The sequence below is a fragment of the Asterias amurensis genome, chromosome 13, assembly GCF_032118995.1.
Source record: "Asterias amurensis chromosome 13, ASM3211899v1".
In the NCBI taxonomy this organism is placed as follows: Eukaryota; Metazoa; Echinodermata; class Asteroidea; order Forcipulatida; family Asteriidae; genus Asterias; species Asterias amurensis.
The window spans coordinates 532004-603390 of NC_092660.1; the positions used below are offsets into that span (position 1 = coordinate 532004).

Here is a 71387-nt window from a genome sequence, read left to right on the forward strand (position 1 = left end):
ATTTATGCGAGTGTGAAGCCTTTACGGCATGGGTCCGGGACCGCTTAAGGGCCCGGAAAAACTTTGCATTCTAGATACTCTGTGGTGCAATCTTAGGCCATTTAGAGGCCAAATTGGCGAACGAAACAATACAATAAGCCTTCAAAATTTAAGAAGAAGAATTTGGACAATGGCAGACAGCGCGTCACACCAGTAAAATAATAGTAAACATCCCTGAAAAGTAAAGTATGAGATGACAGGCGCAGGCACCCTTCCGTTCACACGAGTTAACGCAAATTGGGGGAACATCCCATCCCCAGGAAAACAGGGAAACAGGGTTCGGTCTCCACAGTGCAAAATGCAAAACTTGATTCTCATGAAAATAATTTTATGGTAAAAACATGGAGGGACTGAAGTCTCCTCAAAAGTGGGGACGCGTCCCCAGCCCCTTACTTCAGAAGTATGAACCAAGGTTGGTGTTCGACTTTGACGGTCGAAACGGATACAGTCTAGCACCGAATTTTGTGTTGTGCTCGAAACGAAGTTAATGACCTTTAACTCACATTATCTGTAAAAAAAAACACCGAGCGCAAATAAAACAAACAATAAGGAAGAAGCTGAAGAGAACAATGTAAAACACGTATTTTAATACATGCATTCAATCCAATATTTACAAATACACTTTTTCATAAACAAAAGTACACAATTCGGTGAAAAAGACAAATAATTGCCTTGAGCTATGATCAAAAGAGGGCGCTCTTTACATTATTCTGTCACGTCCGGAATTCGGGACACATTGAACAAGGGCGAAAAGCACATCATGGCAGTCGTGTTTGAGGGTGTAAGCCTCCGATCTTTGTCAGATCATGGCGATATTTTACAAAGAACGGAATCCATTCTTAGATTAGAAGTCGTTACTGAAAATGATCAGCCCGTGGTTACGATATATAATGGTAAAGTTGGTTTTTGATGAATTTTCCAGTCGTGTGTGTCGTCATGTGTTTCGTTTTCAATGAATAACTCCATATTGGATTGCCCATTGTGTGCACAGCAGCCGGTATGGCGTACATTTTAATGGGGTCATTATTGTGCTGTTGAATTGAATGCGTGGTTTTAATATTTTAAAAGTGCGTTATTGTGTGCTGCTTCTTTGGCTTTACAATCTTTCATGGAATTTAATTTTGAAGTTGTTCTTTTTATTTAAACCACACACGATCAGACGATCATTCATAATAAAATGTTGTCAATTTCACTAATTGTTCAGATGATCACAGCCACACACAACCAACAACAAAGACTAAGTAAAGAACAACAGCGATTGTTTACATTAATTTTTTAGTATCCATTTTTAGGGTACTTGTTTTTTTATTTTTATTTTTATATTTTTTGTGGCCCTTGCAATTGATCATTGCATTGATTTACTTGTCGTTCTATTTAGTTTAGAAACTCACAATATCAAACATTTAAAAGAACCATCTTTTTTGATACAAATCACTATATTTGTATCTTTGTAAGTTAAAAATATTGAGTCTATGTTTTTATTTTTTTTTGTCCAAATAATCTATATTCAGGATTCTGATTATTTGTCATTTTCATTGAGTATTTACATAACAATTTTTGCCCATAACATTTTGACTTTTCTGAGTTTTAAACACTAGGATTTCATTGCAAACTGATGTTTTCATTTGGCAACACATTTACGTTTATATAAGAGTACTATTGCATCCCATCTAATCATGTTGTATGCAAGTGATGACTGTGGAGGTGTCTTGGCTGAGCGGTTAAGAGCACTGAATTCAAACTCTGGTGTTTCTGATCAGCAGAGTGTTGGTTTGAGCATAGGGTAATTGAGTCCCAGTCGTGACACGTGTGTCCTTAAGCGAGACACTTAACCCATGGAGGAAGAACGTCCATGCTTAACCATTGATTTGTCCTTCGGATGGAACAAAAAGCCACTGGTCTCATGTGTTGTGTAATGCACGTAAAATGACCCAGTCCACTTATCAACAAAAGAAGGGGGGTTCGTCCCTGTGTTCCTGGTTTGATTAACAGCATATTGCGCCACACTAAAGTGATTAGTACTACTCTCTTTATGTTGTATCGTGCATGAAGTTCTATTTTATATGCACTATACAAAGATTACATGTACATGTACAAACCAAACGACCACACATTCATCCTAAGGATTTGTGGCCTGATATTTTCCTTGTGATGTGATGGATCTTTGTTCATATTGACCCCTTGCACGCATATCACACGCGGCGACCAATGCCACGCTCACCATGTTGGTGGGCAGTTAGGTTTACGCGTATTAATGCCGCGTCGCTTAAAACGCACCCTTTCACTGCATAACGCGCAGCATAGAGTGAATATAAAAACGCACAGTGAAATTGCCTACCAGTATGGCGCATTCAAGATTTTTCTGCTGATGACGCCAGGTGAAATGTGTCAATAACTGGAAAGAAAAATGGAGGATTCCATATGGGGAATGTTGCCACTCAAAATGTTTATGGGTTAATATTATGGTCTTGTTTACTTCCTCCTTCAGGTTCGAGCGGCCAACAGATGCTGAGGTTTTCACTTGACAGTAAAAATGTGAAATGTTGCCAGGCCAGCAAACACACATATCTTGTCAACATGCAGGGCAGATCCGTACTGCTGCATTTTGGCTCTGACTTTGGTAAGTGTACATAAAAAGTTTAATGTCTGTGTCAAAAATGTCTGAAAATCTAACGGTTTGAAGTGACATGTAAAATCCCATAATAAGCTTTAGCCATTTTGGTAGGTGCCCCTTACCAGAGGCAAGAATTACTGTGCTCCTTTAAGAGCGAAGGTCCGTGACTAAATGTATGATTTTTTTATTTACAGTGGTTTTGTACATTACAACGGTACCTTGACAAGATCTTTAATATTTCAATAATACAGAGTTATCCAGGTTCCATAACATCGTTGAGGGCGCTATACATAATGCGACCAGCACCACCAAGGAATCGGTGTTTACAGAAAGAACAGAAGAAGCCTCTGCATCTCAGTACTTTCAGGTAAATATGTTGCCATGGTAATTATTGAGTTTAACAAAGGACATATCCATATACTTTTAGCATTTAAGTCAGAAATGACACTCTTGAGGCACTGTCAAAATTTCTTGATTTGTGCGATTCATAATCATAGACATTAAACCTAAAAAAACAAAGTTTGTATGAGACAGATTGGCTATTGCCAGTTTAGTGTGTATATCCTCTTGTACATGTTGTAGGAGTTTGTTGAGTTTCCTTAGACGGAAAGATCATTTAAACAAACAAACAAATAAACAGAGTTGAGTATTAGTGGAAGGTGCTTTCAAACATGCATATTAATATTCTAACGACTTATTTTTTTGGCCGTTTTCCTGTAGTTTTATGGGTACTTGTCACAGCAGCAGAATATGATGCAGGATTACTTCCGGACTTCGACGTACCAAAAGGCCATGCTGCAGAATCATGAGGACTTCAGGAATAAGGTCGAACTTCTCGGGAACTTTCCCATTGATGTTTTTTCCTTTCATTCTTTGTTAGTGTTTATAAATGTAATTTTGTTATTGTTGTTCTGGAGAGCCTGAGGTGCACTTAAGTTTCTGATGTTTTGGTTTTTAAAATTTTAACATTGGCTGAATGAATAATTCTAATTCTAAAGATGTATCTACAGCTTTTTAGACCAGAGCCCAATTTCATAGAGCTGCTCAAGCACAATGAGTAGCTAAGCACAAACAAAACTTCAAACGGAATTCATAGATAAATTTTGTACATTCATTTTTGTAAAACTTGTTTGTATTTATTTACAGGTTGTACTGGATATGGGAGCCGGGTCAGCAATCTTGTCATTTTTCGCAGTCCAAGCTGGTGCCAAAAAAGTCTATGCTGTAGAAGCCAGCTCCATCGCTCTCCAGGCACAGGTAAACAAGATGCTGGTACCAGGGAACATTCAAATGAGGCACCAATCTTATTATTTCTTTTGTGTCTTTTCGTGGCCGAGCGGATAAGAATACCGGACTCAAGCTCTGGTGTTTCTGATCAGCTAGACACTTTACCATTATTCCTGCGTCCTTCAGATGGGGTGTAATGAGAATCATTATAATTTACATTTCACCCCTCCCCCTCCCGCTCTGACCTTCGACCTTCTCTGACCTTCGACCTTCTCTGACCTTCGAACTTCTTTGCCCTTCATCCCTACAGGCATTAGTTGAAGCTAACAAGTTGTCTGATCGTATCACTATTCTTGCCGGGAAAATTGAAGAGTTACAAGTGCCTGAACAGGTTGATATCATCATCTCTGAACCGATGGGCTACATGTTATTCAATGAGCGCATGCTGGAAAGTTATCTACATGCTAAGAAGTTCCTCAAACCAGGAGGTGAGTGACCGGAGATTCGGGGTCAACATTGGGGTCGATATTGGGTTCAATATAGGGGTCAACATTGTGGTCAATATTGGGTCAACATTTGTCACACTCAGTGTTCTCCCTTTACAGGGATTTGCTGGCCCAATGCTGGTTAGAACTTCTGAGAACAAGGCAGAATTTTGTTCAAGTGTTCCGGTTGGCTAGTTCAAATATTGCTTTAAAAACATTTGTTTGCTTGTAGAAATGAGCCGGATACCAGTCACAGGTTGTACAAATGACATGGTAGTATGGCTGGTTGTTTTGCTGGTGGCCTTATTCTGGTCAGCATCTTTTTGTCATGCTTACCTTCTTTTCAAGTAGTCAAGAATAATTGGGCCAGGTTCACAAAGAGCCAAGTATGATCTTAACATGAGTTTTCAGTATTATTACCAAAGTGATTTGTATTGTGACGTCACACTTTGCTTAGCAATTAAGAGTGATAGACTAGCCAAGTTTGTGCAAGGACCAATTGTAAACTACTGGTTGCAATTTTGCTCCAATTAGGGATACCTCTATCAGGAAACTGTCAATTTGTATTGGAACTTTGCACCAAAGCAAAAGCACATGACACCACAGCAAATACTGTGGGTGTCGTAGGTTAATTCAATGCCTGCATCTTCAGATTTCAATGTCAGAAAAGTAACTTTTTCCTACATTTACCTTACCAAACTGATATTAGAAAATCTGATAAACATTACTGAAATGTTTTTATTTAGGCAAAATGTTCCCCACCATCGGTGAGCTTCACTGTGCACCGTTCTCAGATGATGCGATCTACATGGAGCAGTTCACAAAAGCCAATTTCTGGTGAGTGTTGTCTTTCTGTCCCATGTTTATGGTTTACCCTAATAATAATAGTGGCTTCTTATATAGCGCTCATATCCATCACTCAGTGACACTCAAGGAGCTTTAACATTCAGTATTTTCCTGCAAGGTATGTGGGACTATGTTTGAATTATGAAACCTAATCCTTTTACATAGCACCATATAATTTTTAAAAGCATGTAGTTTTATATGGACAGTTCGATGCAATTTTGCCTCTGGCATCAAGATGGATTTACCCTGAATAACAAATCTTTTTTTGCAGTTTCCTTACACTCATTTCAGACAGGGGCGCAAGAGCCCTGCCGAACCAAATAGATTAGAAGCGACTCTAGGTCGACCCAAATAAATTTTGGTTTCAGACAGGTAAACTTAACATAACATTTACATTGGCTCAGGTCATGATAAGATCGATGAAACCAAGGCGACCCAAAGTCATTCAGAACGACTGCAACAGTTGATCTTTAGACTTCTAGTGCATCACATGTCTTTATTATGAGTCGCACCTGCCTGAAACAGGTGTTAGATTCTTTGCCAAGAAGATAAAATAAATCTGTCAATAATTATTTTTCACTCTCTCTCTCTCTCTCCCAGGTACCAGCAATCCTTCCATGGAGTGAATCTCACTAGTCTAAGGGAGGAAGCCCTCCAGGAATATCTAAGACAACCTATTGTTGTAAGTTATCAACACCAGCGAGGGGATTAACCCTCCTACTGTTTGAACGCTTAAAATTATCCACTGTCTTTGAATGATTGATAAAATATGCCAGGCTGCAATATGATATTGCGTTGGGCAGATATTTACACAGTAAAGTACACAGTCAACCCTCCTACTGTCTGGCCATTCAATACCATCTACTGCCTGATTCCAAATTCAAATGATGTACTTTATTTTCTTGTTAACAGGACACCTTTGACATCAGAATATGTTTGGCTCGGTCCCAGAAGTACACAGTGGATTTCCTCAAGGCCCATGAGAGTGATCTACACAGAATAGAAATACCACTTCAGTTTATTGCTCATCAGTCTGGTGCTGTGCATGGACTGGCTTTCTGGTTCGATGTCGCCTTCTGTGGAACAATGTAAGTACACATGAATTCGGGACACATTATAGAAATACCACTTCAGTTTATTGCTCATCAGTCTGGCGCTGTGCATGGACTGGCTTTCTGGTTCGATGTCGGCTTCTGTGGAACAATGTAAGTACACATGAATTCGGGACACATTATAGAAATACCACTTCAGTTTATTGCTCATCAGTCTGGCGCTGTGCATGGACTGGCTTTCTGGTTTGATGTCGCCTTCTGCGGAACAATGTACACATTTTGTCAGCCTTTGAAGGCGTTGGACACCTTTGGTAATTGTCAAAGAAGTGTGTTCTCATGTGGCATATCCTACTATATGCATAAAATATCAAACCCGTGAAAACTTGCCTCAATTGGTCATTGAACAGAATAATGAAAGAAAAACATCCATGTTTGCCTGAAGTCTGTATGTAACTCTGTATTGCCATGGTAATGTTGTTACACTTTCATCCAAACAGATCCATTGTAATGCGCCTTTGAACAGCGTTTCTTTGCCTCACTCTTTGAGCTTTTGATTTTACTTGTCTCTCTTTCTAATTTTCTTGGTAGTTTTCAGAATGTTTAAACATTGTAATGTATTGTTTTATTGCTGCTTCATAAGTACATGTAGTTATTATTCTTGTTCTGCGCTTTGATCTCCATGTCAAAGCACTTTGTCAATACCTATGCTCTGGTCGTCATCAGGAGATGTGTATTCATGTGTGTTAATAATATTACTAATTACTATTATCAGTTATATTAGCAACCTCTTCCTACCACCTCCTACAATGGACTTGGCTGTAAATCAAACCCAAGTTCTCGGAACAATAATTATTAACATTTCTTGATTTGTTGTGATTGATTTTGTTATCAGGCAAACTGTGTGGCTGTCAACAGCACCCACAGAACCTCTCACACATTGGTATCAGGTGAGTTACACTTATAAACTGTTTTTACTTTATAATAATAGTAATAATAATCTTCACTAATTATCCTTAACGGCCATCTTGGATTGTGGGCGCCGCCATATAATGTCAAGTGGTCCCCGCACTCTGCTGTAAAGATGTGTCCTGGGGTCAATTTCGGGGTACCTGTGGGTTGGGGGTTTGTGTTGTTCGTGACGTCACAGTCAAAGTGCATTTCTATGAGAAAAATGAAAATTTTGTATTGGATCTTTGCAAAGGGCCCCACATCAAAAGCACAGGACACCACAGCAACTACTGTGGGTGCTGTGGGTTATTTCAAGGCTTAGGGTACAAACATGTATACAACTATTTGGTAGAAGTGTTGGTTTAAAAAGGTTTAAATAATATGATTGTACCCACAAGCTTTTATTGTGTTTGATACTTTGGAAAATATGTTCCTTGAATTTTGAAGTTTACTATCTTTTTTATATTATTATCCACACCATGCAAAGCTTCAAACATCACTAATAACTGATGACATTGTACCTGTGTACTTGTTATGATTTGGTTTTATAAACGTAATCAGGGTACTTTATGCGGGTATTTTATTGTCCCCTTGTAGAAAAAATGCATGTTTAATGTTAATGTTTAACTAAACTCATGTAATTGTGTGTTTTTGTTGCAGGTACGATGTCTACTAAGGGCCCCAATCTATGTCAAGCAAGGACAGAGTCTGTCTGGAAAAGTAGTACTCATCGCTAATAAAAGGTAAGGTTACCAATGAAAGCTTACCTGGTATTCATTGCCATTAATAGGTAATTGAGGTTTGTGGAAGCACCATGGTTGACAACTCATTGGTTCTTTTCATAACCAACACTACTTGCAAGGGTGGTATGGTTGGCGCTCGCCTCTCATCAAGGTGACCCCGGTTTGAGTCTCGGTCAGGGCCATATGTGAGTTGAGTTGTGCGTTGGTTCTCTGTTGTGCTACGAGGGTTTTCCAGACCATCCGGTTTTCCTCCCTCGGGAAAAATCAAACACTTTCGATCTTGGCTGTGCTCTGTGGTCATAATGGGTGGATGTGGCTGGCGCCCTTGCATGCCTGCTTCCCGAACACGTTAAGCCGCATCCTTCGCAATTCAGCTCTTAGCTGTGAGTAAGGATGATTAGCCCCCCCCCCAATTATTATTAGTATTATTATTATTATTATTGAAAGAGATTTACACATTGTTCTATCGCAAACATCACCTGAATACATTCCCACCACGGCCTGTGTCATCATGTTGATTCTTGCCTTACAAGTCTTTCCTCATCATAAAGCCTGGTCAGGTAAAAAGAATTCTTCCAGTAAAACTTATGAGCTGCAGGTCCTGCGGTCTTGGGGATTTTTCCCCAAAGTTTAAACCCTGGAGATCTTTGTTTTCCTTTTTTTGTTGTTCTTGGTTTCCACAAGATACCAACAATTTGAGTACTCCTTCAGTTAGTTACATCAGATGGTTTCTTTCTCTGTCGCAGACAAAGTTATGATATCGACATCGAGTTGCAGTCCGACAGCAGCGGTGCCCGTTCCAACAACCGACTGGACCTGAAGAATCCGTTCTTTCATTACACGGGCCAGCAGCCGCAGCCCCCTACTGGTAGCCATGAGACATCTCCCAGTGAGAAGTATTGGGAAGGAATCCCTCAGCCTACTGCCGTTAATGGTCTACAAGATACTAACAGCATGCAGGGGGTGTCATCTGTACAACCAAACATGTCGCAAAGTTTTAATCTTATACCATTGGGTAAGTCTAACAATTCCATGTCGCAAAGTTTTAATCTTATACCATTGGATAAGTCTAGCAATTCCGTATCGCAAGTTTTATGGTGGTTTTTATCTTATACCATTGGGTAAGTCAAGCAATTCCATGTCGCAAAGTTTTTATTTTGTACAATTTGGACAGTCTAGCCGTTCCATGTGCGCTGATTTTGAATCAATGCAGCACACAACTTTAAAACCTGGCATAGTTACATGTAAATTAACAACATGGCATCCATCTTGGCAGTTTAGATATATTTTTGAACTGTACTTGGTTTTCCAAGATTCATTGCAATGTATTTTAAAGATGGCGCTTGTTCATATGGCCTTTTGATCAGTCTCATCTGTTATAACAACAGCGTTCCCGCAAACCTTTCTATATCGTATTTCCACCATGCAAAGTTTCAAATCCTACTTAACAGCGTTCCCCTTAGAAACACCACACCTCGGTAGGTATTGCAATGAAGAACACACAAGAAATAAAACACACATAGTAAACTGATAAAAATACGTATGTTGTTATTGTTGTTACCCTACAGCCAATGCAGAACCAATCAGCCATACAGGCATACTACCAGGAGGCACGACCCAACGTCAGCAAACCATTCAGATCCCTTCATCTGTAGGTGCCCTAATGAGCAACGGTACGCTCCCCTATATGCAGAACGGACACAATACCTTTGCAACCACAAACGCCTTCCCTATGGTGGCCCCCGCTCAGTTCTCTATCGTCGGAGCGACTGATCAGCTAAGCCTGCAGCCAGGCACTGTTATTCTTCAGGGTCAGCCAGGTGTCCAAGGGTAAAAAGGATGTCAGGTAGTCAAGTAAGATTCTTTAGACGTTACTATTCCATCGATTCACTAATCTTGACATGTAATTTAATCAGACCACATATATCCCATAATGGAGATTTGGTCGTCTTCTCCTCTTCTTTTTTAGCTAATAAACTGTATAAATGAGTTCACTGTGGTGATGCGTAAAGCCGGCCTCAGGTCGACCTACAATTTTCTTGCGCCCGCATCAAACCATCGGCAATGTGCAGTAAATGCTCAGGTCACAACAACTGACAAATTGTGTGCCTGCCATTGGGTCCCGACCCAAATTGACATTGTTTTACTCTTAGGGTTGTTAATTTTACGAGCGACGGTTGTGTCAGATTGTCTTAAAATCATCGCAGGTACGCTCAGGTCGTAAATAATCTCCGACTGAAAAGTTCCTGATGGTCTTAGCTCAGGCGCAGTGTAATCCTGAAAAGTCAGTCGCCAACTGTTTTTTGTTGATGCAAGGTCGATCAGAGGCCATCTTAAAGTTCACCGTGATGATGCGTAAATTGCACTGTGGTGATGTGTAAAGTTCACCATGGTGATGCATAAAGTTGACTATGGTGATGCGTAAACTTCACCGTGGTGATGCGTAACTTGTGTGTCACCTGGGGTGGATTTCACAAAGAGTTAGGACTAGTCTTATCTCTAGTTTGGACCAGTTACTTGTCCTAACTTAGGACTATCCATGCAATTTGTATATCTCTTAGGACTAGTCCTAAGTTAGGACTAGTCCTACCTCTTTGTGAAATCGACCCCTGCTGTTTTTGTGCGGTGTATTTTTTACAATTTTTTTACATGAGCCATATTCATGCTGTGGCCATTTTGTTAAATTTCATGTAGGCTGTAAAGAAATACGAATGCTACATGTAGGACTTCTTCCAAACCATTGTATTATGTTTGAGCCGAGGCTCAACACTCCGTATGGTGTTGAATACTGTGCAAAATGTGCACTGCTTCAAAATTGAGGACAGAGCCCACGTTTGCTTAGTCCAAGTTGGGAGTGGGGCCTAAGCTGGGATTGGGGCCCAAGCTGGGAGCAGACTAAAGTTGGGAGTGGTGCCTTGTACCTTTTTATAGTGTTTGTAGCATCAAACGAAGACAAAGACAACAAGCTATATTTACTTTCCGAGGAGGGTCTATCCTGTTTACAACACTTAGTGTGAATGTCTACACAAAGGAGCACATTTTCTAAAAGTTATTTATTTGTGTTTTCTTAAAGTGATTGGTAAGAAATAAAAATAATGACTACAATGGGATTGTAATGAATTTACTCTTCAAAACATCATTGAATACTTTGTAAAAGACTGTTATTGTCAGCTTTATCACAAAATAAATATCCTGTAAAAATGTGGCAATTGTTGTAAACAGCAAATGTACCTTTTTTGCACCCCAATATCTTTACTCTTATTGTGTTGTTAAGCTGAATTAAGACAGGAATCATTGTGTTTGCTCTTGTACACGGAGCAATTGAATATACTGTTTTCTCTCAATAATCAAATGTACATACCAGATTGTTACTTGTACCATGTTTTGGCCGTTTCCATCATTTTTAGTATAAATGAAGATCAGGGTTCTGTTTCATGGCTCTGCTTATGGTTAGCATTTATCAAGGCTTAGGTCAGCAGAAAAGAATGTGCTTAAATTAAGCATATTTGAGTAAGCAAAGTTTGCTTGTGTGCGTGCACATTTAACATTACTAAGCATTCTTCTCTTTCAACAGCTTGCGCAGAAATTTGGTACTAAGCTGAGAGAATGGTGACTGTAAAGTGCTAAATTTCACGGTAAGCCGAGCCATGCAATTAGGCCCTCGTAGTTGTAGATTGTTGAGTATTAAATAATGGTAATAGAATCTTTCCCAGTCGTTCGTGGTGTACAAGTATTTACCTTTAGTTGTTTTAAAAAGAAAACTAGCAAGTTGAGACTGTACTCAACTGGAGCTAGAGATTTTCATCGGCCATTTTTGTAGGCTGCCCTCAAATGCTTGGGGATGTTATTGTTCTTTTATTTGTGCAAGCCCATGAGTGATGTTTGCCTGTAAACTTGAAAAATAAATCATACCATAAGACACAATAGGCAAAGAGATCCTGCTAGACATGTTCCTCTATATCAATGCGCTATGTAGGGTTGTAATATGGGAATATTGTATTCAGATTTGTTCTTGTATTCGTTCAAACATTGTTATTAAAAACATCAGATTTTACTTACATTTCAACTTTTTCTTTTTTCTATCGTTTTCTAAAAACTGGAATGTCAAACATAAAAATTGGTAGCCTTTTACAAAGCCAGGTTGTTTGTTTTTTGCCTCAAGGGCAAGGCCGTTTTATTTATAGTCCAACATGACATCAGTGAAGTAACAAATTCAGAAATGCTGGCTCCAAGTTGGCCATAAAAGTTGCCTCATGTGACAAGGCCCTTTAGATTGGTACATTTAGCCCTACCAAGTCTAGTAACACTGCTCAACTGCAATGGACAGGTGCATCTCTGCCCTTAAACCTTCAGCAATAACTGCACCACGCTACTCGCCTACCCTTGTGCCAGCCGACAGCTTGTGTCAATTGTGTAATGTCGCTTCCCAGGTTGTATCGTTAACTATGGTGTGATCCCTGGCTATATGGCAGTAACAGGTTGAATAGCTTTTCTAACTGGCACCCACCGACAAAATATTGATAAAATAGGGAGACCACCCTCACAGACCTAGATATCTCAGTTGGTGCAAGTTAAATCGGAAGTTGCAGGTTCAAGTACAGCTCTTGTCAATTTTTATTTGTTAAACCTCAAATGAGAATAATTTAACCCAGTCAGTTTCTCCTGTAGTTTATTACTAGGGATTCTACTATTTTTTACTTTTGTGCCCAATTGTTTGTTGACGCGTCCAGTTTGACATATATCTCAATTGTAGTTTGATGCTTGTCCCAATTGTGATTGGTTAGTTTGACGCTCGTCTCAATTGTTATTGGTTAGTTTTAAAGGGGTGGAACTTAATGGATCGATCTACAGAGCAAGAAAATCCAGACTCTATGCTTGATTAATAATAAGAGAACAATAAAAATATCAGGCCTTTTAATACCATAATCTTTAAGTAAAAATGTTGCACTAAATGTGTACCAAAATTGTTAATTGATTTTCCGCATCATATGAAGATGTCGCTTGCTGTCGTGTCATATCACGCCTTTTTGACTCCTTTTAGATCTATTATTTAAATGAATAAATTATGCACCTACTCTGTTTAAGTTTGCCTACAGATCATGTTTACTGGATGAATATTTGTCATGGAACAGACCACTGTTTTCTTGTACATTATTAAGTCCACTGAACTGAAAATAATAGATTTTTTTTAATAGATGTTAATATTAAATTTCAACGGAAACAATTATTCATTTTTGTTTTACCCATACACCGATCAATTTGGTTTTGCGCAACTTTGTCGCGTCTGTCTGAAACGGGTGTTTGCGCGCTTCATACTTGACAGACCATTCTGCATTCTCTTCATAGATTGAGATGGGTTAAGGAATGAAATAAATGGCTTAGTGACAGGGATAATAACCTTCATGCAACAGGAGTGCCAATAAGAGTGGATTCTGGCACAGCAAAATCATTATTATTATTATTGTATTTATTAAATCAAAAGGTAACGGGGACATGTCTGTACTGTGGTATACCTGGAAGTCTCATATTTGTAAATGTAAAAGGAACGAGGTGGTTTGGGGGGGTTTTCTGTTTAAACATTTGTTTTAGCAAAGCAAACCGTTTTAGGTTTGTTCAGTACAGTTACTCGTAATATTTGGCTGAAATTTGTTTTGGATATTAATAAACTATGATACAGGGCGATGAAAACTTTCCAGAATTAAATTTACGTTTGTATTTTAGGGAAACTGAAGTTGGTATTAGAGTTATAGTTTTGAGATAAGGTTGCGGGGGAAAAACAGCCATTGATGTCCAGAAATACACTTTGTGGTATTTTATTTGTTATTCAGGCTGGTACAATATTTGATTGCAAAAACGAACATTTGATAGACATTTCAGTATGATTTTATTCACCAGAATGAAACACCCGAGATGACAGTAAGTTAACTATGGATTGAAATGAATTAGCAAGGAAGGTGCAACCAGAAATCAAATAAATGTATCACTTGAAATATTTGTCTCCATCAAGAAATTGATTTATTCTTTAGTTTGACGTGTATGACGCCCTTCATTATCCCTATTCACACTACAGAACTTTAACACCAGCAAGTTCCTGGGTAATTTAACATCCCCCAAAACAACCGTTAAATTTCCAGTCAGTTTGTTAGTTTACTCCTATGCACAGGTCAAACTGATGTGACTTGACATGCGCCAGGAGTGTCACTTATAACAGTTAAATTCTTATCTTGTTCCACCATCTTCCTTCCTGTCACTCCAATGTTTTCTGTTGTACCCTCAACCAAATTCCCTCTAAACGTCTTTCTTGTTTTAAGTTCACATATTTTTTGGTATTCCCTGCCTGCATGTCTCTTTCTTGTCATGGGCCAAATAAATAAGACAATTAGAAACAAGTTGTAGCAAACTACTGACCAACCAAAAGGTATAAATGGTATAAATGCAAAAACAAATAGGCCTTTAAGACTCTGCTAGGCTCAAAACCAACATCATGCCATAAACTATTTTTCGGAAAGATAAAAAATAACAAAACCAAAGCCTGGTTCATACTTCCTGCCAATGCGATACAAATTTCGACATCTCAAATTTGCAACAAATAATTCGCGTCAGTTGGCTTGACATGCTTAACCCCTGCGAAACATTCAGTGCGAAAACAGCCCTGTTACGTCAAACTTCATTTCGCATTCGCAGTAACTTTGAACCGGTCTTAATGACTGCAAGATAATCTACAGTAAACTAAAACATTAAGAGATGCTTGATGAACTTCATCTATGACCGTATGGATGTGCAGTTACTCCAGCCTTGATGTTAGTTTTGATGGTACTTTGTGCTTTACCCATGGCAACTGTACAGGGGGAAAAAAGAACAAATACCTTGTTACTATTTTTATGCTAAAGCTGTTAACAACAGTCCCCTAGCATGAGCTGCCACCATTGATGAAGCGTGCACGCATGAAAGACTATCACTGGACGAGTGTCGTGCGCAGTGCATACATGCGTAGACACTTCCATTGTTTGCCATCAAAGATGGTAGTCAAAGACGTCATGTGTAATCCATCCATAGTAATGCCCAAGTACCAAACGCAGGAAGAAAGTTCTTTGTTACTTAACATGTTTCTCGCTTAAAGGTAACGTGGTTTACGAGCCAAAGGTCCCTGAAATTCTCAGGACCAGTCCAAAATTAATTCCAAGCAGTGTGGCTGGCTAGAGTTCAAATGAGTAAACCAGGGTTGCCCCCCCCCCCCCCCTGGACAATACTAGTAGTAACTAACCATGCTGGTCTTGTCTCTGTGATTGTGATAGGGTTGGTTCCCCCCGGGACAATACAAGTAGTAACTAACAATACTGGTCTTGTCTATGTGATGGTGATAGGGTTTGCTCCCCCTGGACAATACTAGTAATAACTAACCATGCTGGTGTTGTCTCTATGCTTATGATAGGGTTGGTTCCCCCTGGACCATACTATTAATAATTAACCATGCTGGTTTTGTCTCTGCAATTGTGATAGGGTTGGTTCCCCCTGGACAATACTAGTAATAACTAACCATGCTGGTCATGTCTCTGTGATTGTGATAGGGTTGGTTCCCCTGGCCCTGGACAATACTGGTAATAACTAACCATGCTGGTTATGTCTCTATGATAATGATAGGGTTGGTTCCCCCCGGACAATACTAGTAATAACTAACCATGCTGATCTTGTCTCTGTGGTTGTGATAGGGTTGGTCCCCCTGGTTGACCCGGAATGCTATGTTGACCTTGTACAGGCATACGGATGGGTTTCAGCCCTCTACCGTTGGTTATAGCTCCGACTAATGCCGCCGTGTCTGTAGGATTAGAGTTGCTCAGTGACGTCAACCTCATTGCTGGCAAAATAAAAGAACACATCATGAGTGGAGCTGTTTAGAAACTGTTTTCCTAATTACATTATGCTGACTCAGTTCTGTTGATTTGTATGGAAATAAAATACAAATAACAAATCGTGACAATCTGTGTTAAAGTCCTCTTTCAAAAGTCAATGTTTCCCTTCCTATATCAATGATTTCTTCTTTTGATTGAGGGTGAAAAATAAATTATATTCTTTATCGCGATGCAAAGTATAACATCTTTTGAGGTACCCATTGCTCAGGATTTGATCTGTCTCTAGCCATCGGGCTAGCTTGATGTTCTAGTAGCAAGGGTCGTTGGTTTGAATCCCAATCTAGTGATTTGACTGTGGATTTTTTTTTCACAGAACCTTGAGAAAGTTCCCAGTACAAAGTGCTTAAAACACAACTGTGTATGGGTAAAACCAACTTCTAGTCTTTATCCCCGATGCAAAAGTTAGAAATTGACTGGGTAAGTTCTAAAATAGTTTTGGGTCTTACCGGCATTATCGCCTTCCCAGTCATCCTTCGCACTGTTCACCATATCAAGGATTCGATTAACAAGTTTATTCATGCTGTTAATCTGCTTCTGTTAATCCCAAAAGAAAATTATGGCAAAATGAAGAGAGTGAAATTAGCAATATGAGCACAGAAATGTTGTTTCTTAAATGTTGTTATGTTCGTATTTTGGGAACTGTCAACAAGCCATAGGGAGTTATGTCCACCCAGGAAGATTAGTCCCGAATATGAAAACACAATCTGAGAAGCCTTATCTCATATACAGATTACGAGGCATCAAAACTTACATCTTTTTATATAACCACATTGCTTCAAAGTGAAATGTTTCTCACAATGCTTCATAAAATCAAAAGCTGATGTAGGCTTCTAACCAAAAGATCTTATTGCCATTAATCGAAAGAGTGATAACCAAATGAACACCTTCCCTTTTAGACTAGTTTTAGAGATTAAAAATCAATTGAATGATGACAGAGCTTTAATATTTACCTGAGCTTGTTCAGGAGCTATGGTAGCTGCCTTCTGCTTTATCTGCAACTCTCTCTCCTCAACCTCTGGTTCTGCCTTGGTGCGTAGATAATTAGGTACAACCTCATGGTTGAAGGCTGGCACACGACCCTCTGTCATTTTCTAAATATCGGTTAGAACAGACGGTCATAGATTAGCTCAAATCCATCCCTGCACTAAAACCTTGCTCAGACCATTTAGGATCATATTGTTATATATTTTGTAGGGCTTGAGTTCCATTCTTGAAGAAGCACAGTAATTTCCCTCTGGTAAGGGTCACTTCTAAGAGGACAATTTTTTTTAATTTGTATTGGAACTTTGCAGAGGGCACCAATGCAAAAGCACAGGGCACCACAGCAATTGCTGTTGGTGCCACAGATTATTTTGAGGCCTGCACTTCTGGTCATGAAAGCAAGGATGCCTCTTATATGAACTTGATCACTGTAGATCACTGTAGATCACTGTAGATCACTGTAAACAAGGATGCTTGCTATGTGAATCAGAAACGCCATGGTCAACCCCTACTCTTCCCCGATAAGTGTTCTGGGTTCTTGACTACCAATCCCAATTCACAGGACCTAGGGCTCAATGTCCCATGTGAAGGGGGCAAAAATGGGCTGAAGCGCACTAGTGCCATGCATGATTGGACTTGGAACTAGGCCAGTGCAACCTCTAGTTCTAATGACTCTATGGTTCACACTTAGTACAATGAGGGCGCTGTTACCTCCAGTTCTTCATCTCTATCCTGAGACAGCTTCAGCGGCAGCAAGACCAGATTCCTTAAAGCAGGAGTCTTATCGCTCTTTAACACTTTGTTCAGTGTGTTAATCTGACCTATAGAAATTAAAGAAAAACTCATTATTTGTAGTAGGGTTATAGATTGGCAAGTACTCCATAAAATAATGACCATAAAAACTTAGCTACATGTATGTACTTTTGAGTTCCAATAAACTGAATAATGGTCTGTAATTTTTAGTCACTTGCCTGATAGTAAAGCAAAACTGTTGAGAACAGAGGGCCTGCAGAACAAAAAGACAAAAAAACAGTTAAGTGCAAGTTCATTATGTTTCACATCAACCTAATTCATCATGGTCGACCTTGAACATCATTCACACAGTTTGGTATTTGTGTTAATAGTAGTAATCCATTTTAAGGTTGTCGATCTAAGCTCCCCTGCTTAATTCTGGATCTGGCAGACTTTTGAAATTGAGTCTACTTTTAATTGCCCAATGTGTTCCATCACCCCTAGGTTCCGACAACCCTATGTTGCGACGGAACCGTTCCGACACCCCTATGTTCCGACACCCTTATGTTTCTACACACCTATGTTCCGACATCCCCCAATTTTCTACCATGTTCCGACACCCCTATACACCCTATGTTCCAACACCCCTATGGGACTGAACCACACAGTGCCCTCGGCAGCATTCAAATCAATGTCCAAGAGGTGCAAGGAGAGGAAAGATGTACAGTATAGGCTACACCCTCGACCGACTGGGGTGCGTGTTTTGACGATCCACGATGGATCAAGTTGTGAATTGCATACCATGTGAGTGTTGCATGTTCCAGTTCAAGCTTGGCCAAGAAGGATATTAAGGATGTCTTCAAATCTTGGACTCGATTTGTCAGAGCCTCTAAGGAAATCTCCAATGCCTTCTCTTGATTCTGTCAACAAGAGAGAGAAAAAAAAGAGAGATATTATATTAGCGTTACGTTACAAACCGGTAAGATTGAGTTTTGAGGATGTTGTTGGGAAACAACTGTAGTGAAAATAAGTGTTTGTCCTTTTCCTTGATTTCTGCATTCAATCATACAAGAAATATAAACCACAGACATCCATTCTTAGATAGGATTAGATAGGTTAGAATTTATGAACCTCATGTCCTCAGTCAGTGGTCAGTGTCCTTGTCCACTGCATGCATGCAATGCATCTGCATGAACTCCAATGGCTGGCTATGGTAGTGCAGTTCCCAGTCCTGACTAGTGTCACTGTCAATGTCAGTCATGTCACTGTCAATGTCAGTTTATTATTAATTATGTGCAGTCTAGTTAATGACAATATGGTCATACGATTATTTCCAGTTTATTTATTACTGACATTTGACAAAACACACAATCGTCAATACTACTACCTACGTATTAACTATTAGTAATAAACAAATGTTATTTAATTTTTATGTCTTTTTAAATAAAATAAAGCCTGTATTCGTAATTATATGATGAGGGGAAAGGGAGTAATCAAAATCAACACAATAACTGTGATTATAATTGAACCAACCTGCATTTTCCGTCCGGTTTAAGGAAAGCAAAAAAGTGTTTAATTTGCCGTCAGTGTCACTCGGTTAACTCTCTTTTTCCTGAGCCGATTGGGGGGCCCAGCTACAGAATAAATCCAACTGTAGTTGGGTTGCCCAACTGTGGAATTGCAGTGAGGCCGCGGCGGGCTCGTTTTTCCTTAGACTGCGGACAAGTCGTTAAATGTCTGTCGCGGTGATAGCGTTCCGAATCTCCCCCGATTCCCCTCGCGGTGTATTCTCGCGAGACTGCTGGCCCCACGAGACTACTCACGACGGCTTCGGCTTGGGTTCGGCTTTGCGTAAACGCACTCAGGGTTTCAGACGAAAGAACGGAGCGTCAAGCCAAATCCAAAGCAAAAGCCGAAGCTGTGGTTTAATAATGCGGAGTAAAAGTCAGCAACCAGCAGTTCGCGCGAGGGTAGTGATCTCGCGAGAGCACCGTCACAACTCGACTATCTTAACGCGGCAGACTATTAACGACATGTACACAAGGCTAGTTTTTACCAGGAGTAACCCAACTACAGTTGGACTAAATTTATAATCGGTTACATAACGCAGGTAACCTCAGGAGGGCGCTACTTAAGGGGACCGTTAACTAAATTCAACCCGCCGCGCGACTCACGTCGTAACCTAAAGAGGGCGCTATTTAAGGGGACGTTAACTACTAGCTGAACGAAAGTTCGCAACCCCGGCCCGCCGAGAAGTAAGTCAGAGGTCGTGGAGAGAGGATCGAGGGATGAAGTGACCCGATGAAAACAACAACACGATCACGCCACCCTCGATCCGTTGTTGTTTTTCGGGGTAGATATAGGTCGAGGTGCACGGACTTTGAAGGCAATGCCTGACGTCGAAAGGCTGCTGTCTCTTCTGTCTTTCTGATTCTGAGAGCAACACGACTGCTGTCTAAAACTAAAGTAAGGTAGGTTTTGTAACAAAAAACAAATAAAAAACGACGTTGATGAACTTGAACATGTTGAGTTACTAGTTGAAGAAATGAATGACACTGTTGTAGTTCAATCCAATTTTTCAATTCAAGAATACATACACTGACCATAATTGACTAGCAATAGCATACACTGCAGCATCCATGCACACTCTGACAAATCTGACTGACACATTCCTTCCTCTATGGTGACACTGACAGCAGCCCATGCGTGGACGTGGTGGTGGTGGGGGAGGGGGGGGGGGGGGGGTTGGGGGGAAGTGTAGAGCCCAGTGGGGCTAGGGTTTGCTTTTATTTGTTGTGGTTCAATTGAACTTGGCTTGGGTGGGTGTGGTGTCAGGTTTTTCAGGGGAGTGGCACTGGACACTATTGGTAGTTACTCAAAAACATGGAAAAGTTTCCGTATGGCGCCACCATTTTTTCATTCGATATGAAATAACAGTATCTAATTTATTTCAATGAGATATCCCTTTTTGTAAAAATTAGTGAAAAAGTGTTGGCGCCATACGGAAAGTTTTCCCAAAACATTTTTAGCTTAAAAACTTACTTGGTTAGTAAAAAAGAGGAATGGAGATGTAGAGCTGTTGAAACAGTATAAAACAATTGTGAGGAACGGCTCCTCCTTTTCTGAAGTAATGTAGTTTTTGAGAAAAACGTAATTTCTCATTAAAATAAAACTTTGGCTGAAGCACACAAGAGGTGTTTTTTCCTTCATAGTCTCTTGCAAATTCGAAGACCAATTGAATCGAAACTTTCACAGATTTTTTATTTTACGCGTTGTCTTTCAAACGCATTGTCACGTTTGTTTTTCTATTTTACTACAGAAAGTTTGAATATCACCAAGTTGAATTACGGTTTAAACGACAAATACTGTGCACGTGTTCAAAACCTGCGATCGAGCTATCGTGCAAATTCTTTTTTAAATCGCGCAAGGAAACAAAGTTTGTGCAAAGTTTGTGCCTTCACAAAATGTCACACTGTACAGAGTAAAACAAAGGGGCAACTTATAACATTGTGTAGTTATATAATATTTGGTTTGTGGTAACACCATGTGTGTATCTACTTGCCTGGTAGAGTTTGTTCTTAGAGAACTGTCTTGCTTAATTCTACTACCGGGGAGTAGATTGTTCGGGTGTTCGGAAGACTTCTCAGTTCTGAAAAGAACTGTCCTGCTTATTTAACTATTACCTGGGCAGATGGTATAAAATGCAATGCCTCAAATCCTATACGTATTGTGTAGTTACTTTTGCATCAGCACACAATTAATTGTTCAAAACAATAGAGGTCTATCGACACAGAAGGATTCTAAATCTAGAGGCCTATGAGAGATATCCAGAAGTAGAAAAATTCCCTCTCCACATCAATCTAGGTTAAAATCCGTAGGCTGTTATATTAGTGTTACTTTTCAAATTGATATTTGTTTTTCAGAAAACAATCTAAATGTTGAGTGACGTTTTTGTTTTCTTTGCAGATTCATTTCAGAACACCCTGATCAATAAACATGGCCTTCTCGGTTGCTCAGCGTTCAAGCTCTGTCCTGAGGCTTATGGTCCGAAGTTCCAACAAAATCAGACAAGAATTAGCAGAGGGTCCTTGCCAACACCTCACAAAGAGAGTTGTGTTGCCTTCTCTTGGACCTGTTGCAATCCAAACAGCTTCACTGCACGGGCACCATGGCAGCACCAAGCCTCTGTTGGGCCAAGCAATGGGTAGGCGAGAGGTCCATGCAGGTATCTTCAACACCAACGCAGCAGCTCCTGATATACACCCACTACAAGGCAGCACTGTAGATGCAGCTGCAGACAAGACTACCCAAGCATCCCCTAGAGTGATGAAACGCTCACATCTCTACCGCTTCATTGCAGAGGTGAGCCAGGCTGAGATTACCAAGGGCCAAACCATCACTTCGGTTGCGCATGCCCTGGATGACATGGCCCTTAACGTCACTTGGTCCGACGGGGAGGTACAAGCCTACCCGTATGCATGGCTTCGGGATAACTGCCTCTGCAAGCAGTGTTACCAGTCATCCCTTCAGTCAAGGATCTTTAGTTTCACAAGCATTGATGTGGAGATGATTCCTATTTATGCTGTGCCTGGAGATGAAGGAAAGACAGTTCGATTGACTTGGCCCGATGGTCACTTTGGAGAATATCCTTCAGGTATGAAGTAGGGATACAATCTCCCCTACCCCCATCCACGCCCCTAATCGAACCCCCCCCCCCCTTTAGCTTTGGTTAATTTCCCAAACTATCCTAAGTTTGTTCCATATGAATTGGTTTTCAGTTGAGTTCATTGTTTATTAGTCAGATATTTCTTCTGATAACGACATGTCAAGTTTGGATATGGAGGAAAAACCCTTAGTGAGGAGAACGCTCACAATCAGGTAGAGACTAAAAACCCAGTCCACATCCTCCGGTACTGGTGTGAGGTGGGATTCGAACTGGGGGTCCACAGAGGTGAAAGAGGTGTGACCATTTAGTTTGTTTCCGTGTAGTTTTATTGACATAATTTGGATGCTGACACTTTAAAGCATTTTGTTGTGCGCCTAAACCTTGAAGTGGACTCGCCCTGTTGTTTGTTCTTTCAGTCAAAATTTACGATAAGATCGGTGAACTAATCCTAAAGTAGTGGTGTGTTTCGTCAGCCAACCAATAAAAAAGCAAACAAGTTTGTTGTCGCTGTTTGCACAAACCTTTTGGTGCACTCTAGTTTCTACAAACTTGTCACAGTAGGTGGCAATAGACCCTGCCCATAAAATGCTAATTTACATTCACGCATCGTACAGACTCTATTGGTTGGCAACCGCCATAGAGAAGTGCATTACTCAGACGCACAATCACGTCTGCGTCACGCAGCCATTAGCCGAGTACAAACCAGCCCGATGGTCCCTCATTAGTGCGCACGTGCGTTGTGCAATTTACATATTTCATTGGAAGGGTCTATTGTGCAAAGTGCTGATTGAAGATACCTAATTCTTATGTTCATTATGACTTTTGTTGTGGGTTATTTGATTTACACTCTGATATGAAAACTTGATACTTAGGTTTGTTTTGATTTGTTGGCACAATTCCAGCCAGAGTTTTTAACACAAGTAAATATTGCCCCATTTGCATTGAGTGGAAATTCCCTCTACTCTAGATTTATAATAAAAAAAAGAGGCTTGGGTGCTACATAAAAACATAATTAGAATCAATTGAAAGGATGGTTACTTTTATCTGCGTACTCTAAGGCCTGGTATTTTCATCTTTGAGAGTGCAAGGCAATTTTCATGCAAAGGGCATTTTTAAGTAGAAAATGTTAAAGAAATGAAATAATGCTGAAGGGGCACCAAAGACGAGATTATGGGCAACAAGTCATGGTATCCATGTGATTCCAGGCCTGAATTCTTGATAATTTTAAAATTTTCTTCACAATTTTTTGTTAATGACAGATTGGCTTCGTAAACATCGCTTTGAGAACTCCTTCACTGACCCTACCTTTGACTCTGAGCTACAGTACTGGAAGACAGACCTGATAGACAGCGGCACTCTGCGTAGGTTTAACTTCCACGACATCGTGTCTAATGATGAAGCTCTGTATGAATGGCTCATGGAAATGAAGGTATGTCTACTTTAAGGCCATGTCACACAGGGCACTGTTTACAGACAACTTTGAGGCAACCAAAACCAATTGTTAAAAGGTTTGGGTACTTTATTAAGGACACAAAACACAATGTCCGTGGACAGATTTACATTAAACTTAAAAGGTCCAAATATAACGATGGTAGAAAGCTTCCCTTAAAATATTGCTTGCTGAGGTGCTGCAGTTTGGAACCATGGAAACAAAGATACAAAACAAACAAACAATGCATTGATACAGACCTCTCATGTTTACTGCAGAACTATAACAAACACATACGGAAAGATTAATGTTTTAAATCACTAGTCTTTTGTTATCTTCATATCTTCGATTTTCGATCTTTGGAATCAGGTGATGTATGTGTTGATTTGTTTACCAACTGATAGTTGAACGAGATTTCCTTTTCGAGTTGTTGATCTATCCTTGGCACAGACGATCAAGGACTGGAGTATCAGAATAATATTCATTATGTGTAGATAAAATGTGTATCTTGATGGGGCCACTTGATTCTTAAAAAGAAGATTAACAGTTGGTAATCACTCTTTAAATTAATGGCAGTAATTAAAAACTTGCACCACTCCTGTTTCAGTCTATCAACTTCATTGTTTATTTAGTAATTTCTTTTACAAATTGGGAGTCAACTTTGTAGCATCTACATATATAGAAAGGTTTGCAGTAACACCATGTAATGACTATCTCTAATGTGTTGGGGTGGTTCTGAAAAGAACCGTTGGTTTCAACTCGACGTTTCGATCAGTATGCTCTGATCGTCTTCTGGAGAAAGTACAGTGTCTATAAAATCAAGCCCCCTGAAATGTTTATTTAATTCAATTCTCTAGGTTCATGTAAAGTTAATTATGCTTTCTCCAGAAGACAATCAGAGCATACTGATTGAAGCGTCGAGTTGAAACCACGGTTCTTTTCAGAACCACCCCAATTCATTCGCAAACCTTTCTATATCGTATTTCCACCATGCAAAGTTTCAAATCCTACTTAGCATGTACACACTTCACTTTACATGAACCTAGAAGACTGAATAAAATAAACATTTCAAGGGGCTTGATTTTATAGACACTGTACTAAACTATTTGTTTGTCATTATTGAGAAAACTCTCACAAAATCCACAACAAAACATGAAACATTTATTATACATGATTGATGGAAATTTATAGGTTAGATTAAAAAGAAAATTTAACCAAACTATTTGTTATCATCTTTTTTCCCCTGACATTTTGTATCAAACATAATGACGGATGAGGAGTAATAAATAACCATCTTATTGTCCTATGTGACATTTACAGCTGACTGGAATTTGCCTGGTGGAGGGAGCCGGAATGGTGGAAGGGCAGGTCAAACATCTTGGGGATAGAGTTCTGTTTCTTAGATCAACTTACTACGGGTAATTAACTGTTTGAACCATCTTACACTTAACTGTCTTGATGGCATTGAGAGCACAGTGAGACATTTTACCAAACTCTTCCTAACTTTGGATTAATCTTAGGACTTAGGACGAGTTGAGTTCCCTATCCGAAGACGATGGACACATTGAACTCATTTTAAGTTAGGACGGGTTACTCGTCTTAACTCGAGACAGGATTTATCCTAGCTCTGTGAAATCGGTTGCTGGGGTTATAACAGTGTGAGGCTTATTAAGATGCCTGCTTACTTGTCTTGAAAAAGTGCATTATATTTAATCATTATTTGTATAGTTACACAACGAAAGCTTATTAAACCACTGCTTCCATTTATACCTACCATTGTTTATTTCATTTCAGACCAACATCCCATGTGGTTGTGAAATACAATGCCACCAATATTGCATTCACCGGCAAGGCTTTCCCGATGCATACTGACCTGGCATTCCTGCATAGGCCACCTGGTGTAAGTTACAATAAACCTTAGGACATGTAGCAAGTTCAAAGACTAAAGGTCGAGTCACACTGCAGCGATAGCGAAAACGATATTGATCACGACGCAAAAAGCTTTCTATTGGTTGAATGAGTGTGTGCGTATTCTGCGTGGAGCAATTCAACCAATAGAATGCATTCTCTTTGTGTCGTGATCGTTATCGTTTTCGTATTTGCTGCAGTGTGACTCGGCCAATAGACCTTTATAATGGTGCGGCCATCTTGATTTTCTCTCATTCAAATCAATGTAACTGAACCAAGACCGGAAGGAGAAATAGTCTGGTTCCTTTTTTTTACAATGAGTATCAGCAACCATTACTGTTATTGGATACAGTGAACATGGCCAAGATGGTGGCAGCGAGGGTTGGTTGCTCTATGAATAGATACCTCATTTGATGTTTATGATGCTTCAGTATACAATTGTTGCTCGCTGTGATGGACCCCAATCACAGTGTGCACCAATTAGTTTGTTATACCTTGGTAACATTAATATTCCTCTTCTCGAAGTTCTGTTGTTATCTTCAAACATTACTACGACTGAGTATTCATTGTTTAATAAGCAGACGAACAAGAAACAATTCCTGACTGTTCCCTCAAACCCGCGGGTGTTTCGTACACAGCTCTGGAAATCGACCAACACTGGGAACGATCATGTTCATGTTACCCGACCCCCCAAGCCATGTAACATGCGTTTTTGTTGCACGTCACGTGATTGGTTCTCGACCAATCAAACTTCACAGTTTGTTACCGAAGTATAACAAGCATTTTTGTTTTACGTCACATGATTGGTTCTCGACCAATCAAACTTCACAGTTTGTTACCGAGGTATAACAGTGTAAAGTGGATTGCCCAAACCCTAGATAACCTGAGCTATTGGGTCTTCAATTAAATGTTGCAATTCCAGTCTGGGTAAGATTCGGCAAGGCATACTGGAATAGCATGGTGCTTTAAAATGAATACACTCATGAGATTGAGGTTGATGATGTGGTAACAGAGCCCAATTTCATAAACCTGTTTAGCAGAATTAACTACTGCTTGACAAATTTCTTTGTTAAGCAAAAAAATAGTGGGGCACCAGTCACAGCAATGTACACTGAATGTAATTTTGGCTGGTTACTTGTTTATGTTAAGCAATACTTTTCTGTGCTTAGCAAAACTTTGGGCTTTATGAAATAAATGTGTACATATTGGCCCAAGAAATAATCTTAAAACTTTCTTTAGAATTGAACAAGCCCTATAACAACCTTGCTGACTACAGACAACCATTTGTTCTTTCAGGCCCAGATGATCCATTGCATTGAGCAGGCCAAGGGTCCAGGGGGTGAGAATTGGTTCACTGATGGGTTCAAGGTTGCCTTAGATCTGAAGAGGGAGGATCCTGAGGCCTTTGAGTTGCTTAGCACTACACTCATGGAGTATCAAGACATCGGTGAAGATGTATATGGTAGATTCCATCAGCATTCACGCCATCCAACTATCAGGTAGGATTCTATAGCATCATGGTTCAATATGTGATCAAAGGGTGTCCAAATTTGCTAGAAATTAAAAAAATGGGTGTGCAAATTTTTCACTTACGTTACATCAACATGTAAATGACAGATTGAATAAGACACCAAGGACCCACTGATACCCCTCTGGCTGACACTATGTACAGAGTTTAACCAGGGGGTGGATTTCACAAAGAGTCAAGTCTTATCTCGAGTTGTTCTTCCTAACCTAGGACTGGACTTTAGTTAGTAATATCCCCTAGGACTAGTATACACATTTTGACTGGCAATGAGGTAACTAGTGTACGTCTATTCCCCCGAGGGACTTTGAGTGACCAGAAGAGGGAAATAGGCCCCTGTTCTGATCACTCACAGGCCTGAGGGGGAATAGATGCGTACACTAGTTACCAAATTATGCCAGTCCATATTTGTTTTATATTGCACCTGTAGTCTTGACCGTGACGGAAATCCAGAGCATGTGTACCTGAGTGACCATGGTCGTATGCCAATGATGCGGATACCAGTGAAGAAAACCCAGGCCCTCTATCGAGCCTTGAAGAAGTTCAGTAATATGTACCATCACCCTGACAATGTCTGCGCATACAAACTACGAGAAGGTCAGTAAACGCCTTTTTTCATATAACTATGGGTTGAAAGAAGAAAAAAATCTTCGTTCAGCCCACAAATCATTTAAAACATGTGCACTCAGTTTCTCATAGTAACATACTTTGATGGTTTGGATTGCTCTTATTACAGGAAAGATATGACCCTGTGACCTCATTACCCCCATGACCTCATTACCCCATCAATACTTTAGGAAACATTGGGTGCGTTCGTTTAGCTTCCCTGGGTCGACCCCGCGGTGCTCACTCGGGTGAGCCCCTGACAAGAGCTAAACGAACGACCACTCCCTGCTCTCGTAGTGACGTCATGCACCTGGGGCCAGCCCCCAAGTGACCCACTCTCCAAGCAGGGCACTGGGGGCAGACCCAGGTCAACCCAGGGAAGCTAAATGAACGCACCCATAGTATAGTAAATCAATATGTTACTTAAGATGTTGGAGAAAAATTATTACTTGGAAACAGTGTAAAATGGATTGTAGGTGGGGGCCTAAAGAAATGATTATTCTTATCTCAAATTTTGTCATTGGGCTGAACAGAGACAAATTGATAGGAGCAGGATTTGAACCTGGTACCTCTGAATTAACGCGCCAGCGCTCTACCATCTGAGCTTTCTAACCCTTATGTTGGTGCCCCCCCCCCCTCATTTTGTCTATATCTTTGTTCAGGGTGCCAGTCAGAAGGCCTTATGATCCTGCATCTAGTACTGTCATACAAGCATTGCTGCTTTTCTGGAGAGAAAATCTTTTTGTGCTGTGTGCTTGCGCTGTCTATACTGTGCTTTTTCCTGAGAGAGCTTGGAATCTTCATCCCTCTTATAGCTGGCAGTGTTCTCTCTGGAACACTTTTATATTTGTATTCCAATTGACATTATGACCTACGACCTTATGCAAAACATATCACAATTTGTTTGGATTTCAGGTGACATTATGACCTTTGACAATCGACGTGTCATCCATGGTCGAGGTTCCTTTGAGGTGACCAGTAACAGTAGTCGCCATCTTGAAACGGGTTACCTGGAATGGGATGAGATCAACTCACGCTTGCGTCTGCTTCAGCACCAGTTCCAAGCAAGCATGTAAAGGTATCTGGCTGTTCTATTTCCAGGGGATGTTAACAGCTTATAACAGCTTACCTCCCACTGGTAAACAAATAGCATCATAAGTATTAGTATAATGCCAATCAAATAGACATTTGTTAATATCTTAGGACTGAAATTTATAAAACTTAATTTACAGACTAAATTCTATTTTATTTAGAATATATTATAAACAGAACGTTTTGATAATCATCATAATATCAGCTGCTTTCCTGGAAAGAAAAGTAGGTTTGAATGTTAAAACACTGGAGGATTTGTTTTAAACAAACGATTGGCTTTTTCTCTGAAAGTGTGTCCAAATAGTCTGGTCCCACTTTTACAACTCCAGTCAGTATTATTGCTTGTACTCGGGGAGTATGACTATGATGACAGTGTGAAGATCCTTTTAAAGCAACCTTGTTCCCAGCATGCATTGCTCTGTCATAACCCCTGGAATTTTTATGAGCGGCTGTAATCAAACCATTTTTACCTCAGCTGAGGTATGCATATGTTGAGATACACCAGGTGAGAAGACTGGTCTTTGACAATTCCCAAGGAGTTCAGGTCTTTAATGGACTGCACAATGTGAAGTGGTCTGTAGTGAAAATTAGTAAGCTTTTTTAATTCATTGTGTCTTAAAAAAAGCCAACCAAAACTGCCGAACTGCCAAAATGAACTTCTGCTTTTGTCAGATTATTACAAGGAATTGCTATTTAAAATCATACCTTGTAATCCGAGAAACAAATTTAATACACATACTTTACTTCCATCAACAAATTTCTCTAATCTGGTACTTACTGTCACATAACACTATTTAAAGGTGTTATTGCATTTTTCATTTATTGTCTATCAAATATTATTTTTGTTTATTCAAAAAAAAATATATAGATTTAATTTTTTTGTTTATATATTTGTTTTGAACCTGTGTGCAGAAAGAATTATTATTATTATTTTTGTTTTGATGGGGGGGATTCAAGGGACTTGTTAGTATCATTTTGAATATGATATAAAATAGTTTAATTTCTTAATTATAACAAAATGCATGACACCAAGTTTGCATGTTAGTCAATTTATTCCAGATCCTTTCTTTTAGAGCCAACATATGTGTATCCTTTCTGAAGACTAATATTTGCCAAAAACCTACCCCAAATTACTTTATTTTGCATAATGAGTTATCCTGCACTGACTGACACCACTTCTAGTTCACGATCTGACATTTTGGACCAAAAAAATGAAGTTTTGATTTGCATCTAAACCAGGATTTTGAGGGGATGAATGTAAGTGGAAGGGTTTCGTAATCCCATGCTTTTTAAGTGCACTTTGTGCAATGAAGATCAATTTAGTTATTTGATATAATTGCATTATGCTAGAGAAACTTGCCTCATTTTACACCTTTAAGTTGAACTGAGTTTGGACAAATACAATTTGTACCCTAATTGATTATTAATAAATCATGCTTCGATTTGAGCTGTATTCAGACGAAACATTTTTGTCCTTGAAGTTTGTATCTGCCAAAAACGTCAGAAAAAGCCACAGATGATATATAAATATGTAAAACCCTTTGTTCGGTAATGTTTACCCTTTGTTCGTTGATGTTATTTTCCATTTCATACATGTGTGTACATTTATTAGTGCAATTTTTAAATGGAGAGTTGTTGATATTATAAAATATTGTGAGAAACGGCTCTGTAATAACATAGTTTTTGAGACGGAGGTAATTTCTCACTCAATAATTGCATGCATCTGAAAACACACAGAGTTGTTCAAGAAGGTTCATTTCTCTTATTATTCACTTGCCATTTCGATGAACGCTTGGGTACAAATGTTCACTGGTTTGTTATTGTATGCATATGTTGGGACACACCAAGTGAGAAGACTGGTTCTTGGTAATTACCAAATGGTGTCCAGTGCCTTTAAAACCAGTCAAATTACCCGCAGGCCTCGAAAACTACTTAGTGCATTTTTCTAGTCCCTTTGCGAACTACTAATATATTTAAGAAACATTCCTGCCCGTCTATCAATGACGTCAATGATGTCTTCAATGGCTGGTTGTCCTCCTTGGTTTTCCCAGTAGCTACTGTCAATTGAGAGAGATTCAAGAAGCATGGGATGAAGACGAGCTTCCTTCAGTATGGTTACAGCTCTCGCAGGGAAACTGCAATGGAACGAAAAACAACACAATTTAAAGGGTTTTGAAACCTTTTGTAGATCATTTTTTTGCCATTTTTTTTCTTTTTCTTTTTCCCCTTGCCATGAATCCGGCCCTATACTCACTGTGAATGCAACCGATACATCCCAAATCGAGAGATTTATTGCAGTACTGATCCAGATCGATATGTATTTAATTGTAATATAATTAATGACATGTAGAAGTTTCAGCTTCAGAATCATTAGTCGTCAAGTTTTTGAGGGGGAAAGGTGAAAATCACAGAGCAATGTTATCAGGCAATGCTAAATTAATGTTTTGTGATATTGTTTAAAGCCATTGGACCCTTTCGGTAAACAGTATTGTCCAAGGCCCACACTTCGTGTATCACAACTTCTATATCAAATAACAAACCTGTGGAAATCTAGGCTCAATCGGACATCGGAGTCGGGAGAAAATAACGGGAAAACTTACTCCTGTTTTCGCGCGTTTCGCCGTGTCATGACATGTGTTTATAACAAATCCGTAATTCTCGTTAACGAGAATTTATATTGTTTTACCGTTTTCTCAAAAAGTAAAGCGTTTCATGGACTAATATTTCAAGAGAAGTCTTTCACCATTACCTTCTGTAAACCCTGTAAATTATTTGTAAATCTGTGAACTTTTTTTTTTGTTTCTGTACCGAAAGGGTCCAATGGCTTTAACTCGTTTCTCAAAAACTACTGCACCTCAGCAAGTAATATTTTAAGGGAAGCTTTCTATCACCATTATATTTTAACCATGTTAGATTTAAATGTATCAGCCCCCCCCCCCCCTGAACACCAAACCTATATGTTACCTTTAAAGGTTTTGTTATTGTCATCATGTTGTGATGATGTTTTTTGCTGAAGATGGTAAAGCGGTTACTGAAGTGATCTTCACAGATGGGTCACCGTTTAAATGCAAACAACATAGGGTTGAATACTGCGAGGACATCAACTGGAATTCAGTGAATTTTTTAAATGTCACATCTGAAAATGATGACATTTAAAGGCACTGTACACTACTGGAATGGCTCCCTCTGAAGTAACGTAGTTTTTGAGCAGGAGGTAATGCTCACTCAACATTAATAGTAAAAAGACTTCAGCTGAAGTCTTTTTTTATTATGTATATGAAAGGGTGTTTTTCTTTCAAAATTCTCTCACAAAGTTGATGACAATTTAAGCCCAAATTTTCACAGGTTTGTTATTTTATACGTTATGTTGGGATACACTAAGTGAGAATACTAATGATCTTTGACAATTACCAAACGTGTCCAGGGGTGGATTTCACAAAGGTAGTCCTAACTTAGGACTAGTCCTATAGGCAATGCTAAGAGATAGGACCAGTCCTAAGTTAGGATCAGTAACTCATCCTATTTTAGGACTGGTCCTATCTCTTAACTGATCCTGTTTTAGGACTGGTCCTATCTCTTAGCATTGCCTAGGACTAGTCCTTAGTTAGGACTACCTTTTGTGAAACCCACCCCTGTACCTTTAAAGTCAACATTTAAAGTTATTAGCAAATGTTGTCTTTGACGCATATTATAACTTTCATCATACCGGTTGATGAGACACCGGCGCCGACACAGATGGTATTTAGCTCAGGGATTGAGTACGGGGAAATGTTGCCCTGGAATTTAAAGGCAGTGTATATACTTTTTGGTATAATGTCAAAGACCAGTATCCTCACTTGGTGTGCCCCAACAAAATGCATACAATAAACAAGCTTTGGAAATATTGGCTCAATTGGTCATCGAAGTTGGAAGAGAATAATGAAAGAAAAAAACACACTTGTATGATTATGTGCTTCCAGATTTCCAAAGAAATATTTTGGGTGAAAATTTTGTAATTTCTTGACATACTTGACAAAGCATTAAAGTGTTTCGTTTCTAAAGATGTTTATATAATATCAGCAGCGCTCCAAGAGCTCTTTTTCCAAGTAACTTTGTATATGGTCATTAACTTTTGGAGTTAAAATTGACATAGTATACTCTCTCTTAAAAAAAATCAATTTGTTGCGTCGCTGCAAGTGAAAATAAAACGAGATATCTCAAAATGTACGCAACTTCAGAAAGACATGGAGTTAGAGGCGGGACACTTAGAGTTTAGACATATCCATGTCGGCTAGAGCAGAGGGTGGTCTGTAGTCCCGATGGCAATCATGACACGATTGGTTTCAAGTTCCAAATTGTTGCTCCAACGACCAAAGAAACTTGTTTTTCTTCCTTTCGGGCGAGCAAATTTGGTTTTGAAACTATAGTCGATTTGAATTTGTGTAAATTGTATCTCTCTCTCTCCCGTTGGGTTAGTCTCTGCAGAGAGTGCAGCCTTTGAGTATTAACTTTCTTGCAATATATTGAGGTTTGGTCTAGTTTTAAAGAATGAGTGTTAGGCCCCTCTCGTGATCGACAAAAAAACATGATAAACTTTTGACCTGACTGCTTACTTTATAGACCTGCTCCAGTACCACATTTTGTAAAGAGGAATATTCCATTACAAATGGTTGGCAATGTTAGCCACCCCTTTCTCGTTATTTCTCTCTGTACGAACCGTACTTGATATGTGACGTTATCGCACGTTTTTGGCCATGTATTCAAAATGTTATCAACAAATATAGGGCATTTTACACCATTTTAAAGTGAGGTTAGATACTTATAATATTTCCCCAAGGATTGGACTCCATCTTTTGGAAAATGAGTGCATCATTAAACTGATTTTTGATCTTGGAGTTGGAGCCTCTCTGTTCATCTACATTCTAGGAGAGCAGGTCACAAAGTGGCCATCGTACTGGTCAAAGTTATCCACCAGGGTTATCCACATCAGGGTTGTCGGGTTGGTTTGGTGATATCTTTCCCCACCTTCCACCTCCAGGACCCGGGTTGGAATCACGCTGGATTGGATTTGGTTTTTAGTCCCTACCTCACTGCTTGGGTTTTCACTGGAGTAATTTCCCCCGTCTTCTCTCTTGGATTCTTAGCTATTAACGTGATTAAGTTCGCTTATCTTAGAGTCCTTTGCTTCACAACCGGGTATAAAATGAGCCTTCCTACCTGTTTGGTCCTCTGAGGAGCATGAAGTCTAGCTTATCATCAGGAGCCCGTAGATCTACCAAGTTTTCCACCAGAATGAGTTTATCTGATTCTGATGCGATACGGAAACCACATCCAACCATCTGTGGGTTGATCAATGGATTGCACTGCCTTGCAGCTTGCCCCCCTGCAATAGACACACCGCAACGGCGATGCCTCTCGAACGGGTCCAGGCCGCAGCATCCCAGATCCAAGCGATGATAAATCTTTGACAAAATGTATAAAACATGGTGTGAGGGTTGCAGTCACAAGAAGTACAGTGTTGAAAAATGATACTAAGGTGCAAGACGAGTTCACTACAGACGCATGCAGCAAAGTAAACAACAATTGTGAACAAAAAAGGAAGAGAGCAGGTGAAAGAGAGATAGTAAATACTAACTTGTAAAAGAAAGTCAAATACTGCAACAGCTCCCCAGTCATCAGCCACCACACTACTACACTCTTCCATCTCATTGTTCCCGTCATTTCCATCACCCAAACAGTCACTTAACTGAGCTCTGGTGAGTTCGGCAAGTTCTGTGTCTTCGTACAGACTCGGCTCAAACAACATCAACGGGAAACTGACATCCACCGGCATCCCGATCTGCCGCCGGATCTCTCCGGGCAGTCTTCGGGAGATCGTCAGCAACGTTCGGTTGAAGCCGAGCACGCGATCCAAGTGGAAAGCGAGCACTCGGTGAATTTCGGCCGGCGGGTATAGCACGGCGCATGTAACTCCTCTGACCCCGCATAGCTCAGTAGTTCTCTTGTCGTTATTGCCATTGGCTCCAACATCCTGATCATAAATTAAAACTCCCAACCCAAGTTTTCCAGCGAATTTAGAATGAATTGCTTGAAAACTGGAGATGGAACCCTCAGCTAAGTGTCTCAATACATCAGCGTCTTTTTCACTCAACCACTTTGGGCGATTGTTGAGGTTCATTCTACCGGGCTCATTGTCCGGAGATGATCTTGCCACCCTCTCCCGGCGGTCGTGCTCCTCTTCACGGCGAGAATTCCTCCCATAATTTTTCGATAACTTGTTTTTTAATTTAACGGGTGCGGGATAAAATCTTGATTGATTTAAGGCTACGTTAGTTTTAATATTTCCAGTAGCAATTCGTTTTTTAGTTGCAGGTATTTTATTGCCAGCTTTGCCTTCGGCTACATTTAGTCTGAGATTCCTCGTGAAGACCAAGTTTTGTTTGGCATTACCTGCCTCTTTATAATCAACTCTGACGGTGACCTGCTTGGTGTTGGCGGTATTCCTTGGCAAACTGTCTGATCCTTGGTACAGAATCCTCTCCTTGTCATTTCTAGGATTACTATTAGCACCTCGTGTGATGTAGACAACCCTGGGGGAGTTTGACCTTTTTACCTCGTCCTCACCGTCACCCTTCCCCCGCTGGTTCTCAGACAGACCCCGGAACTGTCGAGGCGAGTCGATGTATAAATCCCAGCGTGTATTACCGTGGGGCTCGTCCTCGTTTTGTTGCAAAGAGTCTATGGATATGACCCTCTCCTTGATAGAGAGACTCCGGGGATCCATGGACCTACCACCGCTACCCTCAGCCCGATTGATGCCCAAGTACAGGACGGAGTTGACGGCGATGAATGCTCCGAGGACAAGGAGCAGCAGGTAGAGACGGGATGTCATCAGAAAGCGACGCACACGGCGTGAACGCTGCAGACTGCCTCGTAAGGGCACTACTGTCATCTGCAGTGTCAATAAATCAAAGTAAATGACGGTTTTAATTAATTTGTTAGAATACACTAGCAATATCCAATGAATCAAAACACAGTGAATTGGTCTTCAGCTATGGTACAATGGAAACCAAATGTATTGTTTACAAAATGGTGTAGGCCTACATGCCTTTCTGGTAAAGGCATCTGTTTTTTTAGTTTGAATGTATGACATCTATAAATAAATATTACCAATACTTTTAGTTAAAAGTGCACGGCAAACGGAAACAAAAGCAAACAATGTATTTCGTGTCCCATGCAAGAACAGTTGAGGCATCCTCAAATTTGTTTTTTCCTTCTTTTACACATTCTTACTTGTAAAAGAGTGTGTTTTAGAAGGACTCTGGAACAGTGATTGACAGAGACGGGGGCTATTATCACCCAACCATTATAGCACCACTTGCTACGGCCAATGAACATCCGCCGAATTCAACTAGGCAAATCTCCAGAGTGACAAATGCAATTGGAGTATTGACAAAGAAAACACAAAAATAAGACATTAAACATACTGCTCAAACTACGAACTTGAAACAAACAAGTCAGACTTTAAAAATTAACAAATTATTTTAAACAATTTGAGGGATCCGTAAGGCATCATCCCAGTCCACCTTAGTGTTTTAAGTAATAGTAAGAGAAGAGTGTGTTGCCGCAACCATGCAACTTCTTCTTCAGTGACGTCACATTAATTGTTATGAATATGCAAATGCCATTTCCATAAACAGTTCAGACAAGAAGGAAGAGTATCAAAGCACACGTACATAAAAAAAGCAAACCAACAATATTTTGCATTCCTCTGCTCAAAAGTTCAATTGTTCAATCCAGAATCGTCTGATGATGCATTGTTTTCAAATTCCTTGCGATAGACTTTGACACGTCTTATCATGAGACGGAACTCTAATTAATGTTGGGTTGTGTCTCAGTCTCACGTCTTGCACATGCTTCATCTTAAAAAGGAGTATAAAAAAGACGCGCAATTGTTCGTTCTGCCTAACCACAGCCCATCTGAAAAAAAAATATTTACAGTTACGCTCGGAGCAGGGTTTGCTTACCTCAAAAGTGTGAAGTTAACCAGTTTTGAATTTGTCCTCGGCCACCATACGTCAGCTGCGACTGTCATCTTCATTGCATACACTACATCCAATGACTAAGTGATCCAAAACACCACTCACTCAACCTAAACGATATCACATAAAACATTCGCTAACATATGACAGATTTGTTTAAAACATGGAGTGGCCCTCCAATACACCATGGTCCTTCTTCCATGATTAAACCTCGGAGGAAGAAAACAGACAGTCTCGCGAAGTTATAGTTTGCATTTCCATAGGCCGTTATTCCAACCGGTGACCTCAGCTAGACAATTTAAGGGTATTACCACGGAGGAAGAAAATTCACACCGGTAAAGTTTCAGTATTAATATCAGATTGTACATTCCAGTTCTCAATAGTCTCGCAAAAGTAAATGCAAGAGGAGCCCGACACTCAACCTCAAGTTTCGAGTATTGTGCAGAATAAGATAAACACGTTAAGACCATTACCCAGTTCTAGTACAAAGCAATTAAACCCAACCGTATCCGATATTTGGTCCGTGTCATGTACACGTGGGATTTGGTGTCCACACTATTAAGTCTCTGTCGGGTTATTGCTTTATGTTCTATTGGATTCCAAGTGACAGGTTCACCCCCCCCCCCCCAAGGAATGTGTTTTTGGGGTCATTGATAGCTGACAGCACTGCGCACGACTATACACTAGTGTATAGACTCCAACGTGACAGCTGCATGAGGAGAAACTAGATCATGCTCTGGCGAATCAAATCACACACAGTGTCTTAATCTTACAGACATCAGTTTAAAGACGTGGTGTGTGAACTGTTCTCCGATTATTTTATGATTCAAACCGATGTCAAGAAACGTATACAGCATCATAATTTGGTGCGCCTAAAATTTCGAAAATACCGGCCTTTAAAGTTGGTTTATTGTTCCCCCGCGAGAGTACAGTAAGCTGTACACCTGGATGAAGAGAAGAAACTATTATATTCTTTGTAGTTATAACTACAACGGCTATGGCTTCCCATATATATCCAGGTGTACACTTGGGAAGAGAGAAGAAACGTGTTTAGGATGTTAACCAATATTTTAAGTACGATGACCAACGATCAGGGATACATCTCTCATGATGTTGCTGGTTCTTATAAGGACCGACGAAGTCGCGAGAGCTAAAGTCTCGAGACAAGAGAGTATATGCCCTATATGCGAGAGCGCCGTTTTGCTATTGCCACAAGAAACATTGAGGACTTCCAACAAGTCTAGTCCTAGAATTGTATTTGTTTCTTTGTATTTAATTGAGTGTTGTCATAGAAATATGACATATAAGTATCAAGCACAATACAGGAAGAAAGAACTATTTAACAGTGTGCCAAATCAATGACGGAATTTGACATTTACGAGCTTTCTGTAGTATATAACAGCTGTAGCATTTAAAGTTTTCTCACGCTCAGGGCCCAGGTGACCTACACAAGGCCATGCACGCAGATGGTCAGAGAGTCAAGGGGGTACTCACGCCGATCATCTCACCACGGTAACCGAGTCTCATTCATGGGTTCCCTACAATGCATTCAAGGCCTGATACTTCACGGACTGGCAACGGAGGCGATTGCCTCCATGCCTGGTCATTGCCTTGGTGCCAATGAAATGCTCCAGTAGAAATTGACAATTTTTTCATAGGGTGCCCTTTACCAAGAAGAAACTGCCTTTTTGCCCCTGCTTCTCAAAAATGAAGCATGCATCTGCAGTCCTTCCTCGTGGTGCAAATTCCTGCTGAATGTTTCCTTTTCACCACACTCCTGATATTCTTATGTAATTCTTCTTTGTTTGCTATGAAAAAGGATGTTGTAATACTTTATTGATGTCTTTTGTAAGCATGCGATTTGTAGAATTACCTTATGATTCTCGACAATGTATATTGTGTTTGTAAACCGAAATAAACTAATAAATAAACAAAAATACTGTCTAAGATAAACATCTTGTAATGCCATAGAAGAAATGCGTTGTAGAAGTTGACAATGAAGGACTTTAAGAACAGTGTTTCAAATTATTTCGGAGACCGAGGACAAAAGTGTTGATTTCATATAATTACCGGTTATGTAGTACCAGTATGTAGTCCTTTTTAAATCCCGACCTTTAATGGTACCATACTAAACCACAAGATTGAGCCACTAACCTGCATACAAGGTTACAAGGACATAACTTAAACCAGAATTGGCTTTATTCGGTGCCCCAGGACGGGTTTTAAATTGACGAATGATGGCGTGCCGCTGATAAAAGGTGTATACTGAGGTCATAGACCGACGGGGAGTCACTATTGGTGTGCAATAATAAAACTACAATCCATATAGAGTAATATTTTGTGATTTATATGAACCACATATTGGTCAATGACTGCATGCTGTATCTCAATGATCACCCCAACCCAGTTGAAAATGTAGACCGAGATGATCACACCATTTGTTTGTTTTTGTTTGCCTCAAGTAAAGGGCCAGGGTTCGGTATTAAAGTAATGGAAATACAACCTCATTGGTTAGAAGTACTGTCGATAGTATGAAGCAATATTTGAGAATCGTTTCACTGCAAAGTAGAGTGCGGTAAAAAAAAAAAAAAAAAAAAACGTCCACATTGGAAGCGTTACTGCCAGAAACGTTTCTAAGATTGTGTATTCCAATTACGGATGGTTGTTCTCCTGCTTCAAACAGATTCTTAAAAGTATTTTCATTTTGAATTGAATATTTGTTAGCATAAAAACTTATTTGGTAACGAGCAACGGAGAGCTATTGATAGTTGTTGAGAAAGGGGTAACTTAACCCACTCAGACTTCAGGCCTAAAGCCGATAAATAAGGCATCTGATTTCAATTTTCCACAGAGTTGTTATTTAATCCATAATATGTTGGGATACACCAAGTGAGAATGACAATTGCCGATATCCAGTGCATTGAAGGCTATCCACACATGCTCCCAAGACAATCAAAATCCAACAGGGTGCTCAACGTATAGGTTCTGAAGTGCCGGATGAATAAGAGCTTTGGATAAAGTTGTTGTCTCATCCGGAAATATTTACAAAATTTAACAACTTATTTACGTCGATTCAAGGTATTATACAACAACACACACTATTCACACTGGGGAGAAAGGGCATCAGAATCGATGATTGAGCCACTCACCTCATTTCTTGTATCAGATGTGATTTTCAAGATGTGGTTTTCACGATGTGGAGTCTTAAAGCCTACTGCTTCACTCTATGCGTTGTTGTGTGTGTACTCCTTGCTTGGCCTCGGCCAGCCGTGTTTGCGCACTGCGGAGCGGGTTCGCAACCAGTCGCTCATTTGCAATATAAGGATTGGAAGAAACTTTCCCCCCTTCCTGACAAAACATGCTACCTGCTGTGTACACACAAAGACGAAAACATAGCACTACACCAACACTCTGGGCTTACAATAATCCCTATGCACAAATTGTCCACACTAAGTTAAACACTTTATTCAGTATAATGATGTGTGTATCTACTGGATTACTACCGCTGTGACCAGAGAAAGTTGTTATTCCCGGAACAATACACCTCTTGAAAACATCCATCTATCATGCGCAGAGACGTTACGGTAGAAAATGATATTGCCAGCGGTTGTCTCATTATGTTGCGGATTCGAAACGTTCATTTACATTTTCAATTAGGGCAATAGGCAATTAGTATTTGGAATAACGTCATACACTGGTGAGATAAAGTGATTCTCTTATAAAGCACTGGACACTATTGGTAATTACCTGCACTAGAATAACAAGGGAACAAGCAATGGAGAGCAGTTGATAGTAGGAACGTTTTTTTTCAGGCTTCAACAACCACACAATTTAATCAAAAAAGATGAATTTTATTTTCTTCCACCTCAGACGACCGATCAAGCACTTATTTTCGCAGATTTGTGAAATCGTGTTCATGTTGGAAAGCACTGCTTTCAAAGACCACGCCCTTCAGTGAGGGGCGTGGTCTTTGACAACCCAAGGACTGAGCTACATATTTAACTGGCCCTACCCACACATTATGGTCAAGCCGGCAAAAATGATTGTGCATGATGGAAATTGGCATGGTGAGATCAGAAATTGATGAGTTCTGGATCTCACAACTATCACGATATTTTTATCCTTTTCAGGAGTTTTAGGCACTGCGCCCTCTGTTGACAGAATGTGCAAAATGTAGTAAGTTTTGTTCAGTTCAAAATGGCGGCCTCCATGAACTGGCATCATTTTTGTAACAGAATTTAGTCAGAAATCAAACAGTGAGCCATTCCAACACAAATACTGTTCGGGCTACACAACTAAAGACAGTTCATGGTGGTAAGTTTCATTATTATTATTAACTAATAACGTACATAGTCATATAGCATGGACTTGGATAAAAGCAAAATTGGAGTCAAAATTTTGGTAGCCCCACTTCACTTGATTTTGTGTGGCCAAGGATAGCTGAAGGATAACTTTCCGCATAGCGCCACCACTTTTTCACTCATTTTTAGAAAAAGGGATATATCAATCAGGTAAATAAGTTCCTATATTATTTCATATCAAATGAAAAAGTGGTGGCGCCATACGGAAACTTTTCCCCACCTTTGTTTTATTGTGTGTATCACTCTCATTTAGACCCAGTAACTGGGGCGCTGTACTCCTTTTCAACAATTTTTGACTTTATCTGTCGTACTAGCGCCCCAGGGAATGGCACAGAATTTTAACGAATACCCAGTTTTTCGCGACACCCAGCCAAAAAAAATGCCTCAAAATGACAAAAAGACCAAACAAACTAGCTCAAAAATCGCCTACTCTATTCTCGATACGTCTAGGATGTAACATCAGGCATTTAATTGTACTCACGATCATTTTTTAAACTCCAAATCGATGATTTTTAACTCGCATCGTGGAGCGATTGACAAGTCTGCGATTTTCGGATGTGTATGGTAACGAAACATGGCGTCGCGTTGTGGGTGGATGTCCATCAACGGCTGTTTAATGCTACACTTGTTACAGGCGTTGCAGCGAATGCTATACATTGTACACGGGGATGGGTACAGGCGCTGCAGCTAGCGAGTGCCCACGTGCGTTCAATCATGGGCAACGTAACTTACACGGTGCCGGGTTGTTGGAAAATTATCAGAAAGGGGGTGAAAGGTTCTCAGAAAGGGAATATTGTCTGAAAGAGGGGATTTTTCTGGTCTGAAGTCTGCTGGATGAAGCTGGATGGTTCTGGATGAAGTCTGCTGGTCTGGATTTTTCTGGTCATCGCCCCCCCCCTCCAAAAAAAAAAGGAAAAAACGAAAAAAAGGGGAAAAAAGATGACAAATAAATAAAAAAAAATTCTACAGTGACACTGGCAGCACTAAACATTATAAGAAGCAATTTAACCATGCACAAAAATCGTAGGCCTAGATGAAGTACAGCGGTTTTTATTTATTTATCATATTTTTCCCCCTTTTTTTTCTTTTTTTTCTTTTTTTTGGGGGGGCGATGACCAGAAAAATCCCCTCTTTCAGACAAGATGCCCTTTCTGAGAACCTTTCACCCCCTTTCTGATAATTTTCCAACAACCCGGCACCGTGTAAGTTACGTTGCCCATGATTGAACGCACGTGGGCACTCGCTAGCTGCAGCGCCTGTACCCATCCCCGTGTACAATGTATAGCATTCGCTGCAACGCCTGTAACAAGTGTAGCATTAAACAGCCGTTGATGGACATCCACCCACAACGCGACGCCATGTTTCGTTACCATACACATCCGAAAATCGCAGACTTGTCAATCGCTCCACGATGCGGAGTTAAAAATCATCGATTTGGAGTTTAAAAAATGATCGTGAGTACAATTAAATGCCTGATGTTACATCCTAGACGTATCGAGAATAGAGTAGGCGATTTTTGAGCTAGTTTGTTTGGTCTTTTTGTCATTTTGAGGCATTTTTTGTGGCTGGGTGTCGCGAAAAACTGGGTATTCGTTAAAATTCTGTGCCATTCCCTGGGGTGCTAGTACGACAGATAAAGTCAAAAATTGTTGAAAAGGAGTACAGCGCCCCAGTTACTGGGTCTAACTCTCATTAGGTTTTTGAGTGGAGGTACATGTAATTCTAATAGAATCTTGAGTACTGTGACATCAATTTTGCATCCATCCTAAAATACAGAACTATGTGAAGTTTGTAACCACTCTCTACAATGGCAAAGAGTTCCCAGTTATCACAGGTAAATAAGTGTTTTACAATTTATAATATAAGATTTGAAATGATAATTATAAGGACATACTAGATAATGAATTGGATATGGGGTAAATCAAACCAGACGATAGAGGCTGCAAGCGTCATGTACCAAAACGCACAGAGCGGCCACAATCTATCACAATATTTGAACACCTCTTTCTCAAACAATGGAGTCAAAGAAAAGGTTTTGGGACTGAATTGACATTTTTCAATGTTTCACATGTAAATTGGGAATCTACTTATCTCAAAATCAAAACCATGTATTTCTGTTTCTTATTAATTCTCAGGCTGACATTTTACCTGAAAATGTATTTCTAACTCTTTGAAGTGTCTATTGTTATCTCTTTGTATAAACTTGACTGCAATTCAGCTTTTGGCTGCTATGGTCTTTATTTTTAATAAGTTACTTCAAACCAAATCTACATCGGTAAAGTATTAATGTTGGACCCACTATTATGGACAGATTTCACTTTGTGAACCCTTGAACATTGTTTTATACACCAGCGCCAGCAATGGGTATCGCCCTCGTTTGATAACTTTGACAATGCGCCTCATGTTAGCAGACCAACAAAACATCTATCAAAATCAATGAGTAACAAGAAAGCTGAGGACACTCTTCCACAACTACTCGGTCGAAAGAGAAGCCGAAATGATGAGAACCCTGGGAGGATTCGAACGACAGACAAGGACAAGTATCGTAAGAGTGTGGATATTGAGACATGGGTAGACAAACATGCACCACAGATACAAGTAGGTGTATAACCAAAATACTTTTCCTCACATTTTTCCTTCTTCTTTGTCTGTAGACCTAAATGCACATGACGTCATTTCAGTAGGGTGCCCTCACCTTACCTACAGACCCTTTGCACAACGCCAAACGCACCTCCTAAAGCAACTTTCCGTCCGCCATGACAGGGATCAAAGTAACACTTGTTGGGGTGCTAAACATACGTATTTTGCATGACTGTGTAAGCAATCAGTGACCTTTGGTGAAACTTTCTGATCAATTGGAGGCGCTCGTATGCAAAATACGTATGTCAGCACCCCCACAAGTGCTACTTTGGTCCCTGTCATGGCGGCCGGAAAGTTGCTTTGGGAAGAATGTTCTGCGTTATGCACAGGGTCTATAGGTCAAAAGGAGGTTGTTCATTGGCCAATCATATGCGCCGCGGGTACAATTACAAATCTGTGCGTTTCGATTATTTCATCACCGTTTTACCTCTAAGATGACGGTCGGATGACATCAATGCGTAAGGTCTATTTGTGTTGCTTTGTTGTTCTCTGCTTTTGTTCCAGAGCTTGAGTTTGGCGCTCTTATCTGCTTGGCTTTTGTTGGCTTGTTTCAGTGTACAAAACATTCTCATGCATGAAGTTCCTTAGGTTTCTAAATTGCCTTTGAGTGTTTGCTAAATACTGTTGTGCATTAGGTTTGGAAAACCACCTAAGTAACATGCCTTTAATTTTTGTTTTCAGGAGGAATTACTGAGTATACAGTGCTATCTCACATCGGTGTACCATATGAGTTTAAAAGGGAAATTTGTTAAATATTTTTTATCCCCATGCAAATTTCCATCTATAAAATCACCATATTTTTACAGATTCTTTCTCCATGATTGTGTTTCCAGACTGATCTAGCCGTACACAAGAAGAAAATTGCTGAAGTTGAAGAATGGTTGAAACGTCACATTCAACAGCGACAAAGATCAAGTGGACAGGTACGCAGTTATTTTGAAAAATATTTTGATTAAAAAATAATTTGATTTGAATCTTCTTCAGTTAGGTGCAAACAGAAGGCAAGTTACTGCATTCTTGCATACTAAATTGTCAGTGTAAAGGCATCAAATTCAACTACTAACTAATAAGCTTGATACACCATGAAAAGCAGTTTGTAGAGTTACCGCCTCCTTGATACTTCAGAAAATTCCCCAAAAATAAAAAAAATCTTTCCATGTTCTGATGATTTTTTTTTAATTTCCCTGATTTGTCAATACTTTGATGAATATGGTTCAAAATATCTTACTGACTGTCTGACAGATAGCAAGATTTGTGCAATTGGCTCAAGAGCCCTTAGTTATTGCCTTGGTGCCTTAGAACTGTTCCAAGTACAAACTCTTACTTCCTTCATAGACTTGCCTTTATTAATCAGTTTGCTTAAAGAATAATGCGCAAAACTTGACATGACACGACACGCAGGGGTCGTACAAACTGTTATTCATTAGCTATATCCACTATGATGGATTCCGCGTACATAGGCAACTAGAATGCGTTTCACTGGTGCCACACACATTTACTAACCAAGTAAGTTATTTTGCTAATACATATATATATATTGAGTAATATAAAAGTTTCTAGTGCCTTTAAGATGAGTGTTCATAGTTTGGCTCCTGTATATCTCAAGACCATGTACCTCTTCAGTCTCTTTCACCATCATCAGCTACCAGAGGCCTTCGTTCTTTCTCCATTGCTCATTTCCAGCTTTCCCCGGGACTCCACACCATGACCCGCTATGGCAATCATGCTTTTTCAGTCATAGCTTGAACATTATGGAACAAGTTACCTACCCACATTCAAGCAGCTTCATTGGCACTTTTTGAATCATTGCTTAAAACCCTTCTGTTTTGTCAGTCTGGTTATAGCGCCTATGTGATTAGCGCTCTATAAATTATCATTATTCTTGACTTTTGTGTTTTTAGAAAGCCCCAATTCTGGTGTTGACTGGACCAGCTGGAGCTGGTAAGACTGCAACGATTCATGTTCTGGCTAAGGAACTACATGCTGAAGTTCAGCAATGGTCCAATCCGGATGTAGCAAGCTTTGATGTTGAACGCTTCAGGCAAGACAGACAGGGTAATTGATTGAGCTTTACTTTATCACCATTAAGGGCCCAAATCCTTCAATATCCTGATTGCCAAAGTGTATGATACAGAAGGATTTGAGTTTTTATCACTCATCACACATTCTTTATTATCCTAAGGCATAACATTTGCTTTCTTTATCCTTGTCTTCATTACAAATTATTATTATTGTTATTATTATTAATATTCAATGGCAGATTTCAACTTACTTGGAGGTTCTGTCAGCCAATCACAGACCGCTCTCTTTCAAGATTTCCTGACGAGGGCTAACCGGTATCCAGCCCTTCAACTCTTTGGTAGTGCAGTGTCATCACAGAAAGTTTGTCTGGTTGAGGTAACCACTGATAATCATCAACATTATTAAGATAAGAATTAAAGGAACATTACAGAAATGCTTTTTGCTTACTAAACCGTTGCAAGTAGGGAAAACTAACGTATTCTGGCTCATGATCAAACAGTTCAGGTTCAAAGACAGACAAACTCTGGATCAATTTAAACGCCTTCTAATAATCACATTTGTTCATCTCTGACTAATTTTGTTGTTTGTTCTCTATTGACTTTGAACAACGCACTGGGACTCTGTGGGTAATGCACTTTATAAGAACGCTTTACTATTATTATTATTATTGATGATATTTTGCTACGTAAATTGTAATTGTAACTACAGACAAAGAATAAACCTCCATTTAAATAGTTTTCCTTCTTATTTTAGGACATCCCCAATGCATTCTACCGGGATCCACAAAGCTTTCATAATGTCTTGCGAAAGTTCACCGTCACTGGTCGTTCGCCATTAGTATTTATCATCAGTGATACACACGGCGGAGAATCAAGTGCCTATAAGTTATTCCCCAAAGATCTACAAAGTAATCTTGGATTTGAGAGCATCAGGTGGGTCCAGTAATTTACCGAGTTTGTTTTTGCGTCTTTGCTTTATTATTTGGAAATTGTTCCTGCAAAGTCAGAAGTTTACAAACATTGCGAGATACTCGTGAACATGATAACATGTGTGACAATCGGCTATGTACGGGGGTCGTTGTTTTTCATTAATCCCTTTTAACAAGGCTTCTTCACTCTACCCTTCCCCATTTGACAGTTAAGAGCTCACATTTTGATGTTTTTTTTTTTTTATTAGTTTCAATCCTGTAGCCCTAACCAGCATGGTAAAGGTGATGACAAGAATTGCAACGACTGAATCGAATCGGGTAAGAATGAAATTTTTGATTCTACATCATCAGTTTTTTTCAAAAAGTTAATTAACTGTATCCTTCTGATAATTGCTTTTCTTCACCCAGGGGTATAAATGGGTAATTGCGAGGGATAGAAGTTGATATTGTGTAATAAAAAAGCCACTAGTGCCATTCGGCAGCTCAGAAATGTATTCTCACCAGTGAGCTGAGAAAAATTAAAGGAATCTTGTTGGCCCAGTGACCACGGCAATAATGTAAACCACACTAATACTTTTCTGTAAAATGCGATATAAGATAAAGTTTTTAAAATTAGTTTTCACTAAAACTTAGTTTAATTCAATTTTAATCAAGTTGATTGTTCGGTTGGTTTGTAACTAGAGAGTGGGAATTATTTAACTATTTTTTTCTTTCTCAGCAGTCTTTCACATCCCTGTAATAATCATGTCATATTTTTGTGTCCAAATCACCAGGGTAGGAGGAGATTTCCTGTGCCATGTAAGACCACCATTGAGGCCTTAGCCAACGCTAGTGCTGGTGATGTTCGTAGTGCAATCAACACATTACAGTTTGCATGTCTCAAAGGTATAATACAGTGCAATTACCTACTTACCACAGCCTCCCTTAAAAGCATTGAGGGGTGGATTTCACAAAGGTAGTCCTAACTTAGGACTAGTCCTAGGCAATGCTAAGAGATAGGACTGGTCCTAAGTTAGGACCAGTAACTCATCCTAACTTAGGACTGGTCCTATCTCTTAGCATTGCCTAGAACTAGTCCTAAGTTAGGACTACCTTTGTGAAATCCACTCCTGGACACGTTTGGTAATTGTCAAAGACCAGTATTCTCACGTGGATGTATCCCAACATCATAAAATAACAACTCTGTGAAGTTGCTACAGAATAATGAAAGAAAAAACACTCTTGCTCCACAAATTTGTGTGCTTTCATCTGCCTAATTAAAGGCTTCAGCTGAAGTCTTTTATTATTTGAGTGATAAATTACCTCTTTCTCAGAAACTATGTTACTTCAGACGGAGCTGTTTCTCACAATGTTTTATACCTTCAACAGCTCTCCATTGCTCTTTAAAAATTAGCTTACATGCTATAAACTAATTATCAATAGTGTCCAGTCTCTCTAACAGTGCTTTCGGAATGGTGCCAAGTGCTCTAGCCACCATGGGTACTACTCTTGCCAGTTCATTATATTATTATAAATATTATTATTAATAATATTATTTCATGGTTTGACAATTGACAAAGTATCTTCTATTTGAATCTCTAGACACGCATGATCTAGAACAAGCACTTGCTGCCAACCCTCCTAAATCCTCCACAGCAAAAAGTAGAAAACAACCAGTTGGGAAGTCTGGGAGACAGACCAAAGAGAAGAAAGTTACGAAGGATAGCTCCTTGGCAGCAATCGGAGGCAGAGACACATCTATGTTCCTCTTCAGAGCTCTGGGAAAGATCCTGTACTGTAAAAGTAAGACTTCTTACAACCATTTCTTTCGTTTCTTTGTGTTCAGGCAGGCATGTAGAGCATAAACTGCAACTGGAACTAAAGATGGGTTTGAAAATAGTAATTGTTGGGTGTCGTGGTCGTGGTCGTGATAAAAGATTTTACTTCCTTCTCCAAAATAAAAATTCTTCAGAGGGAGCCATTTCTCACAATGTTTTATACTATCAACAGTTCTCCATTGCTTGCTACCAAATCAGTTTTGATGCTAGTAATTATTTTGAGTAATTGCCAAAAGTGTCCAGTGCCTTTAATGTGATGTTACTTTGTCTTACTCTTTAGGGGAACCCAAAGGCCCTGAGGATCCTGTCCTTCCAGCCCATTTAGCTCATCATGATAGAGATAGGTTAAAGGTCAATCCAGAGGTCAGTGTTACTCCTAATAACGCATTTCCTATTTACCACAAATAAGTCTTTGTGTAAAAACAGCCCTGGAGGGGTGGGTTAAAAGGTTTGGGTATTTTTATTGGTTATCCGCAAGGAGCCGAGTAGTGCCCCTGGTGGCAGTTGATATGGGTCATCAGCCCTCACCTTGGAAGTGGCCATCCGGACTTGTTATGTTGGGCAATATCTCCCAAGTTTTTTTAAGTGCCTCGATCTGAAATATCTGGCTGCCCATCGCAAACAGAATTGACTTCATACTTTTTGTACATGTCTTTAAATCCCTTGCTCACAAGTCACCATCATACATGTACGTATCTGACATGCTACAACCACTTCCTTTAGTGAACCTCTTGGTCGAAAACATCGCACCGTCTCTAGACCTGGTTCATGTGCCTTTTCTGCTAATGATCCAAATTTTTTGGAACTCGTTACCATCACATCTTCGCCATGCAACTTCACTTTGACAATTCAAGAAACTACTTAAGACTCATTTCTACAGAACTATTTGACTGTTTAATTTCACTCTATATTGGAACATCTAGGGTTTGAACTTCTTTGTTGCATCTTCTGTAAGCGCTTTGTAATTTTGTGAAAAAGGTGCCTCATATAAATGCTGATATGTATGTATGTATGTATGTTTGCACAATATAAAAACCAAATGTTACTTTTTGGATTTCAGGCAGTGTTAGAGCAAACTCATATGAGTAGTGATAACTTCAACCTGTACCTACATCAGAACTATCTAGACTTCTATGAGAATGTTGAAGATGTTGTTCATGTCAGTCAGTATTTCAGCGATTCAGACTTTCTCTCATGTGAATGGAGGGTAAGAACATTTATTTAAAAACACTGGACATGTTTGGTAATTGTCAAAGACCAGTCACTTGGCGTATCCGGACATGTGCATAAAATAACAAACCTGTAAAAATTTGGGCTCAATTGGTTCTTGAATCTGCAAGAGAATATTGACAGAAGAAAACATTGTTCCACAAATTTGTGGTCTTTCCAATAGGAAGTATTTTATTATTTGAGTGATAAGATACCTCTTTCTCAAACAGCTCTCCATTGCTCGTTGCCAAGTAAACTTGTTGTATTCCACCATATACATAAATTGACAAACCTGTAGAAGTTTGAAATCAATGGGCCATTTTGGTCACGCGCAAATTCTGAAAACCACGTACACATTTTGCATGACATCGATTCCAAACAAATTCCAAGCGGGAAGTTAGTTTTATTTATTTCTCATCAAATATGACATTTAAGACAAAATTAATTCAAGGGAAGTTTTCTATTATCATCATCATAAGACCGTGTAAAGTTTATATAAACCTGTGATCTTCACGATTTTTGTTTTCTTACCATTGCTGTTACATTCCTTCAGTCAAGATCAGCGATGACTACATACGGAGCTTCCCTTGCATCACGTGCTTTAATCCACTGTAATACTGCTCGGAGTAGATGTAGTTGTACGAGTAGTGTAGGATGGAAACCTCTTCACAAACCACAATGGTTTGATACTTCTAAAAAGGTAAGAAGGGGGTCTCATTGCAGAGTGATTGAGAGCATCGAATTCAAGTTCTGGTGGTTAAAGGAACACGTTGCCTTGGATCGGACGAGTTGGTCAAAACAAAAGCGTTTGTAACCGTTTTTTATAAAATGCATATGGTTGGCAAGATGTTATAAAAGTAGAATACAATGATCCACACAAGTTTGCCTCGAAATTGCGTGGTTTTCCTTCTACTGTGCGAACTAACATGGTCGGCCATTTATGGGAGTCAAAATTTTGACCCCCATAAATGGCCGACGTGTTAGTCGACGAGGTAAAAGGAAAACCACGCAATTTCGAGGCATGTTTGTGTGGATCATTGTATTCTACTTTTACAACATCTTTCTACCCATATGCATTTTATAAAAAACGGTTACAAACGCTTTTCAAAGACCAACTCGACCGATCCAAGGCAACGTGTTCCTTTAAGTCATTAGAGTGCGGGTTTGAATCCCGGTCGTGACAAGATTCTTTACGATAACCACTCTTCTTCACCAAGGGGTATGAATGCTTGTGTCCTTGAGCAAGACACTTGAATATAAATTGCTTCTCTTACCCTAGGTGTGTTATGGGACCAGCCAGGGATTGGAGAGTATTGGGTTGGATTTAGAGCTCATATAAGCAATTTGAGGTTATTTTTTCCTTTGTGAGTTAAGCCTGGTTCATACTTCCTGCGAATGGGAATGCGAAGTAAATATTGAAGTCACAAATTTGAAACAAATTATTTTGCAGCAGTTGGTATGTGCGAAACACGTCAAAACTCGCTTTGAACTCGCAGGAAGTATGAACCGGCCTTTATCTTAACCTATTGACCCTCGCAGTATCGTGAAGGTTGTCTATCTGCAGAGGGTTTGTTTGTTGGTCAATGCTGATGTTTGTTTATCTCGTTCACAGTATCGTGAAGGTTGTCTATCTGCAGAGGGTTTGTTTGTTGGTCAATGCTGATGTTTGTTTATCTCGTTCACAGTATCGTGAAGGTTGTCTATCTGCAAAGGGTTTGTTTGTTGGTCAATGTTGGACTCCAGTTGAGCTTCAGACCCAACTCTTACCCTATCTTGCCATCATCAGTGTCCCCTTAAAGAATCCAGGTATGTGCAAATGAAAGCATGAGTAAAGATACATATAAGTTTTCCACCGTCAAATTCACAATTTCACACTTTCGCTTTTGGTTATCACATTATAAGCATCAGTGAAGCACAGAAAAATGTAGCAACTCTGAGTACCGTTTCCAACAAGGCTGAAGGTTAAATTAGATACAGATGCTCTTATCATCAAGCAAACTTCAAGCGTCGCTTGTGACGATCAGCCTTGTTACGCAAACGCACCACTTTTGCATTTTCACTAGCTTGTTATTTAAGGTGTGTTGCGAAAAGCCTCTAAAAGCGCATCATGCAGAGTAAGAACACACTTTATGCAGGGTGTGATATGGGTTGTGCAACATAAATAAAAACCAAAACAAATCGACGAATCAGAATCAAGGATTCAAGTCTGCTTGAAGATAATTTTACTTATTCCACTTGCAAACAAGTGATAACAAATGTATCTTCAAGCAAGCTTATGCTCACAGTTGTTTTTTAGTAATACTCAATAGTGTCCAGTGCTTTTAAGTCAAGACTTTTAGGACCATTCTTTTTATTGCAGCCCTCTAAACCTTCTGTTTAGAAACATATCATTTCTGACAAGAGTTTCTTTTTCATGTTATCAGACCAAAGGGCTCTTCCAAACAAACAAAATAAATAAATGAATGAAAAGCTCCCTCACTGTAATTCCCTCTTCATTTGTCATTTATATCATCTGTATGTATCTTCAGGTCAGATTAATTTTCTTCAAGAAGTGACAAGATTTACTCGATACAAACAAACATGGAGGTAAGGATTATAAATCTTATTCTTTATTATGCAGCAGGCCAAGAATCTCAGTTTTTGAACATGTTGAAGGGCAAGGCCACTTTCGTTTTCGCAAAGGGCACTTCAATTGGAAAATCTTTTAGTCAATGGGAAACTTTTGAAGGGGCACCAAGGCCAACAGCAGGGGCAACGAAGGCCATGGCCTGCGTGTAATTCCGGGCATGATTTAGGCGTGATGTTCTTCCTACTTTAAGTTGTTTTCCCTGGGGTAAAATTGTACTTGATGAAATGTTGCTACTTTTTTTCCTGATTGTGGCACAACAGCAATGTTTACACAGAGCTGAAAAATTTATAAACTAGTAATTCATCTTGAAACAAAAAAAGGTTTATGTTATACCTTGGAAAGTCATTTGAAATTAAATGAAATGTTCGTGACTTTTATCAGAACTTTTTCACCATTATTCCCCTATCAGACTTTGTATCATCTCAACAGTCAGTGCGTTCAACTTCTAGAGCTTCGTCCTTTTTTGATGGCCACAGATCTTTTTTTTTAAGCCGCACTGTCTCTTTGGAACAGTCTTCCTGTGCATATTCGCCCGGCTAGTTCTTTACACTGTTTTAAGTCTCTGATTGTATCTTTCACTCTTTGTATGTTGTTGTTCTTTTTATGCGCTTAGAGGCTTTTTCCATTCGGCGCTTTACAAACGTCTCAATATCGTTATTATTATTATTATTATTTGCCTAACTCCCTGCACTTTTCTTCCACTGTCCCCCCTACCAGGCATCGACCAGAAAAGCTGGATGAGAAAGACGAAATAGAGGATGAAGCTGATGAAGATGTCCCAAGCTCACAAGGAGTTCGAATGTTACCCCAAAGAGGGCCTCACATCACTGCCGAAAGCGTTGACCCTCTCAGCAAAGTCGCATCCACAGAAGATGAGATCGTCATAGAGGATTTTGATGACTGATCATAATAGGGCAAATTTTCATAAAGTTGTTTACTGGAAAATTCTACCTAACAAATTCCTTTGCTGAGCGAGAAATGGGCAGGATACCAGTGACTTCTTGGCATGTGGGATACAGAAGCATTGTACAGACCCCTTACAGTGCAAGATTTTGTTTAAATTTGTTTCATGCCAGACACTCAAGGCTTGAAGGCTACTTCTAGGTGTTAGCTACAAATTAACTATTTTTCAAGAGGCTGTTGCCACCTACTCCTAGGGCTGAAACAGGGTTACCCCCTTTACAGTCCATATGTATGTACATGTAGGCTTGGGTATCATCCATCTGAAGCCTGGCTGTTAGAGCAGAAAGCACTCCACAACATGGCAACATGAATGTATTGGGCAGAGCAATTCCGATTTTGAGCTCTGATGTCAAAGGAAGACCTATCATTGGCCCAGAGTACTTTCTAGCACATTTCCATTGTTTGACCACAGCTTTTCTCATAAGTTTACAGCGATGGTGGCCTATGGAAGGTACCTTCACATAAAAGTGAATCAATTAAGAATATCTGAGTGATGTAGTTGGACACTGTCTACGTGATTTGAATGACTAATCTGGGATAAGGATGCACTCCTTTTTCTTAAAGAATGATTTATGAATATTTATCCACTTAATCACTCTGATTACAGCCCGATAGTCTGATTTGTGCATTGAGGTCCAGTGTTTATTGGGCATGTTAGATTGTGATTAACTATCTTGTTGTCAACTATAAATTGACCAGTGAAATTTGCTCTATATTTTTGTTTTATTTATCTGTATTTAAATACTGAGCCAAGTGGACTTTGGACTTTCTTTTGTTTCTGTTTTTTTCTTCATTCTATCTATGCAACTGTGAGAATATTTAGGATTTGGGTTTTGCCATCTTGGCACAGCATTCAAATAAAACGTTTGACATTGTGATTGCGTTCATTATGTGTCCATGTTGGCCTCAAAATAAGTAATTTGCCTACAAAGGCGCAGGAAACGTTTGATAATTGTCAAAGACCAGGATACTTGGTGTATCTCAACATATGCATAAAATAACAAACTTGTGAAAACTTTGGCTCAATTGGTCACCAAATAGCAAGATAATAATGCAAGAAAAAACACCTTTAATTGTTGCATGTTCGTATGCCTAATAAAAGGCTGGAGGCCTAAAGTGAAAATTTACCCCTTTCAAACTAAGTTACTTCAGAGGGAGCCGTTTCTCATAATGTTTTATACTGTCAACAGCTCTCTCCATTGCTTGTTCACAATTTCTTTTGTGAACAATTATTTTCAGTAGTTACCAAATTTTTAATGACAATGCCATTCGATCTGTCTCTAGCTGATCAACATTGACTTTGAACATTTCTTTATGAAAAGGATCACACAAATGTGTAATACAAATAATAGTTGCACAATAATTAAACTTGTAATAAGAAGCTATGTTTGGATGCAAGAAAAGTTACTGTCACTAAAGTTCTTATTTACCCCAAGCAACTTTCATTATTTTTTTGAATTCTAGATGAATTATTTATCCCCAAGAGCTTCTGGGTGCTAAAGTTAAATCAATATAATTCCTACCTAAGTGAAATAGGCAAATCAGGGAAAAGTATCTTGCCCAATTTCATAAAGCCTGTAAGCACAAAAACTTGCTAAGCACAGAAAGTTTTGCTTAGCAGAAACAGGTTACTAGCCAAGTTTACGGTAAGTTTGCATGGTTGAGGCTGGTGCCCCACTCAAATGTTGCTTGGCAAAGACTGAAGAAATTTGTCAAGCAGTATTTTCTGTTAAAGAGCTTTATGAAATTGGTCCTAGATTACCAGGGGTCGGAAAAGGCCAGCGCGCATGCGCTCAGTGGCCATAAAACCAATGAGGGACTGATAGAAGTTTAGTAGACATTGGCTTTTTTTTATGTGACGCCATTTTGTTTAGAGAGTGGAAAGGTGAAAGGTTGTTTGCAGCGGGAAATCCAAACTTTGAAGGAGTTTTGAGTGACTTTAATGTTTGCTGGAGGACAAGAGAGTGTGGATAGTGGCACAGAGGAAGTGTTTATGGCGGTTTGTGGGCTTAGTCAGAGGGAAATTACACAAATGTGCTCAATTTAACGACCGCCACCCAGATAAAGCTCGCTGTTTTGCCGACGTGTTTGCAGCAGACGCCTGAGACTGAGAGTGAGACGGTACCGTGCAAGAAAGGGCTTACACTTTCGTCAAATTATGCCCTGCGAATTCCCTAGGCATGCTAGACTGCAACATCATAAAACGTAAGTACATGTACATGAATCTTTCTCACAAACGAAGACGTCAACATGGTGTCTGTCGGTCTTTGTCATGTCACCCATATCCTACACGTTAACAATTACATGGGGTCCATTTTTGTCGTCTGCTTTTTAGATGGACGGGTCCCGGTTGGGTTACTACACGTGCGTTTTTTCTGCACAAATTCGTGGAGTCAAGGTGGTTTTCTTAATGTTGATAAGAATCTTTATTAAAGTGTTCAGGCTTGGAGACTCTTGGACACACAACGTCAATCTGTCTGTATATCCAGGAGGATAGGTCTATCCCTATTTATTTGTATTTGCATTCTCGGTCTCCCAAGTCTTTTTCGAAATTTCTGACAAAATTCTCGTTCGTACCGAGGAATGACAAATTTGAAAAGGGTGAGTACAGCGTCCCATTCCAGTAACTGGGTCTAATACGCCCAGAACTTTCTAATGAATTTCTATGCCTTTTTAAGTGATGCTAGACTTTATTTCCTTATTCAAAATACTCTACTTATGCAAAATATGGATAACTTTCCGTATGGCGCAACCATTTTTTTCACTCATTTTTATAAAAAGAGATATCTCATTGAGGTAAATTAGATACTATATTATTTCATATCGAATGAAAAAGTGGTGGCGCCATACGGAAACTTTTCCCAAAATATTCCGATCGCCAGAAAACTCTCGTGCATAGATTGGTTTGGGACCACCATATAAAAATATGTGTTTTCCACTGTTTTTGACACTAATATTCTAAGAATTTAATAAACCATTTTATCTATCTATCTATCTATCTAGCCCTATATAGGACTCTTCCTCTGTACACAGATACAGTAGTACAATACGAAATTGTAAGGCAGTCAGGGCTATCTATCTATCGTGTGCATATAGGCACCCATTTGCAACATGACTATAAACATTTTCTCCCCCTTTCAAGCTCAAGTGGCAGCGCAGACCGCGCAAGAGAGCCTTACCCCTCCCCTAGCCCGTAAACCACCCTCCCTACCCCACCCTCATACTACCCTCACTCGCCTTGTGTGACACTCAAACAAATCCTTTATTTATACAATTTTCACCAGCCTTTTGTGATTTGCTAGCGGGCGCTATGTCTTGTAAATAAAATGTCATACTGTGATACGAATTGAAGAGTAAAGCTATATTGTGGTCAGTGTACTGAACTTCATTTGAGAGCAAAAACATGTCTCACTACTAATGAAGCGTACAATCTCTCTCAATTTCTCATGGCTAGTGAAACAGTTGCTAGGCAACGGTGCTACAAAATTCTATGCCACTTAAAGGTGTGTGGTACGACTTTTTACCGTTCCGTACATAAAGGTGCGAACAGTACTTTTTTTAAATTATTACATTCATGAAAATATAATCAAGATGAAAAACACACAGTGATCAAAATGCTTATTATTTTGAGCGTATTTTATTTCTCCCAAATTTAAACTCTCATTTATAACAGTTGGTTGAATGTAACATCGATTTAGGTAGTAGCCTACTCTGTAACACCGAAATAAGAATTAATTTCTACAAGCCTAGTAAAAGAAATTTCAAGTGAGTAAAAAGTGGATCAGTATTTTGGTCTATAATGTGGGTGTGAATTTCAATGGTTATTTTAAACAAAATAATAATTACCACAATATAAAACCACATTTTCGTGTATAAACTCCTCATACATGCTAGCAATGATATTTTGCAAAAAGTACATGCTTTTCACTTCAGCAATCATCACGTATTCTATATAGTATTATTTCAAAGGTCACTACTTATCCACAAAGAAAGAATTCAATAAAAGTAGTTTCTAAAGCAAATTATTTTTACGAGAGGCTGTATTACAAAACAGACCAAAATGTAAATTTTTCAAATGCAACTTTTGCACAGAAAGAGTCTAGCACAATCAACAACACCATTGGACAAATGAAACGTGATATTAACGTGATATTATTACGTGAAGTGACAATGCAGTTATAAGCAAAATGTTGAAATAATGTTTACTGCTTTCAACTAAGTCTGCTGTATAGGCTCTGGCTTGAAATATAGTTATAAAACGAGTCACCATTATTGGCAAATCTCTCATAAAATTCACCAACTTGCTTATCACGTAACCCAAGATTTAAAGTTGGTTTTGGTCTCAGTAAATAACATACAGAATAATTAAGGAATGTAGTCCAATTAACATAATGGTATCCATACAGTAAGTGTATGACTGTTGCTTTGCTCCTACGAGCATGCACGGCTTGGAAATACACGACAGAGACTTCGACGACGCCAGCTTGTTTCGGTCCTCATTTTTGCATGATTACTGATTGCTTTTTGTCTGGAAAAAACTCCCACCAGGCTAGTTTCCTTCAGCATTTGGATTGAAAAAAATGGTGACAGTGACAAGGAAAATATAATTTTAATTCATATCACCACCTTGAAGGGGATGTGACAAGGTTGAACCAGATGATACAGTATGACGTCATTGTGGTCAGGAAAAGTGACAAATTAAAGCCAGGTCACTAGAAAAAAACCTTGTCAAAAAAGTTGACACTCATAAATTCAGCGTATTCCATAAATCGAAGACAAAAACAACTATTTAAATGACGTTAATACTAAATGGGTGTCTCTCGTAGTGATGTTTAATATTATACTTATCCATGTTCGTGTTTTTTTCTTCTTTTTCTAAAGGATCATGTCACACAAGGAAATGTTTGCAGACGACTTGGCGGCAACTGACCGTTCTGCATAAAAAGGAACATGTAAGTAGCACAAAAAACCCATTTCATGTCAGTGTCTTCCCCAAGAAATATATGTGGCCAAAATTGTGATTTGTTTTCGAACTGCTGCCTGTAAAGTGCCTTGTGTCAAACATAGCCCTTTCATTGATGTGTATGGCAATGCGCTTATTACGCTGACAATACAAATATAACTACTGGAGATTACCAACACCATTTTCTCTAAGTCCAGAATATTCACATAACGGTGCTACCATAAACTCACAAAAACTACTCAGTAATCCAGTTATAATGTCACGTGTTATGTGTCAACTCGGACCCAGAAGCCGGGTCAACTCTGACCCCGAAACCGGGTCAGCTCTGACCACTCAGGAAACCGGGTAAACTCTGACAAGGAAACCGGTCGTCCTGGAACCGGGATAACTCTGACCCAGACGTTTTTAGAGTGCATTCTACAACACTGACACTTTCTGCAATTCTAACTCAAGTGAATGAAACTGAAAATTAAACTATGACAGGCCTATATGCTTCGTTTTGGAAACGGCAGGGCCACCAAGGCATTTCCTCATTGGTAAAGGGCACCCTATGAGGAAATTGTAAACTCTGGAGCGATGACCAGAGAGACAATAACATTCGTTGCCTCCGTGAAGTATCCATAAACATTTGCAGGCGTGCAACTGTAGCCTAATCAAAACTATCTCTAAATATTGAGGCACTGCCGGATACAATTCCGAGAACTTGAGTTAATAATACCTTGACTCAATAAACAACATTTGAGCGAGAAACAAAAATGGCGAGCAAAAAAATTGGGTATATTCCAAATAATAATATATTGCAAACTGAAACTAATACTCTTTGCTTGGAAATTGAACATTAAAAAATGTACAGAAGTGTAAAACGAGTACGTTGTTTTATAAAATGGTGCAGGCTTTCTTTTCCTTGAAGGGGTTGAGGTTAGGGGGAACCCCCGTAATTAGGTAATCTTCACTGGAGTTTGCTTGACAGTAGTCCTGTAAAAAAAAGTGAAACAAAAGAGAAAACAACCAATAAACATTCAGTTTTTACGACGGATGTTAAATATGCATCGGGGATAAAGAATATTACATTATACCAGTACACGATGTCAGATTAGACCTGGAATTACACACAGGCCGCGATGGCCATGGTTTCTATTGCCCCGTTTCTTGGCCTTGGTGCCCCTCCAAATAATTCCCACTGACTTTAAGATTTTTCCAATGGAAGTGCCTTTTGCAAAATGAAAATGGACTTGCCCTTTCTAAGATGAAATTCCAGGCCTGCGATGTGTGTACAAAGCACTACGCAGTAGGCCTATACTTTCCATATCCCCATTGCAAATTTAACAATTATTTTAACACTATTAAATTGTTGCGGAATCTGCCGCTAAATTAAAGGATTCGAACTGCCTCTCTATAGCTTCTGGCCATCTCGCTGGTCTCGCTGGTCAAATAACGATTTATACTTGTATTGAAATCAGCTAAACATCACCAAACGTTTTTTATTTTGTAGGAATTATTATTATACGAAGACAAATTATATTATTCGGGTGAATACGACCAATGCAGTTTCAGTCAAACATTTGCTGCGAAGAATAATTTTGAAGCACATCTTAGTGAATGCGGGCATTCATATCTTCTTCAACGAAAAGTAAAATGAGCCGAATGTTTATCAAATTGAAAATCTTGGAATAGTTCTCCACGATGTTTCATTCCTTGTGACAGAAAGTAACCAATAAAGTAAACACATAGCTTCATAAACATTCCCTTTAACTTTATTATTCATCTGCAGTTCCTTATTCAGGCATATCGAATTAAACAAGAATGATACGAAGGGGAAAGATGACGAATGAATAACAGGCAGTATTTGGTTACTTATTCAGTGCAGCTCAGCCAAACATGGAAAGCAAAAAATGATAAAAATGTTATGATGGGGCAATTTGCTTTTCACCCTTATCAGTTATATATTTTGTTGAATGTAAAATGCATCAGATGTTTTGAATCGCAAGCTCTGTGTTATTTGCATTTTAATCCCTTGGGTATAGCTAGCGTTTATTGACAAGTGCAATGTCTTTGTGATTCAAAACAATGGGTTTAATAGACAATAACATTTATAAATAAAGAAACAATACCCATGCGCGGTTAACAAAATATATATATATATTTTTTGAACATTCAAGATTTGTTTCTTGTTTTTCTTTTGACCTCAGTAAAAAAATGTATACTTGAAGTGAGTGCTTTAGTGCCTGAAGCTTTTAATAGTTAACTTTTATCGAGTAAAACCGATACAATTTTATAAAATTGGGAAGTAAACATCAGACTTATGATCAGGGTCTGATTTGAAAGAGGAGAAACAATTTTGGTACCAACCACTTTACTGAGTATCGTCTCATTTGAATGCGTGACCTGTATTTACTTCATCTGAATGTGATTAAGGAACAAATAACCCCAATCGTTTTATAATCGCCCATGTCTATAAGGATAGGTTTGTTTACCATAAGGTCAGCCCCTGCCTTGGATATCTTGAGGCGTTCAATGCTAGCCTCCGTCCGAAGCTGTTCTACAGTCTTCCGGAGGTTTGCTACCTGTTGTAGAAACACAGAGCAGTATTAACACAAGAGCAGTATTAGCATATTATTACAATATTATTACAGACAAAATTAATATTTAGCCTTCGAGAAATGACTCGCTTTAGTTGTACTGGGTGAGTAAAAAAGAAGTTGACCGGGATGGGTGATGTTTTCCAAAAAACCCAAATTACACTCAAAAGCATAATCACTCTCTCCTGCTTAATATAGGAAACAAATAAAAGAGTTTGGTCATTTTTTAAAGAGGAGTTATGTCTAATTTAATCAAGGTACTTATTTCGCAAAGTGTCGGAATAACCAGTCACACGGGTCAGTGGTGAGCATTATCATACCTCATACAAAATGCTTTTAAAATTTCGACCTACATGTGCATAATTAGTGTATTGAATGACTGCAATCATTGAAATAAATGTTTCTCAATTGAATTGAATCGAATCAAATCGAGTTGAGTTGAATTGAATTGAATTGAATTGAATTGAATTGATTTGACTATACATACCTGTGCAGACATGACAGGAGGCGGTATCTGTGCACGTCCCAGTTCTGCTTGTTATAAAACACAGACAACAGGAAAAGCACTGGAGAGAATTCGTTTACGAAGCAGCGCTGTTAAAAATAAAAGAAAGTTATTATTTTTTTAAATAAGCCTTATTTGTAACTATTGAGTTATCCCTGAATATAAGTTTGGAATTATAGGGCTTGATGTCCTTAGGCCTAATTGACTTTGAAAAACAATCAATTTGATACTTTTTATCAAAATCAACCGAAACACCAAAAAAACACCTGCGACCAAACATTATAGGTGCATAATATAGGTTACACAATACATTGGACCAACGGCTTTACGTCCAAGGACGAAGCAATGGTCAAGTGCCTTGCTTAAGGACACAAGTGTCACGGCTGTGGATTCGAACCCAAACTCTGCTGATCAGAAACATTAATTGTTATGTACATCAAGACCCTCAGTGCGTAATAATGTATGGGTTTATGACGACTTCGGATGTCAAATCTCAATATCCAACCCGACTCCAAATCTCACTACGTTTCAACTTATTTGTTTAATTGATAGAACAAACAGATTACGATGTTTGGAATATTCGGGTCTTTTCCTGTTTGCGATTCACCCTATACCATCAGGAGTGGCAAAGTCTATGGATACTGTCACGTTTCCTCTATTGATAGAACACATCAGCCGGAAAATACCCCACATCCATCAAAGAAAGCCTTTAACTTGATAACTCAGTATCAATCTTTCCTGGTTAATGTCAATTACGCACACACCGCCATTTAAACGGAAACCAAGAGGGCCACAATGCATATCATTTGATTCTTTTTAAAGCAGTATTAGGCCTGATGTTTATAAATCTATATAGCCCTTATAGGCACATGGACACGTTTGCTCTAACTTGGTGTATCCCAACATAATGCATAAAAAACCGAACCTGTGAGATTTTGGGCTCAATTTTGGTCATTATAGTTGCAAGAGAACGAAACAAACAACGCTATTGTTCCACAAGTTTGTGTGCTTAAGGCTGCAGGTGAAGTCCTTACCATTTGAGGGAGAAATTATCTCTTTCTCAAACACGTTGTTTCTCACAATGTCGTTACCATCAACAACTGCTCTCCATTGCTCGTTTCTAAGTAAGCTTTTATGCTAAAAAATGATTTTGAGTAACTAATTGCCAATAGTGTCATGTGCCTTTTTAAGATAAGTAAGGCCTGGATGTTTATAAATATATAAACAAAATCAAAATGAAAGAGATTTGAACATCTTAAAGACAAGCCGCCGCTTTGACATTTCACTTCATTTAACCCTTCAACTGTTTGATGTATATCTAACACATCGACGTGAAACAGTCGTTCGTGTTAGAGTGTCTGGAAGTGACCATGAGCTTGTTAAATGTTGATAGATTAATTAGGTGCATAATTTGAACCAATTGAAATAGGATCATGGCTTGAGATGAACGATAACATCATGCAAGCTAACACACTTCAGCTTTTCAAAAATTGACCCAAACCCGTTTTATTGTTTAATCATGCCATGATGTTATTTGCTTGTATTGTTTTTCTGTTTCTGTATCACTGTATTAATTTACACCCGCTGCCAAAACATAGGATTCGAACTGCCTTACATATTAGCTACCGGGTAATCTCGGTAGTCTAGTTGGTAAGACACTGCTCTAGAATAGCAAGGGTCGTGGGTTCAAATCCGACCCGAGTATACTATTCCTGTGATATTTATTCACAGGACTCGGGACAGTACCAGTACTGAGTGTACAGTGCTATAACACATCGGTGTAAGGGTAAAAACTGGGTAAAATTAATGTTGAATTGTTTGTTTGTATCGTACGGAACCGTATTGCCGCAACATGAATAATTGTTCCCTTCTCTATTATGTACGTACACGATAAAGACAAACTTATCGTGTATGTAAACGATAAGTCCAAAAACTTATCATGTACGTACACGATAAATCCAAAAACGTATCATGTGCGTACATGATAAGTCCAAAAACTTATCATGTACGTACACAATAAGTCACAAAAACATATCGTGTTCGTACACGATAAATCAGAACGTATCCATACACGATAACTTATCACGTACGTACACGATAAGTCCAAAAACTTAATGTGTACGTACACGGTAAATCCTAACTTATAGTGTTCCGATCTTTGTGGGGTGCTATAACAATTACTATGTAAGGTGTGTAAACTTCGACTAGTATATCTCCCACCCGTTAATTGGGAAGAAATGTAGAATGCCCCCCTCTGGAGTTCCGGAACGGGTCCGGAAATTATAATATAAGCGCCGGAGTATTATCACAACGCGTTATGGGACTGTGATTAAACAATGACTCAGTGCTGTTAAATCGTCAGAAGAGCAGGTGCTGGGAAAAAACAACAGCCATTTATAGAATGTGGGAAATAATGACGTTCTTTAAACCGTTATCTGTAAGATTTCACCCAGAAGATCTCTGTGTATGGTGATGGAAAATATTAGCGGATAAATTTTGAAGATGGCAATCAGTGTTTGCTGGATTGTATCTTTGAGTACACTCTCGGAATTGCAGTGCAACCTATTTTGTATTAGTTAACGAAATAAATTCCTCTGATTATTCAGAAACAAATTCCAAATCTCTGTTCGAGAAGCCAGGAATGCAAAAAAAAAAAAAAAATGCCCAGTACGTCAGCATTCGTAGAGTTTGCAAAAGCCTACTGTACATAATCCCGTCGGAAAATGATTATCTTATAATCTCTACGACACCTGCCACTTAGCTCCAATTTCAAGACAAGAAATTAATACGCATTTGTTTGTATCTATAGCCTGGAGTCCTGTTTCGTATATTTCTACAATTGGTTTATATAAGACACAGATGAAAGTCCACATCAGTAAAAGCTTCGTATATTTTTTACAGTGACTGATATTATATGATACAAGAATTATGAAAAGGACTAATTTTTGTGATAAAAGGTCCTAAGGCCTGCCTCTCTTTGGGGTTAAAATGTCACTGGTTGGATTATACGAAGCCTGAGGTCCTAGTGCGGAATGATACTTTACTTTAGTATACTAAACGTGCACTTAACAAGTTTAACCAGTATAGGCAGTTGATTCTTGATTAAGTATAGAATTAAATGTTACAGCACGGAGGGCCCTGATTATTTTTTACTTACTAAGTCAAATATTAGAACTTCTAATGACGGGCTTGCTCTTTACTTTGTATAAAATTTGGGAATATGGTCTTGTCATTTCAACTGAGCGCAAAATATAAATGGAAGTTGTTTAATTTCGTGTTACTCATGGCAATATTAGTACCTGACTACAAAGATAACAATGGCCTTCATTGTTAATTAAACATTACTTTAAATAGTGTATGCATGGTTTGTTTTTATTCAGCAGCTTAAAAAGTGGACAAAGATGTTTTTGAAGTGTATCTCGGCAAGGATCTTTGATATGTTTATTTGTTGGTAAGTATAAGTTTCATTGTTTCATTTCTCTACCTATACTTCACCCGTCACCTTTGAGTGATTGTCAAAGACCAGTAACTCATCTTAAAAAATAAATTAAAATGAATACAAATCCTTAGTTTATGTACTAAAAGATTTGCGAAATGTTGAGTTTACATCTTTATGATGACGGATCCTCGCTTGACGAATGTAAAACACTCCGTATTTTGTCTTCTCCATAAAAACAAAGTCAAATCAATAAACCACTAGGCCTACATCCAGTGCCTTCATTCAATGGGAATTCCCTGACCAATATTCCTGCTTCTCTGTCGCATAATTTGAAGCATGACATTCCCACCTGCACAATTCGACAGAGGTTTTGGTTTATTTAATTGTCTGTCACCTCTAGGTCTAGAAAAGGTGAGAAGTGGAGGTGTACATCCACGAAATTAGGTCTGGACATTTTTTGTTTGTAATTCCAAGGACTTATATTAGGCTACGCTTGTGTTAGCTGCCGTATACACACATGGCATGGTTTGTTTGTTTGTTTGTTTGTTTTTGTTTACTCAAGCTACTTTATGTGCTTAAGCAGCAAATGAAATTGGGCCATGGTTTCAGGTCTGATTTTGTACTAAAGTTTGGAGGTTGACATTAAATTCCTTATTATTAAGATTCTACGTGTAAACAAAATTAAAGCTATTTCTAGCAAATGGAACCGTGAAGACGTGCAGAGTATACTGTTCGAAACGTCGAGACCCCACCGGCTCTTTTCAGAGCCAACATATCCCCACAAAAGAGATTTACACATGGTTCCCGCAATTTTACTATTTATTTATAGTTACACTCTCACCATGCAAAGCTTCAAACAATAAATAAATGGAATCGTACTTTGCTCACCATTGATCACCATTGATATCCAAGTGTATGATACTCACTAACTGTAAGGACAGATTTGAAACTATTTGTCCCCATGTGTCTTGGCCGAGTAGGGTTTGTTAATCTATACCTGCTTTGGCCTTCAGCGGGCATCCCCAATGCCGGCAGACTGTTCAGTTTTCTCAAATATTTAGATAAATCAATACAAAGAATAAACATTGGAAGGACAAGGCTTGTCGCAGCTCTCTATGTTTAAAGGAAAAGACCACATTGACCTGATTGTGGGTTTCCCAAGGATCTAGGTTTTAGAATTCCCGGCGATGTCATTTTAAGGAATTGTTATGTACGGACCGTGACCCGATTGCACCAATAACGTGTCCCAGTTTAAGATAATGGAACCATCTAAAAGCAATTATAACTCAGTGCAGAGGGATTGTCATTATTCACTTTTATCTGAAGCCGCAAAAATTGTGTAAAAGGAAATGGAAAAGAACACAATTAAAATTGAAATGAATACATCCCATTGTCCAACAAAATGAGTGAATTTATACTCATTTGAAATTAAAGATTGGTCTTTATGGATCTATCTTACCTCAATATTGTGCATTTATAATAATTTGTAGGAATGGACAATTATACAAGATCTTCATCAGTACCAACCCCTTCCTTTTAACAAACGTTTTTTGTTGTTAACGGTATTCTATGCGGATCCGCAAGGTACTACCGTGTGTCCTATTTTTGTTCAGTTTACATTGACCTTTGACATCACGAGCTTTCTGCACCAATAATATGATATTTATAGTTTAAACATTCCACTATATTCATCTGTGTGACTTCCGAGTGTCGTGCTGTCTCAACATTGTTGATACTAACTCACGGTAATTGGAACAACAAACAAACCCCTTTACAACAATATAGAATTCCACTGTATGTTCATTCGTGGTTTTGTCATCGTTTGATGTATAAACTGGTAGCCGCAAGCTGTAGGCCTATTAGTTAATTGACAATTCACCAACCAGCGATTTTTGTGTGTTTATTTTGCTACAGCTAATTAAGCGAGGCGGCGCATTGTTTGAAACATTGACCTTACATATATAGCCGCCAGTGTTGATGTACTTTTTGCCTTCTCTCAGCTAATTTTGCAAAGCTGTCTATTGCGTGTAATAATGGTCTTTGTCCTCTGCTAATTAAACTCATCGCATGAATGCCTGACGACGGTTTCATTAAAGGACCTCATCTGTTGACGTCACACAGTCACGTGTACATTGATTGCGCGCGCAAGTGTTTTCAACTACCGTGTTCGTTGCTAAGTAACATTTAGTTTGCTTGTAATTTTTATCCACATATAGGTTTAATGTGGAAGGGGTTGTTCCTGTTTGATTGGCATCATTTTGTGAGTGTGCTTGGTCTAAATGTGAAAGGGGATTGCCCCTGTGTTCCTGGTTTGATTGGCAGCAAATTGCGCCACAGCACCTTGTAAACCACTACAATGTGGTTTATAAAAGGAGTAGATCTCAAAACTCAAATATTTTACTCTATCACATACAATGTACCTTGCAGGAAAATACTGCATGGTATAACAGCGCCGTGATGAGCGTCACGTCACTGAGTGACGGATGTGCGTGCTATGAAAAATAAGAAGAAGAATCCCAATGCTTTTGGCCTTTGTGCTATACTGGGCGTGTTCTTAAGCCACTGCATAATGATTTAGTATGCCGTGTGAAGCCGTATCGCCATTGGCTATGGCTACGCCTGTTGCTAAGGAAGTCGTATATTTCCACGTATTATGATGACGCGGTGATCCATCCGTAGCCATAGCCGACAGCCGCCATGTTTGCTTCTGTGGAGTAGACAGTCTCCCTTTAACATTTTGCGGAAATTAATAGATCTGAAGGTCTAAAGGAGTAGATCTCATCAAACATAGCTTTAAAAATGTCAAATTAGTTTCGCTAAATTGTTAATATAAAGCGCTGGAAAAGGAGAATACTAAAACGGACAATTTTTGGCATTCATCTTGTCCTTTTGGTTGGTAATACAGCCAATTTTGTCTGTTAGAATCGTGAGAACTTTGTTAGTAAAATATTATTTTCCCGATGTGAGTCTGTCGTTAAGAATTATCAGCAGCATAATCCCCTTGGTTGTTCTTCAATATTGAACACTGTTGCTTGTAATGGCTTGGTATATGCTATACGCTCTATACACTATAACCTCTGCCAATCTTTGGATTTAATGTGACGAAACCCTATACATGATATACACGTTCAAATAAAACTATCCAGAATTCATGTAATTCCCTGTGATTGACAGCTTAACTCCTGCCATTCGTTGTTGCTAAGGAACCAATCAGTCACCATGGCAACGACCCATCAACATAAAGCATACTTTGAGTAGGGTACACGTCGAACGTCAGTCTGTCTGACAAACTAAACTGTCTTTCTAAGCTTGCGTCTGAGAGATAACTACCCCGAGTTCCTTGTGCTTAACTAGAGCTAAGTGAAACTGACAATGTTCATTTTTGTTTGGATATCACATCGACGATTGATAAACAACAACATCATTTTGTCTGAGTGTGTTTGGTTTATAAACATAGAGCTAAGTAGCTTTTGTTGGATAGGTAACAGCTTCAAGAATTTTGTCGGTCATTAATTTACCAATGATGCAGCCAACTATGTGAGATTAAAAAGCTTGTTTGATGTAAAAACATTAGTGTGTAAGAACCATTCAATTGGGCAAATCAGCACCATTTTATTTGAGTATGTTTGGTTATAAACAATGAGCTAAGTAGCTTTTGTTGGATAGGTAACAGCTTCAAGAATTTTGTCAGTCATTAATTTACAGATGGTGCAGATATTGTGAGATTATCCACAAGCTTGTTGATATAAAAACATTAGTGTGTAAGAGCCATTCAATTGGGCAAATCAACATCTTTTTGCGTGAGTGTCTTTGGTTTATAAACTAGAGCTATACTAGGTAACAGCCTCAAGAAGTTTGTCGATCATTAATTTACAGATGATGCAGATATGTGAGATTATCCACAAGCTTGTTGGTATAAACACATTAGTGTGTAAGAGCCATTCAAGTGGGCAAATCAACATCAATATTGTCTGAATGTGTTTGGTTAGAGCTGAATAACTATTGTTGGATAGTTAATTGCTTCAAAAAGTTTGAGGGTCACTTGTTTACAGATTATGCAGATATGTGAGACTATATGTAAGCTTGGTGATAATAAGAACAAAAATGTATAAGAGCCGTTTAATTGGGCAAACCCATTGCAGCTTTTATCTTAGTTGAATAAAACAATTATTATAACATTTATTTTCCCACGGTTTTTTTTCACGAAGCCTTGTATTTTCTTTTGGGAAGAAACGTCACGAATCTCGCTACGGATAAATTACGCAAGCAAAAAGCACCATTGACAGGTTTTTATCAGAAAAAAATTCCTGTTAATTTCTCTTTTTAATAGTAAACAAGAAAACAATACTTTGAAACTTCCCTATTGTAGGTTGTTTTTGTAAATATAAATGCATTTACAAACGTTTTTTTCTTCTAACATAGACGGTGCACAAAAAACCATACCTCAAGGCTATGTTATGTTTTTGAAAAACATGATTAATTAATATCTCTACTTTTATTTTTTTTAATACTGCTTCTTAATTTTAAAAATAGACGATAACAATATGTATCGTCGAAAGCTATGTGTTAAAGTTAGGAAACTTTAAAGGAAAAGTACATACACAATTTATTTTGGTTTACCCATTTCGTTTTGAAAACACAACAGCAAACCTGTAAAAATGTATACAAATAGTTGAGTGCTCATGTTTAAACAACAAACAAAGACTTGTTTGCAGTGGACTGCAGTGTTATGTTTTTGTGTATATTCGTCATCCTTATTCCAGTTGCAGCAAGCTAAATAAGCTAACAAGGTGATTTTGGGGACTAAAAATGCTATTTCTCGATTTTTGCAGGGCGTGAGAGGGAGAAACATTTCAGATTGAAATTGGTCATTTCTGTAGTTTAATTATTGCCACCCAATTGTTATAAAAAGCTAAAAACTCCTTGTAAATATTCACAAATATTACCCACCCATTTAATTCTCCATAAAGCGTCCTCCCTTTATTAAAAAAGGAGGTGTGCCTTTTTTCTTCTTCAAAATGGCCACCGACACATTTTTATAAACAACCGGCTAGGCTTTTTTTAATTTTAAGTAAGAGTTATTATTTGATTTTCATAAAAAAGGGACTCTTAAAAGAGAGCGGGCGGGGACATGTTTTTTAAAATTTTGCCTATAAAGCCAACAATTTCATCACTCACGCTACCTTCATACTACACTAATGACAACCGTTGAAATTTGTTTCATCAATCAACAAAGCATGACAGAATATATTTTGGGTGGTTATTTGTTTACTCAGGTGAATCTGCTGTACGTTTTTCAAGGTTCGGTGAGATTACTAGTCATGTGTCACTGACCTCCGATCGTTCGCCATATTGGTTATGCAAGTCGTGCAGACTGTTGCTTAATAAGCCTTTTCCCTATGCTCAACACGCGGCATGGATAGCTTCCGATATTTACTTAACGGACTCATGGCAGAAAAAAAACACTGTTTTTTTTTTAACGTGGACTCAATATTTTCTAGAAAACTCAACAGCTACCTATTGCTCGTTACCAAGTAATTTTTCATGCAACAGTTATTTTGAGTAATTACCAATATTGTGTCCAGTGCCTTTAACAAAAGCAGATATTCAAATGCACGCGAGACTTGCGTGGTATATATGTACCTACGTTAAAAGTTACTGATCGACGCGTCCTCTGTTAACTCACCGAGCACTAAACCTTTTATTTCTTCGTGAAGCAGTTATTGATTTCGCCGTCATTTTGGTTTTTACCCCTCTTCTACAGAGACAAGCTGGGCCCAATTTCATGGCTCTGCTTACCGTAAGCACAGAGTCGGGATACGGAAGCAGGGAATTCTGTGCTTGCGGCAAGCGTATTTCAGGGGGTTAGCGGTGAATTTTGGCTTCTGCGCGTGCGTACTCCACTTTACTAGGCATTCTTCGCTTACAAGGCTAGCACAGAAATTCGGCGCTTGCACGTAAGCGGGGTGTCGTGATCGTAAGCGCAGAATTCGGTGGTAAGCAGAGCCATGAAATTGGGCCCTGGTAATCCCGCAGAAAGCAAACTACGATCCCTCCGGCCACTGAACTCCTGTTTTCAAACGTTATGTCCGATGTACTCTCACTACTCTTTTGTGTATCAATAATCAAGTTATTTCACAATATTGTTAGTTTTCTATCCAATTGTGTACAATTTTTAATGGCATTACGTTTTGTCGTTAAGTTGTACGAAGTCCATGTTTGCTGAATGACCTAAAGAGATCGTAATGGACTTGGCTGGTTTGTTTTGTATTAGGCTATAGATTGATAGCAATACATTGTGATCATTGATGTGTTATAATCTGCTTAATGAATAATGGACTTGGCAATGACTTAAACATCCCCTTTCAGGTGATGAAAGTGCAAATGTTTTGTCTGTATTTTCCTCGAAAGTCAGTTATTCGATAACATAAAACAAAAAAGTCATGAAACTAAAATTAATAGACTCTAAAGTCGATGGTAGTTAGTTCCCAACTATATTTTGATGTTT

General features: G+C 39.0%; 5 protein-coding genes across 7 annotated transcripts; 3 read left to right on the top strand and 2 right to left on the bottom strand.

Moving 5' to 3' along the window:
• The first annotated feature begins 765 nt into the window (after positions 1-765).
• Positions 766-12020, top strand: LOC139946560 (histone-arginine methyltransferase CARM1-like). The gene is made up of 13 exons (XM_071944258.1): positions 766-932; positions 2528-2659; positions 2905-3020; positions 3374-3478; positions 3800-3910; positions 4191-4368; positions 5112-5202; positions 5812-5893; positions 6124-6299; positions 7156-7210; positions 7872-7954; positions 8701-8969; positions 9523-12020. The coding sequence occupies exons 1-13, from the start codon at positions 800-802 to the stop codon at positions 9786-9788; spliced, it is 1797 nt and encodes a 598-aa protein (XP_071800359.1). The 5' UTR covers positions 766-799; the 3' UTR covers positions 9789-12020.
• Positions 12021-13751: 1731 nt separating this feature from the next.
• LOC139946563 (mediator of RNA polymerase II transcription subunit 8-like) lies at positions 13752-19384 on the bottom strand. Its single transcript, XM_071944263.1, has 8 exons — positions 19111-19384; positions 18379-18497; positions 17817-17851; positions 17557-17666; positions 16815-16955; positions 16311-16398; positions 15633-15809; positions 13752-14792 (listed from the first exon to the last, which is right to left on the bottom strand). Exons 1-8 carry the CDS (start codon positions 19114-19116, stop codon positions 14713-14715), a joined length of 756 nt encoding a protein of 251 aa, XP_071800364.1. The 5' UTR covers positions 19117-19384; the 3' UTR covers positions 13752-14712.
• A 412-nt stretch (positions 19385-19796) lies between these two features.
• LOC139946562 (gamma-butyrobetaine dioxygenase-like) lies at positions 19797-30418 on the top strand. 2 transcript variants are annotated; one of them, XM_071944261.1, is made up of 8 exons: positions 19797-20043; positions 21544-22231; positions 23503-23672; positions 24993-25090; positions 25467-25572; positions 26877-27079; positions 27536-27702; positions 28627-30418. In XM_071944261.1, exons 2-8 carry the CDS (start codon positions 21574-21576, stop codon positions 28785-28787), a joined length of 1563 nt encoding a protein of 520 aa, XP_071800362.1. In that variant the 5' UTR covers positions 19797-20043; positions 21544-21573; the 3' UTR covers positions 28788-30418. The 2 variants fall into 2 exon arrangements, with proteins under 2 accessions (XP_071800362.1, XP_071800361.1); XM_071944260.1 differs by having other exon boundaries at positions 19798-20048.
• A 141-nt stretch (positions 30419-30559) lies between these two features.
• Positions 30560-40505, bottom strand: LOC139946561 (Golgi-associated kinase 1A-like). The gene is made up of 5 exons (XM_071944259.1): positions 39974-40505; positions 36810-36934; positions 34418-35734; positions 34000-34244; positions 30560-30938 (listed from the first exon to the last, which is right to left on the bottom strand). The coding sequence occupies exons 3-5, from the start codon at positions 35732-35734 to the stop codon at positions 30749-30751; spliced, it is 1752 nt and encodes a 583-aa protein (XP_071800360.1). The 5' UTR covers positions 36810-36934; positions 39974-40505; the 3' UTR covers positions 30560-30748.
• Positions 40506-40994: 489 nt separating this feature from the next.
• Positions 40995-54271, top strand: LOC139946508 (cell cycle checkpoint protein RAD17-like). Of its 2 annotated transcripts, XM_071944193.1 has the most exons (16): positions 40995-41138; positions 42962-43019; positions 43538-43783; positions 44659-44748; positions 45727-45880; positions 46086-46222; positions 46601-46779; positions 47024-47093; positions 47549-47660; positions 48357-48557; positions 48873-48955; positions 49653-49799; positions 50355-50501; positions 51487-51607; positions 52330-52387; positions 53148-54271. In XM_071944193.1, the coding sequence occupies exons 2-16, from the start codon at positions 42993-42995 to the stop codon at positions 53332-53334; spliced, it is 1959 nt and encodes a 652-aa protein (XP_071800294.1). In that variant the 5' UTR covers positions 40995-41138; positions 42962-42992; the 3' UTR covers positions 53335-54271. The 2 variants fall into 2 exon arrangements, with proteins under 2 accessions (XP_071800294.1, XP_071800295.1); XM_071944194.1 differs by lacking the exons at positions 51487-51607; positions 52330-52387; positions 53148-54271 and adding an exon at positions 51341-51420.
• Positions 54272-71387: the final 17116 nt, after the last annotated feature.

Bases quoted from the DNA above. Each gene is read 5' to 3' on its own strand.
- LOC139946560 (XM_071944258.1), top strand. From the start codon at position 800: ATGGCAGTCGTGTTTGAGGGTGTAAGCCTCCGATCTTTGTCAGATCAT. The intron at 5,203-5,811 runs GTGAGTGTTGTC...TCTCTCTCCCAG, and splicing joins TTCACAAAAGCCAATTTCTG to GTACCAGCAATCCTTCCATG. The intron at 7,211-7,871 runs GTGAGTTACACT...TTTTTGTTGCAG, and splicing joins CTCTCACACATTGGTATCAG to GTACGATGTCTACTAAGGGC.
- LOC139946563 (XM_071944263.1), bottom strand. The intron at 16,399-16,814 runs GTAAATATTAAA...TGGGATTAACAG, and splicing joins TAGCTCCTGAACAAGCTCAG to AAGCAGATTAACAGCATGAA. The intron at 14,793-15,632 runs GTTAGTTATTAC...CCCCCTGTACAG, and splicing joins ACAGAGACAAGATCAGCATG to TTGCCATGGGTAAAGCACAA.
- LOC139946562 (XM_071944261.1), top strand. From the start codon at position 21,574: ATGGCCTTCTCGGTTGCTCAGCGTTCAAGCTCTGTCCTGAGGCTTATG. The intron at 23,673-24,992 runs GTATGTCTACTT...TGACATTTACAG, and splicing joins AATGGCTCATGGAAATGAAG to CTGACTGGAATTTGCCTGGT. The intron at 27,703-28,626 runs GTCAGTAAACGC...TTTGGATTTCAG, and splicing joins CGCATACAAACTACGAGAAG to GTGACATTATGACCTTTGAC.
- LOC139946561 (XM_071944259.1), bottom strand. From the start codon at position 35,734: ATGACAGTAGTGCCCTTACGAGGCAGTCTGCAGCGTTCACGCCGTGTG. The intron at 34,245-34,417 runs GTTAGTATTTAC...ATTTTGTCAAAG, and splicing joins TATTTGACTTTCTTTTACAA to ATTTATCATCGCTTGGATCT. The intron at 30,939-33,999 runs GTAGGAAGGCTC...GTTCCATTGCAG, and splicing joins CTCCTCAGAGGACCAAACAG to TTTCCCTGCGAGAGCTGTAA.
- LOC139946508 (XM_071944193.1), top strand. From the start codon at position 42,993: ATGGCAAAGAGTTCCCAGTTATCACAG. The intron at 43,020-43,537 runs GTAAATAAGTGT...TTTATACACCAG, and splicing joins AGAGTTCCCAGTTATCACAG to CGCCAGCAATGGGTATCGCC. The intron at 47,661-48,356 runs GTATAATACAGT...TTGAATCTCTAG, and splicing joins ACAGTTTGCATGTCTCAAAG to ACACGCATGATCTAGAACAA.